The sequence below is a fragment of the Equus quagga genome, chromosome 14 (genome assembly GCF_021613505.1).
Source record: "Equus quagga isolate Etosha38 chromosome 14, UCLA_HA_Equagga_1.0, whole genome shotgun sequence".
Lineage (NCBI taxonomy): Eukaryota > Metazoa > Chordata > Mammalia > Perissodactyla > Equidae > Equus > Equus quagga.
The window spans coordinates 85,211,503-85,283,591 of NC_060280.1; the positions used below are offsets into that span (position 1 = coordinate 85,211,503).

Below are 72,089 nucleotides of genomic sequence, written 5' to 3' on the forward strand. Positions count from 1 at the left end.
TTTAGTTTAGTGGCTACCTTGAAGTCTCTATTCAGAATCTGGTGCATAACATAGTCCATTTTCTGATGGCCTCTTATTTCCTTAGTCTAAACTGATTCAGTCCCTTTCCTTTTCCCCTCCTAAGTTATTTTTCTCATATCTTATTCCAACTTGTGTTGTGAGTTTGTGGTTAAAGTGACAAGATTGTCTTTGTTTTTGGTGTTTTCCTTACCTTTAGCCTAATGCTATCATTGAATATTTGCTATCTTATTCTGATTCTGTCTACCTATTTGTCTCCTTCCTCTGTTTTGTGACCCCTTTCTCCCTTTTTTCCTTTTTTTCAGGTATGAGGGCCTTCTTGAGGATTTCTTGTAGTGGGGGGTCTCATGGCGACGAAGTCCCTTAGCTTTTGTCTGTTTGGGAAAAATTTAATTTCTCCCTCATATCTGAAGGATATTTTTGCTGGATAGAGTATTCTTGGCTGAAGATTTTTATCTTTTAAAGTTTTGAATATGTCATTCCATTCTCTCCTAGCCTGTAAGGTTTCTGCAGAGCAATCTGCTGGGAGTCTGATGGGGTTCCTTTGTAGGTTATTTTCTTCTGCCTTGCTGCCGAGTATTCTTTGTCATTCATTTTTGCCAGTTTTACTACTGTATGCCTTGTAGTAGGTCTTTTTACATTGACAAATCTAGTCAGTCTGGAAGCTTCCTCCACACACATTTCCCTTTCATTCCCTAGATTTGGGAAGTACTCTGCTATTATTTCTTTGAACATGCTTTCTGCTCCATTCTCCCTCTTAAATACCTATAATTCTTATGTTGCATTTCCTCATTGAGTTGGATATTTCTTGGAGATTTTCTTCATTTCTTTTGGGTCTCAGTTCTATCTCCTCCTCTGTGTGGAGCAATTCAACGTGTCTATCTTCGATTATGCTGATTCGCTCCTCTATGGTGTTCACACGAGCATTCAGGGAATCTGTATTTTGTTTTATCTCTTTCATTGTGTCTTTCATGTCTAATATTTCTGATTGACTCTTCTTTATAGTTTCAATCTCTTTTGTGAAGTAGCTCCTGAACTTGTTGAATTATTTCTCTATATTCTCTTTTACCCCACTGAGTTTTTTGATAGCTATTTTGAATTCATTGTTGTTTAGTTTACATAGTTCTCTCTCCTCAGGACTGAATTCTGGGTACTTCATCGTTTTCTCTCTGGTCTGGAAATTTGATGTAGTGCCTGATGTTGGAAGGTAGGGACTTTCTCATTCTATTATTTGGTTGCAATTACAGCCTATCGCCACTGGGTGGGGGTCGAGAGCGGCATATTCTGAGCTCTCTGCCTTCAGCTGAGATGGCACAGCCCAGTGAGGGTGGAGCGTGCATTTTCTCTAGCATGGCAGTCCCCAGTTTCCCAATCAGCTCTTGCTATCTGGTCTCCTGGGGTCTTGGCTTGATGAGGTCATCCCACATGAAAGCTTTTGCCTGTTAGAGGACTTCCCTCTAGGGTGCAAGGGCCCTAGGGAGTTGTGGGTGATCCTGTGGACACACAACCCCTCCCGGACTCCTTCCCTAACCCATGGCAGTGATCCCAGTCTTTAGGGGAGGGAACAAAGTTCTCTCTTACCCCGTTCCAGCTCCTCCAAGCGGGGCTCCAGCCTCTCCGCCCTCCATCATGTGGCTGCCTGTCTCTCCAAGGACTTTTGTGCTGTAAGTGTATTTTCTGTTGGAATATGGTTGCTACTTTTTGTTGTATGTTGGAGGAGAGAGAGTCCCGGGCAAGTTCACTCTGCCATGCTGCTGACATCACTCATAACTATGTTTATTCTTCCAATCCATGTGTACGGAATCTCTTTAACTCATCATCTATTTCTTTCAATAATGTCTTGTAGTTTTCATTATCTAAGTCCTTCACCTCCTTGGTTAAATTTATTCCCTGATATTTTATTCTTTTTGTTGCAATTGTGAATGGAATTGTATTCTTGAGTTCTCTTTCTGTAAGTTCTTTATTAGAGTATAGAAATGCAACTGAGTTTTGTAAGCTGATTTTTTTTTTTTGAGGAAGATTAGCTCTGAGCTAACATCTGCTGCCAATCCTCCTCTTTTTGCTGAGGGAGACTGGCCCTGAGCTAATATCCATGCCGATCTTCCTCTGCTTTATATGTGGGATGCCTGCCACAGCATGGCTTAACTAGTGGTGCATAGGTCCGCACTCAGAGCCCAACTGGTGAAACCCAGGCTGCTGAAGCAAAAGGTACGAACTTAAGTACTGTGCCACCGGGCCAGCCCCTGTAAGTTGATTTTCTACCCTGCAGCTTTACTGTAGTTGCTAATTATTTCTCATAGTTTCCCAATGGATTCTTTAGGGTTTTCTCTATATAAGATCATGCCATCTGTAAACAAAGAGTTTCACTTCTTCACTCCCCATTTGGATTCCCTTTATTCCTTTCTCTTGCCTAATTGCCCTGGCCAAAACCTCCAGTATATGTTGAATAAGAATGATGATAGGTGCTGGCCCGGTGGCACAGTGGTTAAGTTTGCATGTTCCACTTTGGCGGCCTGGGGTTCACCAGTTCAGATTCCGGGTGTGGACATGGTGCTGCTTGGCAAGCCATGCTGTGTCAGGTGTCCCACATATAAAGTGAAGGAAGATGGGGATGGATGTTAGCTCAGGGGAAATCTTCCTCAGCAAAAAGAGGAGGATTGGCAGCAGATGTTAGCTCAGGGCTAATCTTCAAAAAAAAAAAAGAGTGGTGATAGTGAGCATCTTTGTCTTGTTCCTATTCTCAGAGGGATGGGCTTCAGTTTTTCCCCATTGACTACGATGTTGGCTGTAGGTTTGTTATATATGGCCTTTATTGCAAGTCTATAGAAATACAGTTGATGTTTTATATTGATCTTCTCTCCTACAATCTTACTGAACTTTATTAAAAGGCATTCTAAGGCTTTTTTTAGTGGATTCCTTAGGGTTTTCTATATACTAGATATGTCAACTGTGAGTACAGAGTGTTACTTCTTACTATTCAATCTGCATGCATTTTATTTCCTTTTCTTGTCTACTTGTTTTGGCTAAAACCTCCCATATGTTGTTGAGTAGAAGTAGCAAGAGCAGACATCCTTACATTATTTCTGACCTTTTAGGGGAGGGAGCATATAGTCTTTCACCATTAAATATAATATTAGACATGGGTTTTCATAGATGCTCATTATCAGTTTGAGGAAATTTCCTTCTATTCCAGATCCCGTTTTTATCATGAAATGGTGTCATTTCCCCAAATACTTTCTCTGAGACTACTGAGATAATTGTGCCATTTGACTCTTTACTCTATTGATCTGATGCACTACATTAATTGATTTTGGGATGTTAACCCAACCTTGCAGGTAGAACAAGTCCCACTTGATCATGGTGTATAATTCTTTTTTTTTTTTTTTTTGAGGAAGATTAGCTCTGAGCTAACTGCTGCCAATCCTCCTCTTTTTGCTGAGGAAGGCTGGCCCTGAGCTAACATCCATGCCCATCTTCCTCTACTTTATATGTGGGACGCCTGCCACAGCATGGTGTGCCAAGCGGTGCCATGTCCGCACCCAGGATCCGAGCAAACCCTGGGCTGACGAAGCAGAACGTGCACACTTAACTGCTGTGCCAACCCAGCCCCATGTATGATTCTTTTCATATGCCACTGGATTAATTTTACTCGTGTTTGTTGAGGATATATTTGCCTATATACCTGTAACAGATTTCAGATTTGGTCTGAAATTTCTTGTGTTATTTTTGTATGGTTTTGGAATAAGAGTAAACATTGGCCTTAGTGTTGTCCCTGTTCTATCTTTTTGCAAGTTTTTGTGAACAGTTGATATTATCTCTTCTTTGTGTTGGGGAATTTCTCTTTCTTCTTGAGTTAGTTTTGGTAGGTTTTGTCTTTCTAGGAATTTTCCCATTTGATGTAAGTGTTCCAATTTGTTGTCATATGATTGTTCATTGTATTCCTTTATAATCTTTATTTCTGTAATGTTTGAAATAATGCCCCCCTCCTTCTTTCTGATTCAACATATTTGAGTCTTCTTCCTTTTTCTCTAGGTCAACCTAGCTAAAGATTTGTCCATTTTGTTGTTTTGTTGACTTATTGGTGGCACCTTGCTAGTGTTGTCTACCCACATGCAGCAATCAGCCTCTTTTTAAGGGAACAGAACTCTCCCTGGGTGGCCAATAAATAGTCCAAAACCAAGTATTCATCAGCTCCCATGGCTGCCAGGGAGAGATTTCCTTCATGGAAAGCATCTAAAATATTAGCTGTCTGCTGCATGTGTTTAGAGTGTTTTGGACATTTGATTGGCATCAGTGATATGAGTTGAATGACATCGTATGTGCATAGGGCAGTGCTAGTGACAAGGGAGTGTAATCAGTAGGAAAATAGCACATTTGAGATGGGCCAGAAGGTGTTTGGAAGGTGGGTTCCCAAAGTGAAATATTGACACCCAGGGTACACAGGATGGGCTGTAAGCGTGGTGGCTAGTGGGGCACTGTTATAGTAAACCAAAAGCCCATGGGAGTGACCATCTTGACAACGTCAGAGATAGGAAGGCCTCTACTACTAAGGTGCCAGTAAGCCTGATGATCACAACAAAGTAATGTGCACTAAAGGCTGCGAGTTGAGTCTAATGCCTCTAACAGGAGCAAGAACAATTTGGAAGACCATGCACCAATTTTGTAACGTTAGCATGGTTGGGATAAGTAGGCCATTCTGGCATTCTATGAAGGCTTTAACTTGGGCTCGTAAGAGGTAAAAGTTCCACTGTACGCCATTTTTTAAGAGCCCACTGTTGCATACTTTATGAATTGACCACAACAAAAATGTCAGGACATTGAAGGCGAGAAGGAGTATCTTGGTGAGTTCTTGCATTTTGGCTTCTGAAATTGCATGCCTGGTGGCATAGGCGAGTAATATATACACTTGTACAAGTATCTATGATGATCTTGGCACAGTGAGTAGCCCCTGCAGAGGGGATGGAGGATCCCATAAAGCCTATTTGCCATCAGCTATAGGGACCCCACCCTCAATCTGGGAAGTAAGCCCATCAATTTTATTGCCAGTGGCATTTCTTTTCAAGTGTGGAATAACGTGCATTAGGCAGCTGGCCAAGGCAGAAGGAGCTTCCTGGCATTCTGTCTAGACCGTCAGGGCAGAAGCCTCTCAATGGTTTCATATTTTATGGGCCCACTGGGCCAAGGTTAGAGCATCAGATCTGAGGTGTAGATATGTGTCCCAGAAACTTGAGTCAATTTATCAGCTTGAGCATTTTTAAATGAGCCTCTGAAGTTTGAGGTTTAATAGGTGCAGAGATTTGTGTGACCTTGATTTATATTTGGGTAACTGTGAGGCAAGATATTATGAGTTCTTTATTGCTAAGGGTGTGCCCTTGGGTAAGAAGTTGTTTTTGTTGGTATTGGTGGGACCAGACAGTTAGACCATTAGCAATGGCCTAAAATGCCGCAAAAAATGTGCAAATGAGCTTGAGTGTTGGCTAGGACATCCTCTAGTGCTAGAATAGTTGCCTGGAGTTTGACTAACGATGTGAATGCTTGGGTCCTATCTGTGAACAGGGATGGCTTTTTTAGGGATAGAAAGCAGCAGCTCTCCAGTGGACTCCCTCAGGAGCACTTGTAGCCTACTGGCCATAAAGTACATGAACTCTCCTGCTCACTCGTGATCCCAAAAAGCTCCCCAAGGGGCCAATGGGTCTAGGAAAAGGGTGACCTTCTCCAGAATCTTGCATCAAACTGAGGATGGGGAAAACCCTTCTGTTGGTGGAATATGCCAGAAGGCCCATATTTTGCTCTGCCCTGCAAGTACTATCGTCTTTTCCATGAAGAGGCCTCTGAGGTGAAATGAGCCTGAAGGGCGCTGCCTCCATGATCAAGGCAGAATGGGCAGCTGGCTGCAGGTCTTCAGCTCAGGGCCTGTGAGTCCTCATCTCCAGAAGGGCTGAGTCTGTGACCAGCGGTGGCTGTTCTGTGTACAGCACCAGGCTAAGGAGCATAGTTTCTTGCACCGGAATGTTCTGGGCAATTGGTGGCCAGCATGAGTGGTTAGAGACTGAGGGAGACAGAAGAGAAGGCTGATGAAGCCTCTGGGGTATAGGGCTGCGGGGAGGGAGAGACTGATGGAGTGCCTGTTATTTGTTGCCTCATCCAGAGTCAGTCGATTTTGTTAGTACAGTAGTCCCCCTTTATCTATGGTTTTGCTTTCCAAGGGTTCAGTTACCTGAGGCCAATTGTGGTCTGAAAACAATGGAAAATTCCAGAAATAAACAATCTGCAAGTTTTAAATTGTGCACTGTTCCGAGTAGCATGATGAAACCTTGAACCATCTTGCTCCATCCCACCTGGGACATGAATCTTCCCTTTGTCCAGTGTATCCACACCATAGATGCTACCCGCCCGCTAGTCACTTAGCAGCCATCGTGGTTATCAGCTTGACTGTCGCGGTAGCACAGTGCTTGTGTTCAAGTAACCCTTATTTTACTTAAAAATGGCCCCGAAGGGCAAGAACAGTGATGCTGGCCATTTGGATATGCCAAAGAGAAGCCATGAAGTGCTTTAAGTGAAAATATGAAAAGTTCTCAACTTATAAGTAATGAAAAAAATCATATGCTGAGGTTTCTAGTATCTATGGTTAAGAACGAATCTTCTGTGAAATTGTGAAGGAAAAAGAAATTTGTGCTAGTTTGTTGTGGCATCTCAAGTATTTATAGGAAAAAACAGTACAGATAGGGTTCAGTTCTGTCGGTTTCGGGCATCCATAGCCTTAGAACGTATCCCTTGCGGAAAAGGGAGGACCACTGTAATCTGTAAGTGGAGCTGACAATTGTGATAGTGGGGACTGCTGATGCTGAGGGGCATGTGTCCCCAAATATGATTCCTGCCACTGTTTCTTCTGCCCTCTCAGCTCACAGCTACCTGGTGGTACTGCAGAGAAATTTTTGAGTGGGACAGATGTGGCTTTCTAAAGATGCTTTTCACCTAGCAGAAGAGAGTAGGCTTCAGAGGAGACTTAGAGCTAGAAATAGCCTCAAGAGGGCCCTGGAAAACATCATGCTTGGGCCCATGAAATAGGCTGTTCCCGGGCAGGTGCCTCTTAGGAACTGTGGGATATGTCTTTATGTGTCAGACCCCAGCATTCCCAAAGATCTGACCAAGGGATCTGATTTAAAGTCAAGGACAGATTCTGGGAGTCCTCTCACTTCTCTCCAGTCATGTGTACAGGCAGAGGGCAGGTGCAGCCCTAGAGGGTGTTTCCTAAATTGAGATGAAATTGCATGAAAGGCCTGTTGGAGATGGAGTCCTTCCTCTCCAGTTCTCTCCAGAAGGATCCCAAGATGGTGAAAAGAAGTGCTGCACATGTAAAAATCAAGGTTTAAGAGAGTTTAACATTCTCTTACCATGTGGACGTGTCTCTGTTGTTTTCTGTTATTCTGGACATATAGACATACTATTTTAAGGGTAGCTATGCGTTCTCACAAATGTGTACTACCACCAAAAGATGGGGAGCATTTCATCACCCCAGAGCAGCACTCTGGTGGTGCCCTTCGTACTGATCTGTTCTAGGTCCCTATTTTGGCCTCTGCCTTTTCTGGAATGTAACATAAATAGAACACCACGTTGCCACATAGGCCCTGTTTGTAAGCTTTGGTGCCATATTTGTAAAAGTGCACAATGACACAAACTTTGCAGTGTTCTTCTGACAGTGCCCAGCAGAGGTGGTGGCACACACCAGGCCTTTAAAACTGAGATTCCATCACTGTGAGCTATAGGAGTCTGGTAGGACCCTGTTCTCCCTGTGCTCCACTTTCATTTGTAAGATGGGAGGAATGATTGGGGGAGCCATGGGACAACTGAGAAATAACTAGGAAATCGTGTGATCTATACCATGCAAAGAAACAAATTAGCACTGAAAATATGGAGGAAGTTTGGATTTCCTTTGCTCTTTAATAAAACACAAAGCTGATAATTTCCCCCACCCCTTATATGCTGGAAGTCTAAGAATATGGAAATAACTATGAACAGCAAAACGGGCTTTGTAACTTTGTGGATCATTGCAACAAAAAGCTTCCAGTTTTCCTTACAAAAGGTATTAAAAACTTCCCATTTTGTTCCAGGGCCAGCCTGGTGGTGTAGTGGTTAAGTTCACGCTCTCCACTTTGGAGGCCTGGGGTTTACAGGTTCGGATCCTGGGTGTGGACCTTGCACTGCTCATCAAGCCATGCTGTGGTGGCATCCCACATAAAATAGAGAAAGATGGGCACAGACGTTAGCTCAGGGCCAATCTTCCTCACAACCCCCCCACAAAACCCCAAAACAAACAAAAAAAACCTTCCTATTTTGAGGAAGTCAAACATACTTTCTTTTCCACTGAAAATGAGGATATTACTCGAAATGATACTATGTGTCTGTCTATAGCTCACTTCAATTATTCCTTGGATCATTATCCTCTAAACATCCATAGCTCTTTTTGGTGTTTCATCCAGGAAATCACACTGATCTTGCACAGATATCACTCTCCTCACAGGAAACCCATGATGGGCTACAAATGTGCAGATGATCAGCACCCTTCCTCAAACATGAAAGAACTCCATGGTTTCATGGGGTACATATCATGTCACTCAGAACATGTACCAGCAAAATCATAATGAAAATACAAAAGGCAATTTAAAGTCTTTTCAAATGTTAAATGTGAACATACACACCATAAACAGTGAAAACGGAAACTCTCAAGTCTCAGAAAACCCATGTTCAAACTTGTGCATTACTACCACATGCAGTAAACCATTTAATCATGGCAAAAATTAAGATCAACCACGTCTATGCCTTTATCTTTAAGGGGAACTATCACCATTAATCCCAGGAATGTGGGACTGTCTGTATTGCTCCCCAGTGTTTACATCTGTGCCTGAGCAGTTCCTCCAACAGTGTTTAAGATGTATTAGACGGTGAAAATGAAAATGATCAATGACGACACCTCACTCACTGAGGCCCCAACCCTCCACAGAGAAAACAGACACACACACTTCCAGCCTATTACCTCATGTCATTGTTTACTTCCCTTTAAAGCCCTATTTTCTATCTTATAAACTGAACTTGTGCCGTTTATAATCATTTCTCTCTTCCCACAAAAATATAAGCATCAGGACTGCAAGAACTTGTTTCATGCCTCTACAGAGTGTATAATGCCTTGATTATTTGTGCTAAAATTTGTATATTTTGAGGGCACAGTGCCTGGTAGAAGAGGAATGTGGAAAAATTAGCGTCAAGAGCATAGTTTTAGGCTGGCTCCATGGCCAAGTTCTTGCATCTGCTTCAGCGAAACCCTGGGCTACCGGTTTGGATCCTGGGTGCGGACCTACACCGCTCATCAAGCCACGCTGACGCAGCATCCCACATAGAACTAGAATGACCTACAACTAGGATATGCAGCTATGTACCAGGGCTCTGGGGAGAAAAAAAAAAAAGTATTACAAAATTTGCTAAGGAGCAAGTGACTTTATATATTTTAACTGAGGTACTTTACAGAAAACAGTGTCCCCATATACAACAGGAAATATTTCAGTGTTTAGATAAGAACTATTACATTACCAAAGATAGAATTAAGTTCACCTCTTCACAGTATACAATACATAGAGACATTCTGCTTACTTGGTCCCAGCCTCAGCACATAACATAAGCCTAAAATAAATTATGTAGGAAGATCTGCTGGGTACCCTCTCACTGATCCAGCCCATTATCATTTATAGTTTGTGATCATCTTTATTACGATGATTCATTACACCCCTCTCTTTGAATATGAGTGTGATCCTGGTTTTTGGCAAGAAGGCACTAACAAAACAATGATTTAAGTTTTTAATTAAGAACAAATGGAAATTAGTTTCAATAAAAATTAAACCATAGAATAAAAAATAAAACTTGCCTGAGGAAAAAATACCACATGGTAATACTGATTCAAAATGTATAATGATTAACGACAAAAATCACAAAGTTGACCTAAATATCTACAATTGCAAGGGATGTTTTAATTTACCCTATTGGGAAATGGGAAAGATAGTATTTGTTAGTATACAAGTTGTCCAGAACAATCGATAAAACATTTCTAAGTATACACCTACAGAAGCATTCGTTTGACAAAAAATCGAACATTGTTTTTTACATCACATACAATCAAACAACTAAAAATGTGCTGAGGAATCATGTTTGGCTCTGAGTAATCGGAAACACCCACAATCTGCCCGATAGGAGAAAGGTGCTAATTCTCACATGGAGGGACTGGGTCAGAGCAGTCGCTGCACAGGGCAGCGGAGAACAGACGCCCATGTGGCTCCTCTGACGGCACCACTGCAGCTGTCTGGGCGGAGCCAAGAATACACAGTCACTACAGGATTAACAGAACGAGATGTTTACTATACAAATCAGACCTTATACAAATACAGTCTAGAGAAAGGGGCATAGAGTTCCAGAGAACATTCTCAACCACCACAGTCTACATTTGTTGCCTGGTGGACACATGAGGGCTTGCAGGAAAATCCAACCTGTGTCAGATCTTGCTGTGGATCTTGTGCAGCTGTCTGTAGAAACCTACAGCTCTGAGAAAACAAGTCACATAGTTGGTGGTGGTATGAGGACACCCTTGACTGGCAGGGCAAAGAATCTGGAAAATGGGCTGAAAGAAGGTGTGTGAAACTCCTGTGCATCTGTCTGTCTCTGCACTGTGGTTCAAAGACTAAGGCCTTCACTGCCTTTCAAAAGTCACACAAGTGAAGCTACCAGTGAATTCTAACAGTGAGCCAGATAAAGAACAGGCTCTAGAAAATGTGGGTCACATCACCCATGTTGACACAACATTCCAGGAGAGCCCTCTCCAATTCTACATTTTAGTGTCTCATTACATGTTTATTTTCTTTCTTGGAAAATATAAAGGCTTACTGGTCTATCACATATGTCAATACAAAAATGAATGACAGTTTAAATGTAAACACTTAGAAAGGCAACTAGAAAAGTGACAATTCTATTTCATCTTACACACTTGAAGCACTGAGAGCAGTGACCACATCGCTCATGTTCGCTGTTGTATTTCTGGTGTCCGGGACAGTCACAGAGCAAGAGCTGAATGTTATTGGAGGGACAATAATAGCACAGTTGACTTTAGGGCTATCACATAATCACTCATTGTATTATGGGAAAAAGATACTCTAAATGGTGACATCAGAGTAATGTAGCAGGATTTTAATGCACTGATGGGTAAAAAAGTGTTCCTTTGGTGCAAAGATACTGTAGCTATGAATTTAAATCTAAAATAATTAGCCTTGTAAACATTTTAGGGTTGCTTCCTAAGTTTGAAGTTGATGTCAATAAAGATCTCTTTTCTTAATGTAAAGTCTATTATCCAAATCACAGTCAGAAAAATGACGAAGAGTGGAGGGAAAATGATGTAAATAGTAATTCCAGTGAGATTATGCTCTATGAAAACTTTGCACACTTAGAAATTTATGCCAACTATTTATCAATCAAGGAAAATGGAAGAAAGCTCTTCCAACAAAAAGTTTTTCCCATAAGAAAGGAAGAATATTTATAATGGGTAAGGAGTATCCAGTATCTGCAAGATGAGGCCAATAGGAAAATCCCAACAAATACCAAACTGTCATTTGATTCCGTGGCCCTTGCAGAACAATTTAAAAATTATATAAAACATTAACTCTATTGGCATATTACAATTGTATTTCAGTTCACCCATGGATCCAACAGACTTCAGAACAGAAAGACAAAAATTTTATGAGCTGATTTAAGGAAAAACACTATCTACTAAGCTTATATACTATTGCTTAAAGAATACTTACAGAATTGTCTCAACTCAATGTTCATCTGCAAAAGTAACAAGTAGAATCCACAGTCCAGGGACTGAGTTTCAGAATGAGCCACTGATAAATATATTTTTAACTTTAAAAACATTTCTTTCATGTTGTGAATTCTCTGGAGTATTATATGCAAATTAATTTGCATCAGGCTTTCCCATATTACTTACATCTTATAGCATTTCTCTCCAGTGGAGTTTTCACATGATTTTGAATATATTTGTTAAGATTGAAAACTTTCCTGTATTTATCAGTTATAAATTATCTATCCAGTGTGCATTCTCATGACATGTTTATGTAAGGATGTGGGCCAATTGAAAGCTTTCCCACAATGCTTACATTCAAGAAGCTTCTCTCCAGTGTGAATTCTTTCATGGCTTCTAAATGAACTTGGTCGACTGAAGGCTTTCCCACAGTCTTTACACTTATACGGTTTCTCTCCAGTGTGCACTCTCATGTGTCCTCTAAAAGTTGTGCGATAAATGAAGGCTTTTCCACATTCCTTACATTCATAGGGTTTCTCTCCAGTGTGAGTTCTTTCATGTACTTGAACATAACTGGAACAACTGAAAGCTTTACCACATATTTTACATTCATAAGGTTTCTCTCCAGTGTGAGTCCTTTCGTGTATTCGAAATGAACTGGGACAATTGAAGGCTTTACCACATTCCTTACATTTATAAGGTCCATCTCCTGTGTGTGTCATCATGTGTCTTCGAAAGCTTGTGAGAGAAACAAATGCTTTCCCACATTCCTCACATTTATAGGGTTTCTCTCCAGTGTGAGTTCTTTCATGTATCTGCAAGCCTAGAGCAGAACTGAAGGTTTTCCCACATTGTTTACATTCATAGGGTTTCTCTGCACTGTGAGTTCTTTCATGTCTTCGAAAGGAAGTGGGACAACTGAGGGCTTTACCACATTGCTTACATATATAGGGTTTCTCTCCAGTGTGAGTTCTCACATGGACTTGAAAAGTGGTGAGCCAGTGGAACGCTTTTCCACATTCCTTACATTGATAGGGTTTCTCTCCAGTGTGAGTTCTTTCATGTGTTCGAAAGGAACTGGAACAACTAAAGGCTCTCCCACACTGTTTGCATTCATAGGGTTTTTCTCCAGTGTGAGACCTTTCATGTATTCTATATGAACTTGGACAATTGAACGCTTTCCCACATTCCTTACATTTATATGGTCCAACTCCAGTATGTGTTATCATGTGTCTCTGAAAGCTTCCAAGAGAAATGAAGGCTTTCCCACATTCCTTGCAGTCATAGGGTTTCTCTCCAGTATGAGTTCTTTCATGTTTTCGAAGAGAACTGGGACAACTGAAGGCTTTACTACACTTTTTACATTCATAAGGTTTTTCTCCAGTGTGAGTCCTTTCATGACTTCGAAAGGAACTGGGACAACTGAGGGCTTTACCGCATTGTTTACATTCATAGGGTTTCTCTCCTGTGTGAGTCCTCTCATGTGTTTGAAAGGTTTGATGATATCTAAAGGCTTTTCCACATTGTTTACACTGATAGGGTTTCTCTCCAGTGTGAGTCCGCTCATGTTTGCGAACAGACTGGCGATATCTAAAGGATTTCCCACATTCCTTACATTTATAGCTTTTCTCCACACTGTGATTTCTTTCATGTTTTTGATAAGGCTGGAGATAACTGAAGGCTTTCCCACACTGCTTACATTTATAAGGCTTCTTTCCATATTCCTGATACTTGTATGGTTTGGGCGCAGTGTGACATCTCATGTGCCTCTTAAGGGATGAGTGACTCATGAAGACTTTCCCACAAGCACTGCACTCCCATGTTTTTACTTTGGTAGACGTTTTCTTGTTTAGATTGAGATTCGAAATACGGCTTATGTTTTCTCCACATTGACTACCCTCTTTACTTTCACAGGGTTTCCTTACCATACGACTCCTGTAAAAAAAAAAAATCAGGAGTACCTTATTAATGATTTCTTTATTAATGATTTTATATTTATTAGCACATATCAGAATTCTATTTTTAGCATTTCTAGAGAAAGTGTAGGTTTTCTGCCCTGTCTGAATTGTTTGAAAGTGAATATACTGCCTGTGCTGCAAGGTTTTATCAAAACAGTGATATTCTATACATGGAGTTTCTGATACTGTTTCCAAGTGAACTAGTTTGGAAACACTGAACATCAGTTACAATTAGGAAATACCTGAGCCAGCCCTGATGGCCTAGTGGTTAAAGTTTGGCGCTCTCACCACTTTGGTGGCCTGGGTTTGTTTCCCAGTCACGGAAGCATACCACATAGAAGAACTAGAAGGACTTACAACTATGACATAAAACTATACACTGGGGCTTGCGGAAGGGGGCAAAAAAAAGGAAAGAGGAAGACTGGCAACAGATGTTAGCTCAGGGTGAATCTTTCCCTGCCAAAAAAAAAAGCCAAAAAACCACAAAAAATGTTTTTGGTAAAAATTTTCTAAAAATGAATAAATTTCATGCTGGGCTGTTTTGTGCATGCTTGTTTTTAAATTTTCATGACATGTGAAGATCCCCTTGTGTGACATTGCTTTCCATTTTGCATGCAACTCACCTCAGTGTTCTTCCCTGGTTTTTATACTGATCTTCGATGTTACAGTCTTCCCATTTTTTCCCTAAAATGCAGACGCAGAAAAATCAGTAAATTACGGAAGAATTATATTACAGTTCCATAAGGAGCTCTGACCATGCCTGATTTATTTACCAAACTGTTCCCTTTTCTCATTCCAAATCACAGAATAATGCTGACAGGCAAGAAACATTTGCTCTCTAAGTGAAGGGAAGTTTTCGTCCTCACCTACTGAGGCCAGGTTCTTTAAGGTTTCCCGCATCACATCTCTGTAGAGCTTCTTCTGTGAAGGATCCAGTAAAGCCCACTCCTCCAGGGTGAAGTTCACAGCCACATCCTCAAAGACCACTGAGTCCTAAAACATACCACATCCGTACACAGGAAGATGGGTGAGACTGACAGTACTGGGACTCTACAGACAATTCATAAGAAGTTCACATATCATTCTGTGATCTCAAAATATGTATTCTATGACTTGGTCACCAGAGTTCTTACTCTATATAATCATTTACTCATAAATTTAATAGCAGCATGAACATGTGGAAATTATATTTTTACTATGATCACTTCAAATCTTATTCTGTAATGGTAGGGTCCAGAGCAAGTGGGAGGAATGAGAGAATTGCTATAGAAATGAAAAAAATATTTCCATTTTAAGACCATCAATTCCTTGTGAGAAAAACTCTTCCACCTCCTTCCTTATTACCCACCATACCATGCAGCACTCCATGCAGCACAGCACTCTACGATGCATGAAGTGCTAATGAACAAAACACAGTGAAGAACTGGAAGCTTTCTCTTCTATTCCCATCACCAAACATGAGATGCCAGGAGGCCTGTGGAAATCCAACTTATAACTAGGACCAGCTGGACACGTTACCCTGAAGTACTCCATCAGAAGTAGTCATGCAGTTGGCTGAATGAAAATATTCTTGTGGAGAACTATTAATTTTAACTTGTCCATAAAAATATATGTCACAGGTTCAGTTATTCCTTTTTATCTCTGTCCCATTTCATAAGGCCAGGAAGCTATTCAGAAGTTAGGGGGATGAGGGAGGCTGAAAGGGGTAAGGGGGCAAATCTGTATGGTGATGGATGGCAATTAGACTTTTGGTGGTGAACAAGATGTAGTCTATATAAAAGCTGAAATATAATGATGTATATCTAAAATTTACATAATGTCATCTCAAGAAAGAAAGAAGAAATAACTAATGATTTATAAGTAAATAAAAATTAGATTACCATAAAAAAGAGTTCAGGCATGGGAAAAAAGGCATGCCAACTCAGACCTCCACAAAAGTCTCTATACCCATGGGCCTCAGAGCTGCTTCTCACCGATGTTTAGCATATATGCACACATATACTGAGATGATAAAAAGCCACAGAGCTTCCAGCAAAACTGTTAACGGTGGACCCTGGGCCTTGCTGACCTTGAGGAACCAGATAAGAGTTGCAGTTTGCAAGTGAGTTCACTGAAGGCCACAATGGTTTGATGGTGAAGGTTCCCATCACATGAAACACATAAAGGGTTCAGCAGCAGTTTCCTCTAAAAGAACATAAAACTTTCCTTCTCCAATTTCAGGAGGCAGTGCTTCTCAACCAGCCACTCTAGTGGCCAACTCCCACTTCTCTCATTTCTGTGCCCTTGTGTGGTGCACAGGGACATGACAGCCCAACCTCTGGGCATAGGAATCCCTCAGCCACCTAATTCCCCTACATGCTAGACTCTGAAAAAGATCATTAACCCACTGATGTCCACATGTAGGGGATAGAGAAAAGGCTTCCACACAGTAATTCCAATGGTGGAGTTGACTCATTTGGTTAATGAACGGAACAGGAAATCCCGACTTCTTGGCGGGCCCATGGAGTACAGTGAGCTGCTTGGCGTGGCTCTAATTACTCTTTCTACAGTGGATCTGTAGCGCTTGCTAATAACAATGTCCTACTACCTACCGTGCAGAAGAGAGTGAACACAAGCAGGCCTGAGACTGCTGATCCTTAGGAATGCCTGCTCACAATGTTTGTCCTTCGTTGATATTTGGGAAGGGGATTTATCAGGGACCCCACCAACCTAACTGATAAAGAGTAACTCAGTGTGCCTAAACTGTTTACACAAAGAAAATGGTACACATGTTTTCTTGTTTTTATTTTGAAAATCTAAACTTTGGTCATGCTTGGCAGAGGGTGCCTGTATGATCTGTGCCCCCAACCACTCCGGGCACTGAGTCTCTTACAAGCTTCCCTGGAAGACAATATTTCACGTGTGTTGTCACCACTTGTAGCTTAGAGGGACTGAGCCCATCCTACGTTAGCACACTAGGAGAGGACGTCTGGAAGCCTGCTTGTGGTTTCCTCCAGAAGAAATTTAATTAGGCACTAAACAAGACTAATGAGTAATTATTTGATCAACCTAATGGAAAAATTTTAAAATTTTTATTGGATAACATCAAAGGAGAATAAAATAAGTGAAAATATGGCACATGTTCTTAGAAAGAACTCCATGTCACCATGATGTTACCTCTCCCAAAATATATCTTCATAAAATCCTATCAATCCCCCAAATGAGCTGTTTAGGAGTCAACAAAAACTGTTCCTCCAGGGGCCACATGGAGACTGAGCAGTTAAGTTCGCGCTCTGCTTCGGCCGCCTAGGGTTTTGCTGGTTCAGCTCCTGGGCACAGACATGTCACCGCTCATCAGGCCATGCTGAGGTGGCATCCCACACAGCACGACCAGAAGGACCTACAACTAGAATACACAACTATGTACTAGGCGGGCTTTGGGGAGAAGAAGGGAAAAACAAAACAAACTACTCCTCCAAATCTAATAGGAGGAACAGATATCAAAAAATGGTCAAAGTCTTCTGAAGAACAAAGTGGCGGCTTGCCTAATATAATCAAGATCTTCAAACTATAGTATTCCAGACAGCACAGTATTAGCAGAGAGGAAAACAAACAGACCAACAGAAAGGAAAAGCGTCTTCCATGTGCCGGTAACTAATGTGGAAAGTTGGTCAAGGTCAGAGCAAATGTCATGAATACCTCAATGCAGGGCAGGGACAAACTTACCTAAGTGGAAAAATGCATCGTATTCACATCTATTCCATGGACAATAGCCAATTCATTGTAGATTTAAATGTGAAAGGTGAAACTAGGACACTTTTAGAAGTCACAGGTAAATGCTTCATTCATCCAAAAACAGGGAGAATTTTCTCATGTAAAAAAAGAGCAAGCCCTAAAGCAAGAGACTGACCAATTCACACATATTGAAACTATGTATATATTTATATATAAAGACAAATAACAAGGTGGAAGAAAAATATCTGCAATATTAAAGGGCTAGTGTGCAGACTAAGACTACACACACAGCTAACAAATGGCAGAAGAACCAAAACATATTTTACAGGAGATGAAAGACCACATATGAAAAATGTCCACCTTCTTGGTAATAAGGAAATAAGCAAAATGTCAAGCAGATTACATTTCACACTGATTAGGACAAAAATCAATTTAACAATCCCAAGTGTTGATAACCGTAGTCAACAAATGCATAAATTAGGCACGAATGGAGGAAGCGTCAAAATGATACATTCCATTACCATTTCCTGTAAATTTCAACTTGATCTCGATCTACAGCTTAACAATTTTCCTCCAACATCCAGAGAATTTATTGTGTATTTGAACTGAGAGAGTGATACAGGAATGATAGGAGCTGTATTTTTATTTATATTTTTTAATTTTATTTATTTTTAAAGATTATATTTTTCCTTTTTCTCCCAAAGCCCCCCGGTACATAGTTGTGTATTTTTTTTAAAGACTAGCCCTGAGCTAACAACTGTTGCCAATCTTTTTTTTTCCCCCTGCTTTTTCTCCCCAAATCCCCCAGTACATAGTTGTATATTTTAGTTGTGGGTCCTTCTCGTTGTGGCACGGGCACGTGGGATGCTGCCTCAGCATGGCCTAATGAGTGGTGCCATGTCCATGCCCAGGATCTGAACCTACGAAACCCTGGGCCTCCGAAACAGAGTGCAAACTTAATCACTCGGCCACCGGGTCAGGCCCAGGAGCTGTTATTTGTAACAAGAGTAAAAATTAAACTTGAAAAAGCCCAAACATGCTAACCACTGAACAGCTGAGTAAGTTGCACGGTCCCTGGCCTCAGATACTAGCATGCAACAATGTGTGGAACACACTGTTGCAAAGAACCAACCAAAAAACCTTTCGAATGCAATTTCATTAACACTCATTTATTGAAAGGTCAAAGAAGGCAGAATTAAAAGAACACTGCTTAGTGAAAAGAATAGCTGGTAAAGGCATGACGAATAACTAGAGTCAAGACGGAGATCCCCTAGGAGGCAGGCTGGAGATGAGTCAGGAATGGGGACATCAGGAGACTCACCACTGCCCAAGGCCCGCTTACAAACCATGATGATTACAAAGATATTTACACTGTTATTTTTACTAAGTCTTCCAACAAAACATTTTGTATGTTCTTTTCCAAATATATTTGATGACAAAAATGTAAAGAATTAAGTTCAGGGAAGAACATAATTTCACTATATTTGTTTGCTCTGTGATGTGGCAATCTGAGTTTTAATTCACAGATTTTCGCACCAAAATTACTAACAAATGCCTACTTGGAAAGAATTGATTACATAATCTCACCATCATAAATAAAGTAGAGAACAGAGTCACAAATCATAAATAAGAAAAATCTAAGAAACCCAGCATAAGAAATTGCAGAAGTCAATGGGTAGGCTAAAACACACAGGACGAGAAACAAAGGAAACGCAGGACAACCAGAAAACGAGTGACGGAATGACAGCATTAAGCCCTCATGCATCAATACTCACCCTCAATGTAAACGGATTGAACTCTCCAATAAAAAGACACAGAGTGGCAAAATGGATTAAAGAACAAGATCCAACAATTTGTTGCCTCCAGGAAACACACCTCAGCCCCAAGGACAAACACAGACTCAGGGTGAAGGGGTGGAGGACGATACTTCAAGCTAATAGCAAGGAAAAAAAAGGCAGGTGTTGCAATTCTTATATCAGACCAAGTCGATTTCAAAATAAGACAGGTAAAGAGAGACACAGAGGGACAATATATAATGATGAAAGGGACACTTCATCAAGAAGAAATAACGCTTATAAATATCTATGCACCCAACACAGGAGCACCAAGATTCATAAAGCAACTATGAACAGACCTAAAGGAAGATGTTAAAAACAACACAATAATAGTAGGGGACCTCAACACCCCACTCACCTCAATTGACAGATCATCCAGACAGAAAATCAACAAGGAAATAGTGGAGCTAAATGAAAAACTAAAACAATTGGACTTAATAGACATATATAGATCACTTCACCCTGAAAGAGCTGAATACACATGGAACATTCTCAAGGATAGACCATATGTTGGGAAACAAGGCAAGCCTCTACAAATTTAAAAAAATTGAAATAATAACAAGCATCTTCTCTGATCATAGTGCTGTAAGGCTAGAAATTAATTACAAGAAAAAAGCTGAGAAAGGCACAAAGATGTGGAGACTAAACAACACACTACTGAACAAGCAATGGATCCTTGAAGAAATTAAATAAGAAATAAAAAAATACCTGGAAACAAATGAAAATGATAACATGCCATACCAACTCATATGGGATACAGCAAAAGCTGTATTAAGAGGAAAATTCATCGCAATACAGGCACATCTTAACAAACAAGAAAAATCCCAAATAAGCAACCTTAAAGCACACCTAACTGAACTAGAGAAAAAAGAACAAATGAAGCCCAAACTCAGCAGAAGGAGAGAAATAATAAAAATCAGAGCAGAAATAAATACTATTGAAACGAAAAAGACAGTAGAAAGGATCAATGAAACAAAGAGCTGGTTTTTTAAGAAGATAAATAAAATTGACAAACCACTAGCCAGACTTACAAAGAAAAAAAGGGAGAAAGCTCAAACAAAATCAGAAATGAGCGAGGAGAAATAACAACAGACTCTGCAGAAATACAACGGATTATAAGAGAATACTACAAAAACTATATGCCAACAGAATGGATAACCTAGAGGAAATGGATAAATTCTTGGACTCCTACAATCTCCCAAAGGTCACTCAAGAAGAGGCAGACAATTTGAACAGACCAATCACAAGGAAAGAGATTGAAACAGTAATCAAAAACATCCCAAAGAATAAAACCCCAGGACCAGATGGCCTTCCTGGGGAATTCTACCAAACTTTCAGAGAGGATTTAATACCTATTCTTTTCAAGCTATTCCAAAAAATTAGGGAAGATGGAACACTTCCTAACACGTTCTATGAGGCCAACATCACGCTGATACCAAAACCTGACAAGGACACCACAAAAAAAGAGAACTACAGGCCAATATCACTGATGAACATAGAGGCAAAAGTTCTAAACAAAATTTTGGCAACCAGAATTCAGCAACTCATCAAAAGGATCATACATCATGATCAGGTGGGATTCATACCAGGGACACAGGGATGGTTCAACATCCACAAATCAATCAACATGATACACCACATCAACAAACTGAGGAATAAAAACCACATGATCATCTCAATAGATGCAGAGAAGGCATTTGACAAGATCCAACAGCCATTTATGATAAAAACTCTGAAGAAAATGGGCATAGAAGGAAATTACCTCAACATAATAAAGGCCATATATGACAAACCCCTAGCCAACATCATACTCAATGGGCAAAAACTGAACGCCATCCCCCTGAAAACAGGAACGAGACAAGGATGCCCTCTATCACCACTCTTATTTAACATAGTACTGGAGGTCCTGGCCAGAGCAATCAGGCAAGAAAAAGGAATAAAAGCAATCCAAATAGGGAGGGAAGAAATGAAACTCTGTTTGCAGACGACATGATCTTATATATAGAAAACCCCAAAGAATCCATTGGAAAACTCTTAGAAGTAATCAACAACTACAGCAAAGTTGCAGGGTATAAAATCAATTTGCATAAATCAGTAGCTTTTCTATACTCCAGTAATGAACCCACAGAAAAAGAACTCAAGAACACAATACCATTCACAATCGCAACAAAAAGAATAAAATACCTTGGGGTAAATTTAACTAAGGAAATGAAGGACCTATATAATGAAAATTACAAGGCCTTTCTGAGAGAATTGGATGATGACATAGGAGATGGAAAGACATTCCATGTACATGGATTGGAAGAATAAACATAGTTAAAATGTCTATTCTACCTAAAGCAATCTACAGATTCAACACCATCCCAATCAGAATCCAAATGACATTCTTTATAGAATTAGAACAAAGAATCCTAAAATTCATATGGGGCAACAAAAGACCCCGAATTGCTAAAGCAATCCTGACAAAAAAAGAACAAAATGGGAGGCATCACAATCCCTCACTTCAAAACATACTACAAAGCTACAGTAATCAAAACAGCATGGTACTGGTACAAAAACAGGTGCACAGATCAATGGAACAGAATTGAAAGCCCAGAAATAAAACCACACATCTATGGACAGCTTATCTTTGACAAAGGAGCTGAGGGCATACAATGGAGAAAAGAAAGTCTTTTCAACAAATGGTGCTGGGAAAACTGGAAAGCCACATGTAAAAGAATGAAAATTGACCATTCTTTTTCACCATTCACCAAAATAAACTCAAAATGGATTAAAGACCTAAAGGTGAGACCTGAAACCATAAGGCTTCTGGAAGAAAACGTAGGCAGTACACTCTTTGACATCAGTATTAAAAGGATCTTTTCGGATACCATGCCTTCTCAGAGAAGGGAAACAATAGAAAGAATAAACAAATGGGACTTCATCAGACTAAAGAGCTTCTTCAAGGCAAAGGAAAACAGGATTGAAACGAAAAAACAACCCACTAACTGGGAAAAAATATTTGCAAGTCATATATCTGACAAAGGCTTAATATCCATAATATATAAAGAACTCTCACAACTCAACAACAAAACATCAAACAACCCAATCAAAAAATGGGCTGGAGACATGAACAGACATTTCTCCAAAGAAGATATACGGATGGCCAATAGGCACTTGAAAAGATGCTCATCATCGCTGATCATCAGGGAAATGCAAATCAAAACTACACTAAGATATCACCTTACACCCGTTAGAATGACAAAAATATCTAAAACTAATAGTAACAAATGTTGGAGAGGTTGCGGAGAAAAAGGAACCCTCATACACTGCAGGTGGGAATGCAAACTGGTGCAGCCACTACGGAAAACAGTATGGAGATTCCTCAAAAAATTAAAAATAGAACTACCATACGATCCAGCCATCCCACTACTGGGTATTTATCCAAAGAGCTTGAAGTCAGCAATCCCAAAAGTCCTATGCACCCAATGTTCATTGCAGCATTATTTACAATAGCCAAGACATGGAAGCAACCTAAGTGCCCATCAACAGATGAATGGATAAAGAAGATGTGGTACATATATACAATGGAATACTACTCAGCTGTAAAACAGAAGAAAAATCATTCCATTTGCAATAACATGGATGGACCTTGAGGGAATTACGTTAAGTGAAATCAGCCAGTGAGAGAAGGATAATCTGTGTATGACTCCACTCATATGAGGAATTTAAAATTATGGACTAAAAACAGTTTAGTGGATACCAGGGGAAAGGTGGGGTGGGGGGTGGGCACAAAGGGTGAAGTGGTGCACCTACAACATGACTGACAAACATTAATGTACAACTGAAATTTCACAACATTGTAACCTATCATTAACTCAATAGAAAAAAAGGAACAAATAATAAAAGAAGAATGAGATACTATTAGTCACTTATTACAATGGCTAAAATTCAAAACATTGACAGCAACAAACAATGGCAAAGATGTGGAGCAAAAGGAACCCTCATTCATCGCCGGTGGAGATGGAAAGTGGTATGCCTACTTTGAAAGATGGGCAGTTTCTTAAAAACTAAACCTATTTTTACCATACAATCCAGCAATCACGCTCCTTCGTCTTTCCCCAAATGAACTGAAATGGTGAACGCAAAAATAATCACTGGAATATCCATATAATGAAATATTATTCAGTGATAAAAAGGAAATGAGGTTATCAAGCCAAAAAGACATGGAAAAACTTTAAAATCAAATTGCTAAGTGAAGGCAGCCAATATGACATGGCTACACACTGTGTGATTCCAAGCATAGTTCTGGAAAGGACAAAACTATGAGACACTGAAAGCTCACTGGTTGCCAGGGATTTGGGGTGGGAGGGAGGGGTGAAGGAATACGGGAGCACAGGAGATTTTTAGGACAGTGCAAGTGTTCCATAGGATACAGAAATGATGGAGACATGTCATTTCACATTAGCCAAATCCCAGAGATTGTACAACACAGAGTCAACACTAATATAAACTATGAACTTTCGTGCATCAAATGTAACAAACGTACGACAGCAATATAAAATACAGAGCAAACTGTGTGGAGGCAGAGCAGTTACGTGGGAAGTCTCTCTACTTTCTGATCAAGTCTTCGGCAAACCTAAAACTGCTGTAAAGAAAAGTAAAGTCTATTAGGAAAAAACAAAAGATGAAGACAGATGCATTAATATTCATCCCTGATGAGTGGAAGAGGCCATCTTTCATTCAACTGATTTGAAGCTATTTCAAGAAGCCATTGTGATGCTGTCTGAGGCCTGCACCCTGAAACTTGGAGGAGAGGAGAACTTCTTCCATTGAAAGCCTTTTTCGAGAGCCCAGCATGGTATATTTGGAGAAGTGAAATGAGTGCCCTGCTTACTCTCCATAGTGTCTACAGCTCCGATGTGGATAAGGGGTGCTTGTGAGGCCTTGTATTGCAGACTTGGTACATGCGGAGACAAGTGTTACCTTGATTTACATTGTGGGTAACTGTGAGGCAAGAGATTCCCAGAATTCTTTTACCACAAGGGGCAATTCTTAAGAGAAACGTCCAAGAGTCTGTCAACACATGCTGATGAAGCCAACTGCTGGTCGGTGCTAGGATGACTGCCTGATGTCTGGTCAGCTATGTGGAACTTTGGGTTCCATCTTTTATCAGGATGCCTCGATTAAGGGATAAAAGCAGCAACTCTGCCTGAGCTCCATCGTGTATGAACGAGGTGACTTGTCCTTGAAGTCCATGAATTCCCATTGCTTTTCACTCAGGGAGTCCTAAGGAGCTCCCCAGGGAGCCTGGGGTTCTAGGAAAGGGGTGACGTCCTTCAAAACCATGGCATCAGGCAAGGGACTGAGGACAGGGAAGGCCACCCCCTCCTGCAGGTAGGATATCCCAGAGGGCCGAGGTTTGACTCCATCGTGTCTCTAGGGAGTCTCAGTAGCTGAGCTGAGCTCGTGGAGGGCTATTTACAGGTCCCAAAGCACAATGGGTAGCCTAGTAAGGGGTCACATACTCAGGGCTATCTATTTTTAGGACACCACTGTAAGCAGTGATAATTACAGCTCTAATGGCACACAGTCTGTGTGTGGCCTAGGGCAGTTAACTGCATCAGAAGCCTATGGACAACTTAAGGCCATCCCAGGTAACTTCAGGAGGCAAGGGGGGAGGTCACTGAAGCCTCTACTGTGAAACAGTTTCTGATGGCACTAAGGGGAGAGTACAGACAATGTTGTGGGTGCTGAGAGGGACAACAGTTATTTCTTCACTGTGTTAAGGAAGGAGCAGGCCCCAGGTTACCAAATAACTTTTAGGAATTTAAGCAAAGCACCACAGCCTCACATTATATATATGGTAATGGGCCGTCCCCTTTTTATGAGCTCTCTTCATCAATATTTTTATGCCCTGAATAGCCTCAGAAGAGGATGTCGTTAATGTCATGTCACACCTGTGCTCCGGGAGCAAGGGCGATGCAGTTCAGACCCTGCCTGCAGAGGCTGTGTGCACTGGCAATGGTGGTGAGGTTCCCTGACGGTAACCCAGTAAAGGGGCATCACGTCCCTTCAGAGGGGAAGGCCAAGTGCAGCTGAGAGGCTGTGGCACAGGACTGGACAGAACAGACTTAGCCGAATCTGTGACAGCAGAATGTTTACCAGTTGCTGACTGGGTGGAGTCAGTAATTTCCATGATGTTGGAGACTGGGTACGGGGCTTATCTGGTGTGACCACAGCCTCCAGGTTGCGGCAATCCACTGTGAGGTGTCGTTCATTCTTCCAGACTGAAGAACAGGCCAAATCTGGATGTTAAAAGCAGCAAGGAGGATAATCACTTCTTCATTAAGTAAGTGTTGTACGATGGTTTTCAACGCTTCAGGGCCTTGTTTAATTTACATTGGGCCATATTAAGTAATTTAACTGGGGAGGAAGGTCTGTGGGGTCCCATTTTATCACTATAATTTGAAAATGCCAAAGACTAAATTAAAATTTAATGTGTAATTCATTGGTTGGGACCTTCCCAGCTCACTATGGGATATTTTAAGACAATGGGTGCTATGACCCTGGAGAATTTAGCAAGACCATAGTTCTCTCATGGTTAAGGTGAAACATAGCTATCTGTCCTCTATATTATATTCATTAACTCCCCTAAGATTATTGGGGGTACCGTGCTTAAATTTAGTGGGCTCTCCAGGTACAACTGTAATCTGAACCCTAGTATCGATTATTTGTATGAAGGTTTGTGAATTACTGCACTACAGCAGATGGTCACATTAATTCAGAATCTGTGTTGTAGAGGCCTAAAGCCGAGCAGCACCCTTCCATATCTTTTCCTTTTTAAAATTTTATTTATTTTTCATCTTTTCTGGAATGTAAATTCTCTTAGTATATTTTAGATGTCCAATTGGGCCAAATTTTGGACCTGTTTCAGTATTTTTTCTTTTGTTCCCTCCCTCTTATCTTTCCCTGTTTTGTTTTCTGGTCACTGGATATACTTCAGAGGGGGGAATGTCCTGTTCACCCTGGTATTCCTGAATCTTTTCCTCCAGAGAGCCTCAAATCACTGCCGTCAGGGGTGGGGCCTCCCCCATGACGATTCATTGTCTTATAAAGTTTAAGGACTCTGGGCTTAAGTAGGATTTGAACTAATGCTTTTCCTGTGCCACAGGGGTGCCAAGGGTGTTGTCCCCTATAACCCCGAGGGTCAGGATCTTTGTGGCAGTAGAGGCAGGGGCAGTAGCAGAGGTACTGAAGGGGCCTGGGGAGCCCTCTGGTATTAGGAGTGTGGACTCAGCCCACCACCTATGGTTGCACCCGGCCCCCCCACTTCCTAAAGATAGAGAATATCTTTAAATAACTGCTCTTTCAGGAGCTACTACCCAATGGGCCCACCTCCTACACAGGGTCTACTTCCCCTCTCCCACCTGTGCCCTAGACACTGGGGCCAACATAGCCTCTCTGTCACAGCTTCACTCTGACACAGATAAATCCTGACAAAGATATTGACCCAGGGTCTATTTAAGAAGGGCCTCAATCCCATAGTCCTGCTCTCAAATGCCTAGCAATTCTCAAAGCTGCCAACCTGAGGTTGGTGTGTCAACAATGCAACACGGGGCAGCGCACCTCACAGCACGAGCTCCCCAGCAGGCAGCAGCCCACAGTGCATGCCGCCACCAGGCAGCAGAGCAGAGGAGCAAGTCAGAGAAAGAGAAGACAGACCCACGGGTGGGGTCATGTCTGGACATGGTGCTCAGGGTGCCAACTGTTATGGTCACCTGCAGAGGGGTGGTTCCCTTGCTGAGACTGATGCTGGGTGGCACGCACACACACAGGGTAGGAAAAGGCTTAGGACTCATGTAACACAGGTCGGAGGGGAGGGCCGGGCCAGCTTTGCAAGCAGCTCTGACAGGGCTGAGAAAGCAAGGAATGGAGCTTGGCTTGGGGGTTCACTGGGCCTGGGGGGGGGGCGGGGCAAGAGCTCTGCACACAGGCAGGGGCTGGGGTGGTGGGAATCTCCTGCCTGCTCTAGAGGAGAGAATACCCAGGCTTCTCCTCAGCTTGTCCAGGTGGGGGCACAAGGGAAGAGGGTGGGTGAGGTTTAGGCTGTGAGCAGTCACCCAAAATGTGGAGTCTCACTGCTCACTACAAGGACAAAGTGGGTAAGAAAAATATGCATTCTCAAGTGCTTCATTTATATAAAGCAATGCTGACAGGAGGCTCAGGAAACGGTCCATACTGGTTCTCTGAAGGAGGCTGAAGCTCGAGCCCTGGAGGGACTGGGAGGTTCCGGCAGGGAGTCCACTGTAGACTCTCTTATCTGACCAATTTTTGCTAACTTTCACATGCATCGTTATTTAAAATAAACTGAGGAATTTCTACAAACCATATTTTTCTATTTAATAGCTTTTATTTTTAATTTACTTCTGCTTTTAAAATTTTAATTTTAAACTTATTAAATTTTCACTTTTCTACATAGGAAACCATTCTAAGATTTAATCCTTCAAACACTAATGCTTGTAAGAGTTTAAACCACATGAAATGAAAAACTTCCAATTTCTTTCTAACTAAAATCACAAGCAGCATCGTAGTTTCTCCTTCTCTCTCACTGCGGGGGATATTTCAGGAGTAAGCAACACATTATAACGCAGGAGGAATTTGGGTCTAACCCATGAAATGCTTTAAGATTTTCAAAGATTTATGTAAGTTTTGAGTAGTTTTCCTCCTATCAATTAAAACAGGAATTCATTTATCTTACGCCTTAACAATACTATAGCATTTAAAATGTCAAAGCTCTCTGGGGACATGCACATAGAAAAACTGACCTAAAAATGTAAAATCCACCTGAGAGCTCAAAAACACGCATCTAATATCTTGAGGATCTCTTGTCTAAAAGGAACAAATATTCTGGTTGGTTCCAGAATTTCTTGCCTTAAACTTAAGTCCATTGTATCTTTCAATCAACTTACATTTTTAAAGCCCAGGAACTAAAAATCTTACACACTCACACAGGAAATAATACCACAAACTGCAAAGGAAAACTAAAGTTAAAAGCTGCAATATGTTGGGGCCGGTCCCGTGGCCCAGTGGTTAAGTTCGCGTGCTCTGCATTGGCAGCCCAGGGTTTTGCCAGTTCGAATCCTGGGCGTGGACATGGCACCGCTTGAGGCGGCGTCCCACATGCCACAACTAGAAGGACCCACAACTAAAATATACAATTACATACTGGGGGGATTTGGGAGAAAAAGGAAAAATTAAAAAATCTTAAAAAAAAAAAAAGCTACGATATAAAAATGGATACAAGGAAAGAAATGCAAATACTAAAATCAGGTGAAATAAACAGCCTGCTTCCCCATAGTACAGAAGGAAAACCCACATTCACAAGCTTTTCATCGAGACTCCCCCCGTTGGGATACAGCCCTTAGAGTGGACCAGTCCCTGGTGAGGGAGGGGAGGGCACCTGAGCAGCCACAGGAATGGACTCTGGGAGCCCCACACACCCTCCCCCTCTCCTGTGAGCATGGAGGCACTGCCTCCCACAGGCTCCCATCCTCACAAGTGAGGAAACTCTCAGCCAGATTCAGTTTAAGCTTCTGACCCACAGGAACTCCAAATTCATGAACCCTTTGTTCACAGGATGGAACACGTGATCTTCACAGACTTTCTCAATGTGCACAGATTACACTCAGTGCACCTACAGTGTGGGTGCAGAACTCAGACATACCATTAAAATGTCCAGGCTTAAGGAACCACAACTCAGAAAGGGTGTCACTCCCCACCCCACGAGCACCTGCACCCCCAGCTTTCCAGGGCTCTGCAGCTCCTCTCAGGACAAAGGCTCCTTCCATGGGGGTGTGAGCAGTAGGACACCTGCAGGGGGAGGCTCCCCAGGAAGGACAGCTGGGCCTTCAAGTCCTTCCCTCTGCAGGTCCAAGGGGGCCGCAGCTTAGAAATACTGACCATAGGTCTCTGCTCCTCACTGGAGTGGCTCTGGAACACCATTGATATTTTAAAAGTGACAAACCCAGTGGTAGAACAATCGTTCAAAATCATTCAAATTCAGCGCTTATGACTAAAGATGGAAAAAAATTATAAGGCATTTTTCTAGCTCAAGAACAAAATCCACAAATATCTACTCCCTTCAGAAAGTAAACTCGTCTGTTAATAATTATTTCCAGGGCAAGAAATTGTTTGGAAAAGAACCATAACCGAAGATACTTCTAGGTGGCAGGCTAAGCCCCAATATCTGAAATCGCCCAGAAGAAAAGGACAGCGCTCAGAGGTCACTACGCCTGCTCATGGGAAGAAAAAAGCAAACAAACATTCTAATAAATGGGATGTAACAATGGAATGTTTTCTTTTTCCTGAAAATCATCTCTTTGTTTTCTTTGGAAATATTTTATTATCTCTCTCAAGATCTATGGGTTAAATACACTTATTAGAAAACTGAGACTTAAAGAAAGTGAATAAAGTCACAAACTGAGGGAGGGGCCGTTCTGACAGGACAGATCACACAGAAACCTGCACCCAAGGGCTTCCCCTAAGATGCCAGTGCCCAGAAAGATCCCGGGGGAGGCACAGGATTTCACACATCGTGGTTCCAGGTGGTTATTCTCTACCCTCCTCTCACGTAAAATAACCACAGACAAGAAAAATAAATAAATCAAACCGTTAGACAGAGCCATCCAGGGCTCTGTGGATGAATGATAATCAACATAATGCGCAGTCTGAAATGCACCACGGAGAACAAACAGTTAATAACGCTGCTGTGAACCGGAGAGGAGAAGATGGCGTTCGGGAATGCGGGGAAAGATCTGGAAATTCAGGGATTTATTGTCACTCCTGGGAAGAGCTAGGGAGGTTTGCGGATTTAAGACTCTGCTCCCCAAACATTTAGAAAACTCAGGAGAAAACGGGTCCCCTCCGAGGAGAAAGGAGGCCCTGGGGACCCCACAGACCGCAGCCCCTCCGCGCATGGACCCCGGGGACCCAGGCCCAACCGTCCTGCGGACCCTCCCGCGGGCCCCGCACCGTGTAGGGAGAGGCGGCGCGGTGACGGCGAGGACAGGGGTCCCGGCTGCGTGCCGCGCCTCCGCCCCCTCGGCCGCAGCCCCGGAGCTGACCGCCGGGAGCCCAAGCCGCCACCGCCGTTCCGACCGGCCCTCCGCTCTGTCCCCCGCCACCCGGCCCGCACACTCACCATTTTCCGGTTTCTGGGGTCCCCAGCCGGTCACCCTCCGACTACCGCGGCCAGTGCAGGTCACAGCGACAGAGTACGCGGCAGAGCCACCTGAGGCTTCTGAAGGCAGCAACGGGCGACCAGCTACGCGACCGGAGCGACCACGGACCAGCACACAGTCCACACCGTCCACGCCGTTATCCGAGTGTCGCCCCCACGTACGTTTCCGGCGACTCCCCTGATTGGACAGTTCACAAGGCCCCGCCCCCTCGTGCCTGAGTGACAGCAGGCAGGGGGCAAGTCTTTGAGCCGACCTTGCCTTGGCCGCGGGCCAGAACCTGTCCCCTGCAAGGACGCTGCATTGAACCACGAGGCCCCGAGGCCACGCCCAGAACTGTGACCCTTCCTCACGCACACAGACACTTCAAAGGGACCTCACCATACGTCACAATGAGCCTGGCTCCGTTTGATCTTTGACTATCACCAGCGTGCAGACATCCTCCCGCCGCCACCCCGGTCCCTGCTCACTGGGGTCTTCAACGGGTCCCGTGGGCTCCGCGCGCCTGGCTCTCGTGGGAGGTTTGAACCCCACAGCCCCAGGGCAGGCCCCAGGCCTCCGACGCCAGCACGTGTGAATACTGAGGCAAAGAAACCACGGGAAAGTCTTGTCAATGCAATTCCATTAATACTCATTTGTGGAAAAGTCAAAGGAGGTAAAACTGAAAGAACACTGCTTAGTGAAAAATAATAGATGGTAAAGCTGTGAAGAATTTCGAAAGGTCAAGACAGTGGTCACCTTCAGGGCGGGTCAGAGGTGAGTCAGGGCCAGGCACGTCAGGGGACTCACCACTGCCCACAGGCCATTTATGAATCTTGACGATTCCAAGGATCTTTATATTGTTATCACTAAAGCTTACCACAGAACATTTTGCACATTCTTTTCTGAATATATTTGATGATAAAAATTTTAAGAAGTAATTCAGGTTGGAAAAGAACATAATTTGTATATGTTTATTTGCCCTGTCACCGCAATCTGAGTTTTCATTCATGGTTTTGGCAGCAAAAATTGGTAACAAACCAAGTGTCTATTTAGAAAGAATGGGTTACATAAATTCATCATCATGTGTACTTTTTAAAAACAAAGGGTACTGATAGGAAAAGATCTGGAGGATTTATGGAGAGAATAGGCAAAGTGTATTAGAATACATGTACTATATTACCTTTCTATAACCTGCAGGGCCAGGTGGACCCCTGGACCCAACCCAAGGTTTGGTTGAGTAGTGGAGACTAACACACCTACCAGGAATGTACGAAAGGGCTTGTTCCTTCCGTGACAGTCTCAGGGGAGGGCGGGCAGGCCTCTCAAGCAGGGGGGAAGTGCCCTGAAAGAGCAGGAGAGGAGCCTGCCTGGGTTTTTACGGAGGTGAGGGGGTGGGCTAGGCTGAGTTTACACACAGTGGGGGCTTTCGTCGACTGAATCTCTTGCCAGGACCAAAGGAGTGAGCAGTCAGGCCGCCTTAGTACCATGTACAAATGTGGGGCACAAGGGGAAGCAGGAGGGGAAGGCTTTAAAGTTGTCAGCAGTCAGATAATAGAAAAAATATATTAGTCTCTGCCCCAGGCTCCTGACACAGGGCTCCTAAAACCCTTGTAAATTCCTAAGTGATAAGAGCAGGAGGAGCATCTTTTGTCCTAATGAGGAGACTCTGGTTGGGCTCCTGGATGGGGGCCAGTCAACAGAAAGAACAAGCCATGATTAGAAGCTTGGAATTTTCAACTCTGCCCTCATCCTCCAGGGAGAGGAGAGGGGCTGGAAATGGAGTTAATAATTGATCATGCCTACGTGAGGATTCGGAGAGTTTCCAGGTTGGTGAACACATCCATGTACCACGAGGGTGCTGCACCCCAACAGGAACACCCTGGCCCCGACCTCACCCTACATATCTCTTCATCTGCCTGTTCATCTGTATCTTTAATCATATGCACGAGTAAACTGGTAAATGTCAGGAAGTGTTTCCCTGAGTTCTGTGAGCCACTCTAGCAACTTAATCAAATCTAAGGAGACAGCTGTGGGAACATGTGATTTGTAGCCAAGTGAGAAAGAAGTTGTGAGGAAGCTGGGGACCTAGTACATGTGATTGGCATGTGAACTGGGGTGGGAACAGTCTCGTGGGACTGAGCCCGTAAGCTGTGGATCTGACGCTCTCTCAAGGTAGATAATGTTAGGATGGAGTTAAGTTGTAGGACACCCAGCTGGTGTCACGGGGAATTGCTTGTCATGGGGAAAAACTCTCACACATTTGGTGACCAGAAGTGTCAGAAGTGAAGTGTTCTGGGTGAAAGTAAAGGAGACACATGGGAGGGAAGAAGGGTTTTCTCTGCTCAAGAAGAATACAGGGTTGTCCCCAACACATCACGAACATTACAAACTGGAGTCAGAGACCTCTGGGTTCTCATCCAGCACGTAAGGAGCTTAGAAGGTGACATTCCCATCCTCGCCAGAAAAAAGCTATCAAAATCAATGACTCCTCTTAAATCTCTCAAAGAATTGAGGTCACAGGGCAAACCGCTGTCTCCAAAATTGGAAAGAGAGACAGAAAAACAGCCATTTTGAAATATGCCCACAGTATCTGTTCTTCTTAACAAGGCCTGTCCCCGAAAGACTGTTCCACCAGAACCGAACAGACTGGGATTTCACCAGCGCCTAACCGGCGTGCGGGAAGGGAAACAGCCAGCTGAGTCCCCTCCACCCTTTCTGCCGGACCTAAGTTGAGGGTTAGAGGGGATTCAGAAACACTTGTGAGGTTCACAGGTTATTTTTTCCTCCTTAAACAAATATGTGGTGCATTTTCCAACACCACTTCTCCAACTCTCTAACACCAACTAGGTGGCCTACAATTCAATTCTAACACTAACTAACCAGAGTCAACATCAGACTCCACAGTTTAAGGACTCAGTCCCACAAGATGCCCCCATGTCAGATGCCAGCTACAAATGTGGGGTCCAGGCTACACAGATTCCTGGATGGCTGACTCCAAACACGGAGGTTCCCTGGACAAGCTCTCATGTTTGTTAATTGGCTAGACTAACTATCAGAACTAAGAAACGCACTTCACTTATTACTACCAGTTTATTGTAAAAGATACAACTCAGGAACAGCCAATTGGAAAGGATGCACAGGCAAGGCGGGCAGGGGGAAGCAGGGAGCTTCCATCACACCCTCCAGATACAACAGCCTCCCAGCACCTGGCTGTGTTTAGCAACTCAGAATCCCTCTAAACCCCGAGGTTTAGGGGTTTTCATGGAGTTTCCTTATGTAGGTATGACTGATTAAACCATTGCCTGTCGGTGATTAACTCAGTCTCCAGCCCCTCTCCTCTCCCCAGAGGTGGGGGGCTGGGCTGAAAGTGCTAGGCCCCTGATCAAACCTTGGTCTTCCTAGTGATCAGCCCCCATCCTGAAGCTCTCTAGGGGCCTGGAAACAGTCACCTCATTAGGACAGAAGATGCTCCTATCACCCTTATCATTCAGAAGGTCCAAGGGCTTGCGGATCTTTGCTAGGAACCAGGGACAAAGATCATATATCTTTCTTATTATACCAAAGACGGTCACAGCCTGGGACACAGGCTCATTAAAATACTGAGACCAAATCAAGGGACTATAGAACATGTCTGCTCCACCCACAACACACCACTACATCAGGAAGACTCCTGTGTGATAACAGTGGAATACACTGGAAGAACTGCATGTTTCAAACCTTATTTAAGAAGCCTCTACAGAACCCAGAGATGACACAGGAGACAACAGCAAGGATACCGGAGAATATTTTAGCCTCTGAAAACCAAAACCAATAGACTAAGCTCTAGTGAGATAAACAAAAGCTCACGCTTAAAGGCCTGTTTACCTCCATCCCTTCCTCACAGTACACCATGTCCAGCATTCAACAAAACCTAAAGGCATTCTAAAGGACTTACAAACACAGCTTGAAGACACAGGACAAGCACAAGAACCTGATACAGATGTAGCAGAAATGTTGGAATTATCAGACCAGAAATGTAAAGCAACCGTGATTAATATGTCCAGGGCTCTAATGGAAATAGTGGATAACGTGCAAGAACAGATAATACAAGCAGAGATGGAAACTCTAAGAAAGAACCAACTGAGAAATGCAAGAAGTAAAAGGCAGATAAACAAGAAAACAGAAAGGAAGAATTCCTTTGGGGCTCATCCATACAGTGGAAATGTACGGGGAAGAGGCAGTGAGCTTGAGGAGACGTCAACAGAACCTTCCAGACTGAAGTGCAAAGAGATGAAAAGAAGAAGAAAGAACAGGAATCCAGGAACTTTGGGACAATTACAAAAGGTGTAACATACACATAATAGGAATACACAAAGGAGAAAAGAATAGAAAGAAACAGAAAAAAAAAGTGAAGCAATGATGACTGAGATTTTCCCAAATTAATGATAATCACCAAAGCACAGACGCAGGAAGCTGAGAGATCACCAAACAAGATAAAAACCAAAAATGCATGCCTAGAAATATCATATTCAAACTGGAGAAAAACCAAAGACAAAGAGAACATCTTGAAAGAGGCTAGGGAGAGAAAACCTTAGTTATAGAGAAACAAGGATAAGAATGAAATCAGTTTTCTTTTCAGAATCCATGCAAGCAGGAAGAGTCTTGTGAAATGTGAAATAGTTAAGGTGTTGAAAGAAAAAGCACCCAACTAGAATTGTGTCAAGCAAAATGATCCTTCAAAAGTGGGGGAGAAATAAAGACTTACTGAGACAGACAAAAGCTGAGGGAAGCTATTACCAGTAGACCTGCTTTGTAAGAAATGTTAAAAGAAATTCGTCGGGAAGAAGGTAAATAATAAAGAAAGGCAGGGTGTTAGAGAAGAAATAAATGAAAGTAAAATAAATTCATTTGTTTTTATTGTTGTTATTTAATCTGACAGATAACACTTTGTTCAAAGTCATAATAGCAACCACGTATTCCGTAATCCCAGCTTATAGATAATGAAATGAACGACAGCAATGTTATAAGGGACAGGGAGAGAGGACTTGGAATACTCTGTTTGGAGGACCTTGCACATCCAGTAAAGTGCCTCGGGTTAGTTGTAAACTAACTATATAAACTAGCATATAGTGATATGCTAAGAGAGGAGAAAAAATGGAATCAGATAAAATGCTCAATAAAAGGCAAAAAAGGCAGAAGAAAGGTGGAAGACAAAAAAGAAACAACAAAAGCAACAAATAGAAAATAGTGGGGCTGCCCCGTGGCCAAGTGGTTAAGTTCACGCGCTCCACTTCAGCGGTCCAGGGTTTCCCTGGTTCGGATCCTGGGCGTGGACATGGCACCGCTCATCAGGCCAGGTTGAGGGAGAGTCCCACATGCCACAACTAGAAGAACCTACAACTAAAATATACAACTATGTACTGGGGAGATTTGGGGAGAAAAAGCAATTAAAAAAAAAAAAGAAAGGAAAAGAAGATTGGCAACAGTTGTTAGCTCAGGTGTCAATCTTTAAAAAAAAAAACAGTAAAAAATATAGTAGGTATGAGTCCAACTATATCAGTAATCACTTTAAACATCAATGGTCTAAATACAAGGGAAAGAAAAACTGTCACAGTGGATAATAAAATATCACGTAATTCTATGTTGTCTACAAGAATCACACTTGAGATATAAAGACACAGATTAAAAGTAAAGGGATGGAGAAAGATATCCCACTCCAAGACTACAGAAAAGAAAGCTGGCATAGTCACATTAATTTCAGACAAAGCAGACTTCAGAGCAAGGACAATTTCAGAGATAAAGAGGGGCATTACAGTCATACTGTGTAAGGACGTTTTGGTCAACAACAGAACACACATATGACGGTGGTCCTGTAAGATTAGTACCAGACAGCCTAGGTGTGTAGTAGGCTATAGCCTCTAGGTCTGTGGAAGTGCACTCTGTGATGTTCACACAACGATGAAATCACCTAACAACGTATTTCTCAGAAGATATCCCCATTGTTAAGTGATGTATGACTATATGCAAAAATAAAGGGGTCAAGTCTCCAAGAAGACAGCAATCCTTCCTGTGTATGTGAATAACAACTGTGGTAAAATACAACAGGCAAAAACTGACAGAACGGTAAGGAGAAGTAGATGAATCTACTATCACAGCTGGAGACCATCAACACCTGCCTCCGTGAGTAATTAGCAATTCTGGAAGGCAGAAAATCAGGAAAGACACAGTTAAATTAAAGCGCACCATCAAACAAGTGGATTTAATTGAAATTCATGCAACACTTCATTCAAACACAGCAGAATACACATTTTTCTCAGGTTCACATGGAACATTCACCAAGACAGACCACGAGTACTTAGAGGTTAAACACACTTCTAAATAGCACCTGGGCCAATAGGGGAGTGCCATCAGCAAGATGGTGGAACAGGAGATCTCATTTCCCCATAGTGCACCAATTCTGACAGCCACCCAAGGACGAGAGACTTTGTGGAAGTCTGGGAGCCCAGTGGAAAAGTTCCTGCACACCAGTGGAGCAAAAAATGGGAGAATAGACATTCACGAAGAGGGTAAGAATAACAGTATCATTCTCCCGTGTCACCCCTCCCCGAAGGCAGCATGGCTCATTGCCAAGAGAGACCCCCTCAGCCTAGGGTTCTCCCCATGAGGAGAGTGAGAGCATTGCGATGGAGCATCTGGATTCCCCAGTGGTGTGCGACGCTGCCCGAGAGGCTCACCACTTCCTCGTCTCCCCAAGAACACTGAGGGCATCAGCACGGATGAGTGTCTGAAAGGCGGGGAGCAGGAAGAGTTGCAAGGATCCAAAGCAAACAGAACTCAGCACATGGCTGCAGACACTACTAACCGCTTGCAGACTCCATCAGCAGGCTTGCATTTCTGCCACTTTAGATGGGATGCCTGCGGACACTACCAAGTGGCCAGGAGCACATGCGATGCTCTGCAGCCTCCCTCCCCCACACCCTCCCACGCCTGGCCAGCGCCATGCGTGTGCTCCAGACAGCACATGGAAGCCTCTCCAATGTCTCATAAGCACACACACTCAGCTGGCTCAACTCAGTGGGAATGGAAGAAGAGACACAAACTTGAGCATTTCAGAGGACTGCATCTCAGGAAAGCAAAGAGAAGGCTCTCGGCACCCAGCCCGACTTTGAGGGATAAAACGAAGGCATACAATCTTAAGAATTCCCCCTAAAGAGAGAAAAAGATGCGTGAGGCAGGCACATTCACAGAAAAGGTCTGAGAGTGCCTCAGATGCCCCGGCTGGGCTGACTGCTGGAAGCGTTTCTCTCCCAAAGCCAGTCAGTAGAGATTGGAGGAGGTGACTGCTTCTCCAAACGTGAACAGAAACACGAGACTTCAAAGAACCCAAAAACCAAGGAAAAATGATACCACAAGTGAACACAACAATTTTCCAGTAACCTATCCCACAGAAATGGAGATCTACAAACTGCCTGATAAAGATTTAAAAATAATTTTTCTAAGGAAGCTCAGTGAGCTTCATAAGAACACGGATAGATAGTGAAACCAAGAAAACAAGATACGTACAAAATGAGAAGTTTGACAAATAAATAAATATCATAAAGAACCAAACAGAAATTCTGGGGCTGAAGAATACAATAAATGAAATGAAAAATGTAACAGAGAACCTCAAGAGCTGCCTTGATGAATTGGATGGAAGAATCTGTGCACTTGAAGACTGGGCATTTGAAATTATCCAGTTAGAGGAGAAAAAAAGAAAAAAGAATAAAAAGGAATGAAGAAAGCTTATGGGATTTAGCAGACACCAGCAAAAGAAATAATATATGCATTATGAAAATCCCAGAGAAGAGAGAGAAGAGTAGAAAGCTTATTTAAAAGAAATAATGGCTGGGAGGTGGCTGGCCCTGCGGCCGAGTGGTTAAGTTCGCCTGCTCTGCTCTGGCACCCCAAGGCTTTGCCGGTTTGGATCCTGGGCGCAGACATGGCACCGCTCATCAAGCCATGTTGAGGCAGCATCCTACAGAGCACAACCAGAAGGACCACAACTACAATATACAACTATGTGCTGGGGGCCTTTGAGAAGAAGAAGGGTAAAAAAAACGGAGAGAGAGAGACTGGCAACAGATGTTACTTCAGGTGTCAATCTTTAAAAAAACCAAAAAAACAAAAGAAATAATGTCTGGAAATTTCACAATCCTTGGGAGGGATACAGACATCCAGTACGTGAAGCTCAAAGATTCTTAAACAGGTTGAACCCAAAGAAGACTTCATGAAGATGCATTATAATCAAATTATCAAAAGTCAAAGACCAAGAGATTTTGAAAGTAGCAAGAGGAAAATGGCAGGTCACATACAAGCGACCCCCCCAGACTATCGACAAATTTCTCAGCAGAAACCTTGAGGACACGAGCAGCATGATATACGCAAAGTGCTGAAATTGCCCACCAAGAATGCTTTATTCAGCAAAGCTGTCCTTCCAAAATGAAGGAAAGAGAAAGACTTCTGCAAACAAACAGAAGTTGAGATATTTTATCACCACTAGACCTGCCTTACAAGAAATGCTAAAGGGAGTTCTTTGAGCTGAGATCAAAGGATGCTAATTAGTAACATGAAAACATACGAAAGTATAAAACTGGTCAAAGAAACTAAGAGTTGGTTGTTGGAAAAGATAAACCAAATTGACAAACCTTTTGTTAGGCTAAGGAGAAAGAGAAAACATTCAAACTAATAAAATCAGAAATAAAAGATGAGAAATAATAACTGATTCCACAGAAATACAAAGGAATATAAGAGATTATTATGAACAATTATATGCCAACAAATTTAATAACTTAGAAGTATTGGATAAATTCTTACAAACAAACAACCTACTAAGACTGAATCATGAAAATAGAAAGTCTGAATAACTTAATAATGTGTAAGGAGATTAAATCAGTATCAAAAACCTCCCAACAAAGAAAAGTCCACGACCCGATAGCTTCACTGGTGAATTGTATCAAACATGTAAAGAATTAACACTAATCTCTCTCTTGTAATAACTGAGAGAGGAGGGAACACTTCCAAACTTATTTTTATGAGGCCAGTATTATCCTGATACCAAAGCCAGACAAGGGCACTAAAAGAAAAGAAAATTATAAGCCAATATCCCTGATGAACATAGATGTAAAAATGCTCAACAAAAATCCTAGGAAACCAGAAGAGATCCAAGATGGTGCCGTGAGTAGTCCTCTTTGTCTCTCCCCCTTCGAGTCTACAATTATTTGGACACTTATCGCTTAACAAAGGATATCCAAACAGCATCTCAGGACGTCTGAGAGACCCACGCGACTATACATCGGAAGGCGGACGGACTTTCCTCCGGGAGGATGTGGAAATAGGTGAAAACTCTCCGATCCCAACCGAACAGCCTAGTACCCACAAGCGGCTTTCTTCCAACGGACGCCCCCAGAAGATCAACACACATCTAGGGCAGGAGCGAGCACACAACAGAGGAGCGACGGTGGAAACAGGTGACCAGAACCCTACCTAAACCCCCTGCAATTACTCCTAAATGCAGAGGGAAACTTTGGAGTTGCACACCTGAGCCCGCGGGGAGAGTCTCTCCCCGCCATTGGTGGGGAGATCCCGCCTGGTGTTCGCGGCGCCCAGAGGGTCCCAGAGAGAGTCGCTGAGGGTATGGAGGTCCCCCAGCTGCCACTGCCTGCACGGTGGGGCTAGGGATTGCCGGAGATCTCCGAGCGGACTGGGGCTGGGTGAAGCTCCAGAGGCCGACTCCGCGCCCCGGAGGGGAAGCTCCAGAGTTCCACCCGGGCAGCAGACAAAACTCTCTGTCTGCCATTAGCGAGGGGCCATGCCCAGCATTCACGGCTCCAGGAAAGTCCCGGAGAGAATCCCAGAGGGCGGGGCGACCCCCAGCTGCCGTTGCCCGCCCTGTGGGACTAAGGATTGCCGGAGATCTCAGAGCGGACTGGGGCTGGGTGAAGCTCCAGGGGCCGGCTCTGCGCCCCGGAGGGGAAGCTCTGGAGTTCCACCCGGGCAGCAGACAGGGCTCTCTGTCTGCCATTAGCGGAGGGGCCACGCCCAGCATTCAACTCCGGGAAAGTCCCAGAGAGAATCCCAGAGGGCGGGGTGACCCCCAGCTGCCGTTGCCCGCCCCGTGGGCTAGGGATTGCCAGAGATCTCGGAGAGGACTGGGGCTGGGTGAAGCTCCAGAGGCTGGCTCTGCGCCCCGGAGGGGAAGCTCCAGAGTTCTGCCCGGGCAGCAGACAAAACTCTCTGTCTGCCATTAGTGGAGGGCCCACGCCCAGCATCCACAATACCGGGAGGGTCCTGGAGAGGAGAATATCAGGCAGGGCAGCAGCTGACCAGCTACCACTGAAATCAGGATCTCCGGCTATCCCCCCAAGACAGGGCAAAGGGCTCCCCGAGTTCCTGGGGAACAGGACTGGGGCTGGGGGGAGTTCCAGCGACCCAGCTCCATAGCCTAGGGGGAAACCCTACAGGCTCACAGCAGCCTCAGGGAAAGCCTCTGCACAGCATTAGTAGAAAGCACCCATCCGGCAGCCACAAGGCTGGAAGACCCCGGGACAAAACTAGCATAGCTAGGTGAACTAACCACAGACTGTGGAAGATGCCAATAGCTCTCCTGTGACCCATAGTGGACAAGTGAGATTTTGTGGGTGGCCGTCAGCGACGGAGTGACAAATATAAGTGATCCCACCCCTGGCCGCTGGAAAAGCCCATAACACCGTTGCAGACCCCAAGGAGAGAGCACATCTAGGTGGGCTGCAACAGTAGGCACCAGCAGCCTGAAGCCCCCCTGTGACGGCCCCCATGGCAGAAGAGGGAATCCAAAGGACCACTGTGACTACGAGGAGGGGCCCAGGCCCAGTTAGCAACTGCGGACAGGGTTCCTGGTTGGTGCAGTATAAACAGCTGCTCCCCCACCGCAGCAGCTGAAACAAGTGAAAGGAGCAACTAAACTCTATCTCTATGCGGAGGCACAAATCAACAACAACAAGCAATATGAAAAAATACATTAAATCTCCAGAACAGAAAGAAAATAACAAATACACAGAAAACAATCCCAAAGAAAATGAGATATATAACCTAAATGATGATGACTTCAAAACAGCCATCATTAAAATACTCAATGAGTTAAGAGAGAATTCTGACTGACAACTCAACGAGTTCAGGAGCTATGTCACAAAAGAGTTTGATACGATAAAGAAGAACCAAACAGAAATATTGGAAATGAAGAACACAATAGAGGAGATTAAGAAAAATCTAGATGCTCTGAACAGTAGGGCTGATAATATGGAGGAAAGAATTAGCAATTTGGAAGATGGCAATATAGAATTGCTGCAGGCAGAGGAGGAGAGAGAAGCAAGACTAAAAAGAAATGAAGAAACTCTCCGAGAATTATCAGACACAATTAGGAGATGCAACGTAAGGATTATAGGTATTCCAGAGGGAGAAGAGAAGGAGAAAGGGGCAGAAAGCCTATTCAAAGAAATAATGGCTGAGAACTTCCCAAATCTGGTGAGAGAGATGGATCTTCAGGTGACAGAAGCCAATAGATCTCCAAACTTTATCAATGCAAGAAGACCAACTCCACGGCATATAGTAGTGAAGCTAGCAAAAGTCAACGACAAGGAGAAAATACTAAGGACAGCCAGGCAAAAGAAACTAACCTACAAAGGAACCCCCATCAGGCTATCAGCAGATTTCTCAGCAGAAACTTTACAGGCTAGAAGAGAGTGGAATGATATATTCAAAAATCTGAAGGACAAAAATCTACAGCCGAGAATTCTCTACCCAGCGAAAATATCCTTCAAATACGATGGAGAAATAAAAACTTTCCCAGATAAACAAAAATTAAGGGAGTTCATTGCCACAAAACCTCCTCTTCAGGAAATTCTCAGGAAAACCCTCATTCCTGAAAAATCCAAAAAAGGAAAGGGGCTACAAAACCAAGAGCAGAGGAGATAAGTAGAAGGACAACAACAGAGAGTAGCAGCTCTACATCAGAACAGATTAAACCATGGGACGAGAAACAAAGGAAATTGAAGAAAACCGGAAAACAAGACACAAAATGGTAGTGGTAGGCCCCCACATCTCAATAATCACTCTAAATGTAAATGGATTGAACTCCCCAATCAAAAGACACAGAGTGGCAGGATGGATCAAAGAACAAGATCCAACAATATGCTGCCTCCAGGAAACACACCTCAGCCCCAAAGACAAACACAGACTCAGAGTGAAGGGATGGAGAACAATACTCCAAGCTAATAATGAACAAAAGAAAGCAGGTGTCGCTATACTAATATCAGACAAGGTAGTTTTCAAAGCAAAACAGATAAAGAAAGACAAAGAGGGACAGTATATAATGATAAAAGGGACTCTCCACCAAGAAGACATAACACTTATAAATATATACGCACCCAACACAGGAGCACCAAAATTTGTAAAGCAACTCTTAATAGAACTAAAAGAAGACATCAACAACAATACAATAATAGTAGGGGACCTCAACACACCATTAACACCAATGGACAGAACATCCAGACAGAAAATCAACAAGGAAATAATAGAATTAAATGAAAAATTAGACCAGATGGACTTAATAGATATATATAGAACACTTCATCCAAAAACAGCAGGTTACACATTCTTTTCAAGTGCACATGGAACATTCTCAAGGATTGACCATATTTTGGGAAACAAAGCAAACATCAATAAATACAAGAGAGTTGAAATAATATCAAGCATCTTTTCTGATCATAATGCTATTAAACTAGAAATCAACTACAAGAAAAAAGCAGAGAAAGGTGCAAAAATGTGGAGACTAAACAACACGCTTCTGAACAAACAATGGATCATTGAAGAAATTAACGAAGAAATCAAATATTATCTGGAGACAAATGAAAATGAGAACACGACATACCAAATCATTTGGGATGCAGCAAAAGCAGTCCTAAGGGGGAAATTCATCGCAATACAGGCTCACCTCACTAAACAAGAAAAAGCTCACATAAGCAACCTCAAACGACACCTAACAGAACTAGAAAAAGAAGAACAAACAAAGCCCAGAGTCAGTAGAAGGAGGGAAATAATAAAAATAAGAGCAGAAATAAACGATATTGAAACAAAAAAGACAATAGAAAGGATCAATGAAACAAAGAGTTGGTTCTTCGAAAGAATTAACAAAATTGACAAACCCTTAGCCAGACTCACCAAGAAAAGAAGAGAGAAATCGCAAATAAATAAAATTAGGAATGAGAGAGGAGAAATCACAACAGATACCAATGAAATACAAGAGATCATAAGAGAATACTATGAAAAACTATATGCCAACAAATTGAACAACCTGGAAGAAATGGACAAATTCCTAGACTCATACAATCTCCCCAAACTGAATCAGGAAGAAATGGAGAATCTGAATAGGCCAATCACAAGTAAGAAAATAGAAACGGTAATCAAAAACCTCCCCAAAAATAAGAGTCCAGGACCAGACGGCTTCTCTGGAGAATTCTACCAAACATTCAAAGAAGACTTAATACCTATTCTTCTCAAACTGTTCCAGAAAATTGAGAAAGATGGAGTACTCCCTAACACATTCTATGAAGCCAACATCACTCTGATCCCCAAACCTGACAAGGACAACACAAAGAAGGAGAACTACAGGCCGATATCACTGATGAACATAGAAGCAAAAATCCTCAACAAAATTTTGGCAAAACAAATACAGCAATACATCAAAAAGATTATACACCATGATCAAGTGGGATTTATACCAGGGACACAGGGATGGTTCAACATCCGCAAGTCAATCAACGTGATACACTACATCAACAAAATGAAAAACAAAAACCACATGATCATCTCGATAGATGCAGAGAAAGCATTCGACAAGATCCAACACCCATTTATGATAAAAACCCTCAGTAAAATGGGTATAGAAGGAAAGTACCTCAACATAATAAAGGCCATATATGATAGACCCACAGCCAACATCATACTCAATGGACAAAAGCTGAAAGCCATCCCTCTGAGGACAGGAACAAGACAAGGGTGCCCACTTTCACCACTCCTATTCAACATAGTACTGGAGGTGCTGGCCAGAGCAATTCGGCAGGAAAAAGAAATAAAAGGAATCCAAATAGGTAACGAAGAAGTAAAACTCTCGCTGTTTGTGGATGACATGATCTTATATATAGAAAACCCCAAAGAATCCATAGAAAAACTATTAGAAATAATCAACAACTACAGCAAAGTAGCAGGGTATAAAATTAACGTGCATAAATCAGTAGCATTTCTATACACTAACAATGAACTAACAGAAAAAGAACTCAAGAACTCAATCCCATTCACAATCGCAACGAAAAGAATAAAATACCTTGGGATAAACTTAACCAAGGAAGTGAAGGATCTATACAATGAAAACTACAAGACTTTCTTGAAAGAAATTGACGATGACATAAAGAGATGGAAAGACATTCCTTGCACATGGATTGGAAGAATAAACATAGTTAAAATGTCCATACTACCTAAAGCAATCTACAGATTCAATGCTATCCCAATCAGAATCCCAAGAACATTCTTCACAGAAATTGAACAAACAATCCTAAAATTCATATGGGGCAACAAAAGACCGCGAATTGCTAAAGCAATCCTGAGCAAGAAAAACAAAGCCGGCGGAATCACAATCCCCGATTTCAAAACATACTACAAAGCTACAGTGATCAAAACAGCACGGTACTGGTACAAAAACAGGTCCACAGATCAATGGAACAGAATTGAAAGCCCAGAGATAAAACCACACATCTATGGACAGCTAATCTTCGACAAAGGAGCAGAGGGCCTACAATGGAGAAAAGAAAGTCTCTTCAACAAATGGTGCTGGGAAAACTGGACAGCCACATGCAAAAGATTGAAAATTGACCATTCTTTTTCACCACACACCAAAATAAACTCAAAATGGATCAAAGACCTAAAGATTAGGCCTGAGACAATAAGTCTTTTGGAAGAGAATATAGGCAGTACACTCTTTGACATCAGTTTCAAAAGAATCTTTTCGGACACTGTAACTCCTCAGTTGAGGGAAACAATAGAAAGAATAAACAAATGGGACTTCATCAGACTAAAGAGCTTTTTCAAGGCAAGGGAAAACAGAATTGAAACAAAAAAACAGCTCACTAATTGGGAAAAAATATTTACAAGCCACTTATCCGACAAAGGGTTAATCTCCATAATATACAAAGAACTCACACTGCTTAACAACAAAAAAACAAACAACCCGATCAAAAAATGGGCAGAGGACATGAACAGACATTTCTCAAAAGAAGATATGAATATGGCCAATAGACACATGAAAAGATGTTCATCATCGCTAATCATCAGGGAAATGCAAATCAAAACTACACTAAGATATCACCTTACACCCGTTAGATTGGCAAAAACATCCAAAACCAAGAGCGACAAATGTTGGAGAGGTTGTGGAGAAAAAGGAACCCTCATACACTGTTGGTGGGAATGCAAACTGGTACAGCCACTATGGAAAACAGTATGGAGATTTCTCAAAAAGTTAAAAATAGAAATACCCTATGACCCAGCCATCCCATTACTGGGTATCTATCCTAAGAACCTGAAATCAGAAATCTCAAGAGTCCGTTGCACCCCTATGTTCATCGCAGCATTATTTACAATAGCCAAGACGTGGAACCAACCTACATGCCCAGAAACTGATGATTGGATAAAGAAGATGTGGTATATATACACAATGGAATACTACTCAGCCATAAAAAAAAGACAAAATTGGCCCATTCACAACAACGTGGATGGACCTTGAGGGTATTATGTTAAGCGAAATAAGCGAGTCAGAGAAAGACGAACTCTATATGACTCCACTCATAGGTGGAAGTTAGTATATTGATAAGGAGATCTGATCGGTGGTTACCAGGGAAAAGGGGGGGTGGGGGGAGGGCACAAAGGGGGAAGTGGTGTACCCACAACATGACTAACAAAAATGTACAACTGAAATCTCACAAGGTTGTAATCTATCATAACATTAATAAATAGTAAAGTTCCAAAAAAAAAACAAAACAAAAACAAAAACAAAAATCCTAGGAAACCAAATTCAACAGCACATTAAAAGGCTTATACAACATGACCAAGTTGCATTTACCCCTAGGATGCAAGGATGGTTCAACATATGCAAATCAATAAATGTGTTACACTAAGTTAACAAAAGGAAGGATAAATATCATATGATCATCTCAATAGATGCAGAAAAAGCATTTGACAAAATTCAATATCCTTTCATGATAAAAACTCTAAAGAAACTAAGTATAGAAGGAATGCACCTCATCATAATAAAAGCCATATATGACTAGCCCACTGCTAAAATCATACTGAATGGTGCAGAAGTGACCTCTGCCAGAACAATGGCACCTGGCAAGGGACTGAGGAGAGAGGAGAGCACCCCCTGCTGCTGTCAGGCTATGCCAGAGGGCTCAGGCTTGGCTCCATCAGGCCTCAAGGAGGACTCAGTAGCCAATCTGAGCTCATAGGGTGCTGTTTCCAGGTCTCAAGGCATAACAGGCAGCTGGGTGGAGAGTCACATGCTCAGGGCTGAGGAGAGCCTCTATTTTCAGGAGCACGTGGTACCCAGTGGTAACCGCAGCTCTAATGGCATATAGTGTGGGCCGAAGAGGGCAGTTTCTTGCATAGAAGTAAAATTTATAAACAAAGAATATGTTGCCTTCCAAACATCAAAACAACCCAGGAGATGTTGTGGGTGCTGAGAGGGACAATAGCTACTTCTTCACCGTGCCAGGGAGGGAGTGGCCCCTTGTTTACCAAATAATTTTGAGGAAATTAACCAAGGTGTCAGGGCATCTCCCTTTATGTGTGGGTTATGGCCCATCTGCCTTTTGTGAGCTCCTCTGTCTACGAGCTCCTAGGACTACTTGTATGTCCTGAATGAATGTCAAATGAACTTTCGCAGAAGAGGTGGTCGCTAGCGTCATGTCATTCCTGTGCTCCTGGAGCAAGGGGGATGCAGTTCAGACCCTGCCAGCAGAGGCTGTGTGCACTAGCAATGGTGGTGAGGTTCCCCGAGGGTAACCCAGTAAAGGGGCACCACATCCCTTCAGAGGGAAGGCCAAGTGCAGCTGAGAGGCTGTGGCACAGGACTCGACAGAACAGACTTAGCTGAATCTGTGAGGGCAGGATATTTATCAATTGCTGATTGGTTCTGGTCAGTAATTTCCACACTGTGGGGACTGGGGACAGAGGTCTGTGTGGAGCAACCACAGCCTCGAGTTGAGGTAAACCACTCTGAGGTGTCAGTCGTTCTTTCCAGGTTTAATAACAGGACAAATCAGGCTGTTAAAAGAAGCACTGGGAATAATCAACCCATCACTAACTAGGTTTTCTATATAGTTCTCAATCCTTCAAGGCCCTGGGTAATTTACATTGGGCCAGTTAACTACTTGATTTGTGGGGTAAGGTCCCTGGGGTTCTATTTTGTCAAGACAGTTTGTAAGCGGCAAAGACTTCATTTAATTTTAATTCTTGCTCATTGGATCCGAGTTTCCCAGCTCAACGTGGGATATTTTAGGACAACGGGTGTTATGACCATGGAGAGTTTAGGCAATAGTTGACTGATGTTTAAGGTGAGACATGCCTATTTGTCCCCTATTTTATAGTCAGAAACTCCCCTAAGATCATCAAGGGCACCTTACCTAAATTTAGTGGGATTCCAATATAACCGTAATTTGAGACCTAGTATTGATTATTTGCATGAAGGTTTCTGAATTAGTGTATTACATCAGACAGCAAAATTAACTCAGACCCTATGTTATAGAGGCCCAGAAGCCAAGCAGTGTACCTCTATCTGTTTTGTTGTGTAAATTCTTTTAGTATATTTCGGATTTCCAATTGGGTCAAATAATGGACCTTTGTTTCAGTATTTTTTCTTTTGTTCCCTCCCTCCTGTCCTTCTCTGTTCTGTTTTTTTTTTTTTGTCACTGGATAAACTTGGGGAAGAGGTGTTCTCTTTACCCCAGTATTTATATATTTTTTCCTCCCGAGAGCCACAAAACAGTCCCATCAGAGTTACGAATGTCCCCCATGACAACTGGTTGTTTTATACGGTTTAAGGACCCTTGACTTAAGCCATGTTTGAACTAATCCCTTAACTGTGCCACAGGGGAGCCATGGATGTTGTCCCCTACAACCCTGAGAATCAGCATCTTTGTGGCAGTAGAGGCAGTGGCAGCAGCACAGATACTCAAAGGTGCTGGGGAGCCCCCTGGTGTTAGGAGTGTGGACTCAGCCTGCCATCAGCTGCCTGCGTTTCCCCCCCTCTTCTCTTTCTCTTGCACAGGGTATAGTCCCCTCTCCCACCTCCACTCCCAGGGTATGTTGGGGCCAACCTAGGCTCTATCATAGCTTCACTCTAAGACACACATAAATCTTGACAAAGACATCGACCCGTGACTACTTTACGGAGGGTCCCAATCCCATACTCCTGCTCCTAAATGCCTAGGAATTTTCAAAACTGCCAACTCTGGTCGCTGAATCTAGAACTGAGGTTGGTGGGTCAACAATGCAACACGGGGCAGCACAGCTCACAGCACGGGCTCCCCAGCAAGCAGCAGCCAGCAGTGCACGCCTCAAGTTTGGTCAAGCAAAGAATCTTCTCAGGGGCAGGGCAAGAGCTCTGCACACAGGCAGGGGCTGGGGTGGTGGGAATGTCCTGCCTGCTCTAGAGGAGAGAGCACCCAGGCTTCTCCTCAGCTTGTCCAGGTGGGGGCACAAGGGGAAGAGGGTGGGTGAGGCTTAAGCTGTGAGCAGTCACCAAAAATGTGGAGTCTGCTCACTACAAGGACAAACATGGGTAAGAAAAAAAGACGCATTTTCAATGGCTTGTTTTTATATAAAGAAACACTAACAGGGGTTCAAAAATGATCAAAACTGTATTTGGGGGTGGCTGGAGTACCAGTGCAGGAGGGGACCAGGATATGTGGGCAGTGAGTCTTCTTAAGTTAGTCTTTGCTGTCTTACAGATTTATTTAAAGTAAATACAGAAATTTATATACACCATGTTTTAATATTTACTAATCTTTAATTTTAACTTTTGTACATAGGAAACTATTCTAGGATTTAATTCCTTTAAACACTAACAGTTACAAAAGTGTAAGCCACAAAATGAAAATTTTCAAATGTCTTTCTAACTAAAAGGACATGCAGCATCTTAGTTTTTCCTTCCCCAATATCTCACATTGGGGTATTTTCAGGAATAAGCACCATATTATAATGCAATAGGGGTCTGAGTTTAGCTCCTTGAACGTAGTAGGATTTTCAAAGATTTACATAAGTTTTCATTAGTTTTCCTCACATCAATTAAAATAAGAATTCAATCGTTTTAGCTTTTTAAATTTCAAAGTTCTCTAGGGACATGCACATAGAAACACTGATGTAAAAATGAAAAATGTACCTGAGACCTTCAATACACTCATCTCACATCTCGAGGTTCTCTTGCCTAACAGGAATAAAAATTCTATTTAGGGGGCTGGCCCCGTGGCCGAGTGGTTAGGTTCGGGCGCTCTGCTGCAGGCGGCCCAGTGTTTCGTTGGTTCGAATCCTGGGTGTGGACGTGGCACTGCTCGTCGAGCCACGCTGGGGCGGCGTCCCATATGCCACAACTAGAAGGACCCACAACGAAGAATATACAACTATGTACCGGGGGGCTTTGGGGAGAAAAAGGAAAAAATAAAATCTTTAAAAAAAAAGAAAAATTCGATTTAGTTCTACAATTTTATTGCCTTACTAACATCACATCTCTCAATCAACTTACATTTTTAAGCCCAAGAACCTAAATGTTATATCTCACATAGGGAATAAAATTATAAAGTGTTACGGGGAAGCAGCGGCAAATGGCTGCTGCACTAGTCCATCGATAAAGGAATCCAAAGGGAAGAAACACGAACACTGGAACCAGCTCAGAGGAGCAGCCTGCTTCCCACAGGACAGAAGGAAAGCCACACTCAGAAGGTCCCGTGTTCCTGACTCTCCTGGTGGAGACAGAGTCCTGGAGGGGGTCAGTCCCTGGAGAAGGAGGGGAGGGCACCTGAGCAGCCACAGGAAGGAGCTCTGGGAGCCCCACACACCCTCCTCTCCCCAGGGAACAGTGCACATGCTCCCTCTCTCAGGCTCTATTCTCACAGTGAGGAAACTCAGCTGCATTCAGTTTAAGGTTCTGACCCAAATGGACCCCCAGATTAATAGGCCCTAATCCAGGACACAGAGCTCCTGACTCTCACAGACTTTCTCAGTGTAAACAAATTATTCTCTGAGTGCACCTGCTCTGTGGATGCAAAACTCCAACTATGTCTAGAAACAGGCCCAAGCAATCTACAGTGACAACCTCAGAAAGGGCGTCACTCCCCACCTTATGAGCACGTGCACCCCCAGCTTTCCAGGGCTCTGCAGCTCCTCTCAGGATAAAGGCTCCTTCCATGGGGTGTGAGCAATAGGACACCTGCAGGGGGAGGCTCCCCAGGAAGGACAACTGGGCCTGCAAGGCCTTCCCTCTGCAGGCTCAAGTGGGCCTCAGCTTAGACTCACTGCCCTCAGGCCTCTGCTCCCACTGGAGGTTTTTTGGACCATCACTGATACCTTAAATGACACAAATCCAGTGTTTGAAGAATCCAGAAAAATCACACAAACCCAGTGTTCATGTGTAAACGACGAAGAGAATTCTAAGGCATTTTTCTAGTTCAACAAGAAAATGCACAAGTATTTATTACCTTCAGAAAATACTAATATTGTTATTTCCATGGTAAAAGTTGTTTTATAAACAATTAATTGTATTTGAACACATTTGGTGTTCAAATCTAAGCCTTGGAATTCCATTTGTAATCAACCCCCACCACCCTCTCCCTCAAAAAAAAAATATTACTACACTTGATCAGGGGAGGAAAAAAAAACAAGAAATGTCAACACATGTAAAACTGGAATACGTATTTTTTCTGAAATCCACTTTTTTTTGCTTCTTTGGAAATATACTGTCTTTCAAGCCCTATTGATTAAATATTTTACATTTATTGAAAAATGGAGACGTATAAAAAAATGAATGTCTTTTTAAGGTGACATACCGAGGGAAGGACAGTGCTGACAGGACAGATCACCTAGGAAAGTTTCCAAAGAGGAAGCTGCCCCCAGAGGACTTCCCACAGGATGTTTGCGCCCAGGAAGACCCTGGGGAGACGCACGAGGATATCATACAACGTAGTTCCATGTGGTTATTCGCTGCTTTCCTTTCATGTAAAATATCAACAGACAAAAAAATAAACCTTGTAAAAAGGCCATCATTGACTATGGGAAACTGACAAAAGATCGGGTGTTTGAAACGCACCACGGAGGACAGACAGCTGATAAAGATGCTGTGAATCAGAGAGGGGAAGTTGGTGTTTGGGAATGCGGGCGGGGGGTGAGGGGGATCTGGAAATTTAGGGATTTATTGCCAGTCCTAGGAAGAGCTAGGCTGGGAGAAGAGGGAGATTTGAGACTCTGCTCCCCAAACATTCAGACAACTCGGGAGAAGACAGGTCCCACCTGAGGAGAAAGGAGGCCATGGGGACCCACAGACCGCAGCCCCTCCGCGCACGGACCCCGGAGCCCGAGGCCCGACTGTCCTGCGGGCCCTCCCGCGGGCCCCGCACCGTCTGCGACACGCGGGGCAGCGGGCGCACAGCGGCCCAGAGACGATCCGGCCCAAGTCGCCGCGCGGAGGGACCACAGGACGCCCGGGCCCGGCTGCCGGCCCCGCCCCCACGCTGCGGCCGGAGGGGCCTGAGGGCCGAGCGGCGCCACCGCGGACTTGGGGCTGCAGACCCCGGAGGGGACCGCGGGAGGCCGGGCCCGCCCCGCCGCTTCCCACCAGCCCCGCCGCTTCCCACCAGCCCCTCCTCCCGTGTCCTCGCCCCGGGTCGCACACTCACGGTTTCCCGGCTTTTGGGTACCCCGGCGTCGTCCCCACTCCGCCGGCGGCCGCGGCAGGTCCCAGGGTACCGACGCCGCAGCAGAAACGCCGGAGCCCGTTAGGTGCAGGTGAGACGCTGTCCGAGCTCGGCCAAGAGCCTCCGCGCCCTCTGCGGGGCGTCGCCCCACCCACCTGCCCCTGCTGCGCCTCTGATTGGACTGTTCGCAAGGGCCCGCCCCCTCGCTTCTTGAGTGACAGTGGGGCAGGAGGTCAGACGCCTGAGCCGAACCAGCGTTCAGCGGTGAGCGGGAAACTGTGTCGTCCGGTGAGTGAGGTTTGTTTTTAAACAAAAGTTGTTCTTGTCCCTAAAGGGACAGTGGCGTCTTCCTGCAGCGCCTTCTGAACGCGGAGACACAGGTGTGCAGGGAATTCCAGAGTCAGTTGCCAGATGGAGCGATGCCCTTATCCAGAGCAAGAGGGCGCCCTAGCCAGGCTAGACAGGGACCAGAGGGTCTGAGGTCCCCGCCCCGACCCCCCCCCAGCCCCCGGGTCAGGGGTTGGCATAAGGCTGGGAAGCCACTCATGGAACCGTGACTCATTTACAAACACGCTTAAATATGACATCACCACATGTAAGGGAGAGTCTGGCTCCATTTTGACCTTTGTAGACAGCGCTGAGGCGTCCCCCCATCCCTTCCCCACCTCCGCACGTTTGGTACTTTAGATAAAGAATCCCATGGCCTCCCAAGAGTCTGGCTCTGGGGGGATCTGAACCCTGCAGCCCTCGCCTGTGCGCAGAAACTCGTCTCTGACCAGCTGTGAGCTTTGAGATGGGTTCAATAAAACTCAGGTGTACATTTTACACTAGAAGGAAATTTATTTTACTTTCTGAGTATGACCTTAAGAGATTTTGAAATGTAAACAGCTATGATATCCCTAAGGCAACTGAATTCTGATTTCCACCAATATACATATAAAAACAATGTTATGTAAATGTGAGCTGTACCTGAAAACTCTTTAAGATACTTAACACATTGGTTCAAAAAATTCCTAATTCATTTATTTGAATAGCTTTACTGAGATATAATACACATATTATACAACCCTTTAATGTGTATAATTCAATGGTTTTCAGTACATTCCGATATGTGCAATAATCATCACAACTTTTGAACATTTTTGTGGCTTCAAAAAGAAACCCCTGTACCCTTTAAGTGTTGTGTGAATAAGCAAGCAAGCAGATATGAAAAATACGTGGTAGCTAGGATTGCTGTGGTCACGACATAAATTCTGCCACTGCTTCTGTCACCCTCTCAGTTTAGAGCCCCCTGATTTTGCCTCAGAGAAATTCTGCAGAGTGGGATACATGTGTATTTCTAAAGATGTGGAAGGGGCTTGGGTGGGGAAACGAAGTGCTGGAAATGGTCAGTGGACAGCAATGGAAGGATGCTGATGCACATGAATGAGGGTGTCCCCAGGCAGGTTCCATCTGAGATATCTTTTTGTTTCAGAAGCACAGTATTTCCAAAGATCTGTCCACAGAACCTGATTTAAACTCAAAGATTCTGGGAGTCCTCACTTCACTCCTAGTGATGAGTGTGAGCTGAGGGCAAGTGCAACCCTAGGGGGTGTTCTCTCAATTAAGACAAGGTTGCAAGAAACGCCTGTTGTGGCCCATGTCTTTCTTCCTCAGTCCTTCAGTTCTTCCAAGAAGGATCCCACAGTGGTGGAAAGAAGAGTTGAACACATAAACACATAAAAATAAAGGTTCAGGAGAACTTAACATTCTTCTAGTATATGAAAGCAATTGTGTTGTTCGTTTTCTATTAATTTATACACGTATTATGCATATTATATATATATTTCAGGTGTAATTGTGAGTTTTCACAAATGCATAGGCATACTGCCACCAAAAGATGGAAAGCAGGGGCCGGGCTAGTGGGGCAGCGGTTAAGTTTGCACGTTCCACTTTGGCGGCCCAGGGTCCGCCAGTTTGGATCCCAGGTGCAGACATGGCACCACTTGGCAAGCCATTCTGTGGTAGGTGTCCCACATATAAAGTAGAGGAAGATGGGCATGGATGTTAGCTCAAGGCCAGTCTTCCTCAGAAAAAAAAAAAAAAGGAAAGCATACCATCACCCCAAAAACACTCTAAAAACACCCCAAAAGAACACTCTTGTGGTGACCATTTGAACCCCTCCAATGAGTAAGTTAACACTGAAAAAAAAAAAAAAAAAAGGAAAAGACTGAATACCTTTCCTCTTTATAAAAACTCATAGCTATTACTTTTCCCCACTCTCCCACATGTGCTGGATGTCTAAGCAGTGAAATGAAACCAGTGAACAGCAAAATGGGCTCCGGGGTTTATGGGTCATTGATGCAGACGACTTCCAGCCATTCCTGAGATAGACGTTGAAAACTTCTCACGTCTCCCTTTACACTCAATTAGGATATTACCGAAAATGACACCCTCTCTCTGCAGCTCACCTCACTTGTTCCTTGGCTGATTAAATACCAAGTGGTGTTTCCACTGGGGGATCACAGTGGACTTGCATAGATGTCACTCTACTCACAGAGTACACTCAGGATGAGCTAGAACAGTGCAGATGAAGGCAACTGTTCCCCTAATGTGAAACTCCATGATTTAATGGGGTATACACTGTGTCACTCAGTATGTACAGCAATGAAATGACAATGCCAAATACTATAATAAAGGTAAATGAAAATCCCCTCAAATGATGTTAAACACAAAAAGACACAACAGCTATTTGTGGCCCAAATCAGTAGGATATCCCAAGTCCTAGATAACAATGTCCAAACTCATGACTAGGTATGAATTCTATATACAAAATGTTTAACTGCAAAAACGAAGGTGAATGATGTCCATATCTCTATCTTTAGGGGGAATCTTTACTGTTAATCACAGGAATGCAGGATTTTCTACATTGCTGCCACCTCCTATTTACTTCCACACCCAAGGAGTTCTTGAAACAGTGTTTAAGATGTATTACGTGGTGGAAAAACAAGAGATCAAAATGACATCATGACTCACTGAGGTTCCCAACCTTACAGAAAACAAATACACACCCCAGCCTATTATCTCACATTATGTGTTTTACATTCCATCAAAGCCCTTATTTCCACCTTATAAACCAAAGCTTTACCATTTGTTGACCATCTCTCTTTTCCCACAAAAGTATAAGCACCAGGACTGCAAGAACTTGTTTCATGCAGCTATATTCAAACCCTACTGTGCCTTATTTATGCTAAATTGGGTACACTGACTCTATAATGGATGGCAGTAGGAAATACACTAGTGTTTAGGTAATAAGTAGGGAAGACAAAAGCTATTCAGGAGGACTGGGAGCTGGCCTTGTATTCATTACGAGGGCAAGTCTTTTTCCTGTTGGAAGAGAAAAACATCACACACTTCTTCCTGCATCAAAGGAAATCTGTGACCATAATGGACCAAGACATTCATAAGGGGATTTTGAAACCCTATCTCTAAAAATGGTAAAAGATAAAGTTCTGAATCATAAAAATGACCAATATTTCCCTCTACTTACCTTACCAATATCACTAACCAGAGCTTCTTATGAATTAAGTTTAGCTCCGCCACATTGTTTTTGCCTTCTAGAAAACAATGATTATGATTACCAATGACAGAATAAAGTTTACCTCCTCACAGGATCCAACAAAAAAGTCTTGCTTCCTTGAAGAGCAATCAAAGCATCTAACACAAGCCCAAATCCTATAAAAGTCCTGAGCAACTTTTTATGTTATACCCCAGTCATGTGTATTTTGTGGTCATTCTTATTATTAGAATTCATTACACTTTTGATTTCAGGTGCGATCCTGCAGGTCACTGGCAAGAGGCCACTAAGAAAACTATGACTGAAGTTTTTGGTATTAAGAATGAATGACAAATTAGGGCCGGCCCGGGGTCATAGTGGTTAATTTCACGTGCTCCACTTCAGTGGTCCAGGGATCTCAGATTCAGATCCTAGGCGCAGACCTACACACGGCTAAAGCCATGCTGTGGCAGCATCCCACATACAAAATAGAGGAAAACTGGCACAGGTGTTAGTCCAGGACAATCTTCCTTACCAATCCAAACCAAACCAACAAATAAAAGAATGAATGAGAAATTACTTTCATGACAAAAATTATAACTATAAAAGTGAGGAAAAAACCTGAACTTGTATGCACATAATAGTGATTCATAACATGTAACAATTAAATGAAGAAAATTGCAAAGTTTATCTGAAAATACATAATTATAATGGGATATTTTAATATATTCTCTAAGGAAATGAAAAACAATATATGTTAAGCATACAATAGCTTACAAAAGTTAATAAATTATTTCTATGAAACAACTACAGAAGTGTTCATTTCACAAGGAAATGCACGTAGTTTTAATGACATACAATCAAACATTATTGAAAACGTATTGAGGGAATATGTTCAGCTACAAGTAACAGGAAACACAGGTCTTCCTGACATGAGAAAGGTGATTGTTCTGATGTGGAAAAACTGGGTCAAGGTAGCCACTGCACAGTGCAGCAGAGAAACAAACTCCCATGACCTTCTTTTTATGCCCCATTGTAGATGTCATGGTGAGTCAGGAAAATGTGCTCACTAGCACTATTAACAGTATGAGGTGTCTCCTATACAAATTAGACTTTATATGGATATCATCTAGAGAAGAGGGGCATCAGAGAATACTCCCAACCACAATACTCGGAATAAGCTTCCTGGTGGACACAGCAGGGCTTACAAAAAGAGAGTCATGTAACAACAGGGATAAGTTCTGAGAAATGCATTGTTAGGTTATTTCACTGTTGTGAAATATCACAGTGTACTTACACAAACATCACAGTGTACTTACACAAACCTAGATGGTAAAGCCTACTACACACCCAAGCGATTGGTACTAATCTTACAGGACCACCATCATATATGCAGTCCCTTGTTGTTGTGTGTCCTCAAAGCTCCCACATATCCATCTCTCTATATGGTGGCTCCAAAATCTGACAGATGCCTTGTTTGCTTCCACCTTCTAAATTGCATGCAAGTGAGGGTACTGGTGAATGCTAACATGGAACCATAAAGGGGATGGATTGTGGAAAATCTAGTCCCTAACATTATCCATAGAGGGACTATCGCTAGCTCTAGATTTTGTTGCCCTATCAGGTCTCTCTCAACTCAAAGTCTATTCACCCAATACCAGTCAGAAGGAAGGACAAAAAGCAAAGGCCCAAATGTGAATAATTCACATGAAAGTACACTCGTTTCATAAACTTGCCATACATAAAAATTTTTTCTAACTATTTATTAGTATAGAAAATGAAAAAAAGGTATTTATAACCTTTATCCCAAAAAAGGAGCTTTCTCAGTAAGAAAGGTAGAATGTATATAATGAATTAGGGATATCCAGGAACTATCACAGGCCAGTAGGAAAATCCCAACAAATACCAAACTCTCATTTTTCAATGGCTCCTTAATACAGAACAAATAAAACATTATAAAAATATTAAATTTAATTGTATGTTAGAAATACACTTCAATTCACCCATAGATCCAAAAGGCTTCAAAGAAGAAAGGGAAAAGTATTAACCAATTTAAGGAAAAGGCACTACTTATTAATCTTTTGTAGTATTGTTGAAAAACAATTTGCAGAATTATCTCACCTCACTATTCATTTCTGAAAGTAGTAGAAATCCACAGTTCAATGGTGCACTTTGAGAAAGAGGCTTAGAAAACACAATTTATTTATAAGTTTATATTTAAAAGACTTTATAGGAAGTCTTTCATGTTCAGAGTTTTCTGGAACATTACACATGGATTAATTTCCATCAAGCTTTCTCAAGTTACTTATATTTTCATTTCTTTTCCATGGGAGTTTTCACATGTAAGGATGTGGGTTAACTGAAGTCTTTCCTACCCTGCTTATATTCAAGAGGTTTTATCCAGTGAGTCCTTTCATGCCTTCGGAAGTAACTGCGATGATTGAAGGCTTTCCCACATTTTTCACATTTATATGGTGTCTCTCCAGTATGCATTCTCATGTGTCTTCGAAAGTTTCTGTGACAAATAAAGGCTTTCCCACATTCCTTACATTCATAGGGTTTCTCTCCAGTATGACTTCTTTCATGTTTTTGGAAGGAAGGGTAATATCTAAAGGTTTTACCACATCGCTTACATTCATAGGGTTTCTCTCCTGTGTGACTCCTTTCATGTAATTGAAATGAACTGGGAGAAATGAAAGTTTTCCCACATTCCTTACATTTATAAGGTCCGTCTCCAGCGTGAGTGATCATGTGTACTTGAAGGTTTGAGAGAGCAGTACAGGCTTTCCCACACTCATAAGGTTTCTCCCGAGTGTGAGTTCTTTCATGGTTTCGAAGAGAACTGGGATAATTGAAGGCTTTACCACATTTTTTACATTCATAGGGTTTCTCTCCTGTGTGAGTCCTTTCATGCATTTGAAAAGTTTGGTGATATCTATAGGCTTTTCCACATTGTTTACATTGATAGGGTTTCTCTCCAGTATGAATTCTTTCATGTATTCTAAGTGAACTTGAACAAATGAAGGCTTTCCCACATTCCTTACAGGTATAGGGAGCATCTCCAGTGTGTGCTGTTATCATGTGTCTTCGAAGAGTCGTGAGCCACATAAAGACTTTCCTACATTCCCTACATTTATAGGTTTTCTCTCTATTGTGATTTCTTTCATGCTTTTTAAAATATTGGAAATAACTGAAGGCTTTCCCACATTCCTTACATTTATATGGTTTCTCTCCATATTTTTGATACTCATATGGTTTGTAACCAGTATGACATCTAATGTGCCTACTAAGGGATGAATGACTCATGAAGATTTTTCCACACACACTGCATTCACATGGTTTTACTCCAGTAAGAGTTTTCTTGTTCAGATTGAGCTTTGGAATAAGGCTGAAATTTTCTCCACATTGACTACCCTCTTCACTTTCACAGACTCTCTCTACTGTATAACTTCTGTAAAAAACAAGAAACATATTAGTAATGATTTTATATGTATTAGTAAAATATTTGGACTACATTTTTATGACTTATAGCAAAAGTGTAGGTTTTCTACCTTATCTGAAGTGTTTGAAATTGAAGATACTGAATGCTCTGCAAGAGGACTTCACCCTTGCTATTGTCAAAACAGCGATGTTCATGTATATATATAATTATTAACACTGTTCCCAAGTGAAATATTTTGCAAACACTGAACATCTGTCACATTTCAGAGAGTAATTTGGTGAAAATATTCTGAGAAATAAATGTGAAGCAGGGGTTGTTTTGTTTGCTTCTTTTTAAAATTTTCTAACATGTCAGGATGCTCACATGAAATACTGCTTTCCATTATGAGTGTGACTCACTTTAGTATTCTCCTCCGATTTTCATCTGAATCTTCAATGTCACGATCTTCCCATTTTTTTCCTAAAATGCAGATCCAGAAAAATAACTCCAAAATATGAGAAATTATACAAAAATTATTACATCCTTGGTCCACGATGAGCTATGACCATGCCTAGTTTATTTACCAAAGTCCTCCCTTTCCACATTCCACATCTTAGAACAATGCTTATGGCCCAGAAACACTTGTTCTTTAATTGACAAACTGAAGGGAAGTTGTCATCCTCACCTACTGAGGCCAGGTTCCTGAAGGTTTCTCGCATCACATCTCTGTAGAGTTTCTTCTGTGAGGGATCCAGTAAAGTCCACTCCTCTGGGGTGAAGTTCACAGCCACGTCCTCAATGACCACTGACTCCTAAAACATCACAGATATGTGTAGAGTAGGAAGCATGACACTGATAGCAATGGACATCTATACTCCATTTACAGGAAGGTTATGTATGATTCTGTCACCTCCAAACATTTATTCTATGACTTGATCATCAGAAACTCACTCTCTGTCCACACTTCTTCATAAATTTAACAGCATCATGAACACATGGAAATTTATTACACATTTTTACTGTGAGCACATTACATCTTATTTATCGCTAATTCAGATTCCAGAGCATGTTGGAAAATAACAGATATGCTATGCAAATGAAAGAAATATTATCTTTTTTTTTTTTTTTAAGATTGGCACCTGAACTAACATTAGTTGCCAATCTTTTTTTTTTCCCTTCTTTTCTTCTCCCCAAAGTCCCTCAGTACAGAGTTGTATATTCTAGTTGTAGGTCCCTCTGGTCATGCTATGTGGGATGCCGCCTCAGCATGGCTTGATGTGTGGTGCCATGTCCACACCCAGGATCTGAACCAGTGAAACCCTGGGCTGCCGAAGTGGAGTGCTCGAACTTAATCACTTGGCCATGGGGCCGGCCCCCAAATATTATCATTTTAAGACCATCAATTCCTTGTGAGAAAAATTCTTTCATGTTCTTCCTTATTACCCACCAGTTAAAGCACTCCATGAGGCAGAAGGTCAAATCTGCATGAGATTGTAAGAAATAACGTAGTGAGAAACTGGAAGGTTTTTCTTCTATTCTCTCACCAAACATGAGAGTCCAGGTGACCTGTGGAAAGCAAACTTTTAACAAGGTTCAGCTGGACATATCATCCTACAGTCCTCCAGACCATTAAAGTAATCAGGTGTAGTTGGCTGAATATAAATATTCTTTTTTTTTTTAAGATTTTATTTTTTCCTTTTTCTCCCCAAAGCCCCCCAGTACATAGTTGTATATTCTTCGTTGTGGGTCCTTCTAGTTGTGGCATGTGGGATGCTGCCTCAGCGTGGTTTGATGAGCAGTGCCATGTCCCCGCCCAGGATTCGAACCAACGAAATACTGGGCCGACTGCAGCAGAGCACGTGAACTTAACCACTCAGCCATGGGGCCAGCCCCTGAATATAAATATTCTTGTGGAACAGTTTTCTTTTAACTTGTATAATATTTATCGCAGACTCAATTCTTCCTTTCTCTCTCTGTCCAATTTGATTGGGCTAAAAAGTTATCTGGAACTTAGAGCTCAGACATGAGGAAGAAGACATGACAACTTAGACCATAAAATCCCTATATTCACGTGCCTCAGGACAGCTTTCAGCCAATTGTTAGAACAGACAGTGAGACAGTAATGTGCCAAAAGAGCTCTTTCCAGGCCAACCCTAACACTGGGCCCTGGGCCTTGCTGCCCTTGGGGAATAAGTGAAGAGCTGCAGATTGCAGGGGAGTTCACTGAAGTCCACAATGGTTTGATGGTGAACTTGCCCATGATTATAAGATACATAAAGGTGTCAGCAGCACTTTCCTTCAAAAGAACACAAAATCTCCATTCTCCTACTTCAAAAGGATGTCTTTCCCAACCAGCCATTCCAGAGGCTGCCTTCCCCTCATTTGTCATTTCCAAGTTCCCCCATGGAATAAAGGAGCATGACAGCTCAACCTCTGAGCGTAAGAATCCGTTAGCTGATGGCACCACACACTGCCAATAGGGAATGAAAGGGGTTATTACTTCCATAATTGATGTCTCTGGGGAGAGTAAGGCTGGCCTCTCAAGCGGGTATGAAATAGCATGAGAGGGCAAGGAAAGATGCATGGACTTGTTCTTTTGTTTTTTTTTCTTTTTTTTTTGAGGTTATAGAGTGCACCAGGGTAAGAGTTCACACACAAAGGCAGGAGTTTGCATAGATTCAATCTTGTGCAACCATCCAAGGAGGAAGCTCTGAGACTCTCTTATCACCTTGGATTGATGTGGGTCCCATGGGAAGGAGGAATGAAGCTCCAAAGCTGTCAGCAGTCAATCATCAAAAATTGGAGTCAGAAACTTCTGGTTTCTGGTCTGGTATATAAGTAACTTATAAGCTGTCATTCCTGATCTCACAAGAAAAAAAGTGAAAAAAACTTGAAATGAACATCTCCTCTTAGATCCATGAGAGCATTTAGGTCACAGAGCAACTCGGTGTCTTCAAAATTTGAAAAGAGAAAATAAACATAGCATTTTGAAACATGCCCCACATATTCTGTTCTTAACATGGCCTGTAGCCCCCAAAAATCTATTTCACCAGAGTCTAATGCAAAGACAAAAAAGACAGAACACAATATCTCTGAACCCTTGGAGAACCTTCTTTAAACAGAAACACATCATGGGATACCTGAAGGAAAAGACAGACAGAAAGAAACAGAAGAACCAAGTGAAGTAATAAGATCAAAATAACGTAAAATTAATGATGGCCAGCACAGTGCACATCCAGAAAGCTCAGAGAACACTAAACATGATAAACTACAAATGTGCACACCCAGGATATCACATTCAACCTAGAGAAAAATCAAAGACAGAGAATGCATTGAAAGAAGCCAGAGGGGAAAACACCTTAGGTGTAGAGAAACAAAGATTAGAATTGAATTGCACTTCTTTTCAGAAACCATGCAAGCAAGAAGAGAGTGGAGTGAAATATTTCAAGTTGTGAAAGAAAAGAATACTCTCCTAGAATTCTGTTAGGCAAAATTATCTTTCAAAAACAAAGGCAAAATAAGAACCTTCTGAGACAAAAATTAAGAGAATTTGTCATGCGTACACCTACTCTGAAAGAAACATTCAAAATTTCATCAGAAAGAATATAAATGATGAAGGTGGAGGATCAGAAAAGAAATAAATGAAGGTAAAATATCTTTTGTATTTCTTATCATAATTAATGTAACAGATGATACTTTGTTTAAAATAATATTAGGGGGCTGGCCCAGTGGCGCAGCGGTTAAGTGCTCGCGTTCCACTTCAGTGGCCTGGGGTTGGCCAGTTCAGATCCCGGGTGCAGACATGACACTGCTTGACAAGCCATGCTGGGGTAGGCATCCCACATATAGAGGAAGATGGGCATGGATGTTAGCTCAGAGCCAGTCTTCCTCAGCAAAAAGAGGAGGATTGCAGCAGTTGTTAGCTCAGGGCTAATCTTCCTCAAAATAAATTAATTAAAATTTTAAAAAATGTGTAATTGGTATGCTGAGAGAAGAAAAAAAAGAATCAGATAAAGTGCTCAATTAAAGCTGGAAAAGGCGGAAAAAAGGTGGACGACAAAAAGAAACAACAAGGGTAAAAATGGGAAACAGGATAAGATTTGTAAATACTAATCCAACTGTACAATAACTACTTTAATCATCAGTGGGCTCAATACAACTGAGAGATACAGTAACACCCGATTTTTAAAAAACAGAGTTATATATTGTCTACAAGAAACCCACTTTCAATATAAAGACACAGATAGATGAAGGGTAATGGGATGGAGAAAAATAGACCATGCCAACACTAATCAAAAGAAAGCTGCCACAGGGGCTGGCCCCGTGGCCGAGTGGTTAAGTTCGAGCGCTCCGCTACAGGGGGCCCAGTGTTTCGTTGGTTCGAATCCTGGGCGCAGACATGGCACTGCTCATCAAACCACGCTGAGGCAGCATCCCATGTGCCACAACTAGAAGGACCCACAATGAAGCATATACAACTATGTACCGGGGGGCTTTGGGGAGAAAAAGGAAAAAAAAAAAAATCTTTAAAAAAAAAAAAAAGCAAGCTGCTACAGGCATATGAGTTATAGGCAATGCAGATTCCAAACCAAGGAAAACTGAGAGATAGAGACGGGCATTAGATACTGATAAAGGGGTCTGTTCTCCAAGAAGGCACAGCAGTCCCTCATGTGCACCTGCATAACAACAGAGGAGCAAAACACATGACAAAACTGACAGAATGCAAGGAGAAATAGATGAATCCAGTGTTACAGCTGTAGAATTCAACACCCCCTTACCATGAATTATAAATTCCAGTGGGCAGGAAATGAGCAAGGACAGAGGTGAACTGAACAGCACTATGAAACAACGGGATTTCACTGTAATCTATGGAATACTTCATACAACAGCAGAATATGAATTCTTCTCAAGTTCACATGAAACATTCCCCAAGACAAACCACATTCTAGGACACACAGCACACCTTAAATTTGAAAGAACAGATATACAAAATATGCTCTCACATCATGCAGGAATTTATCTAGAAATCAATAACTTAAGATAGTTGGAAAAACCCTAATACGTAGAGATTCAACAACACACTTCTAAATAATACAGAGGATCAAAGACATAGTTCTAAGAGAAATGAAAAATTATTTTGACCTAAATAAAAGGAAAAGACAACACATCAAAAGTTCAGGGGTGCAAAAAAAGCAGTGCCTGGAGAGAAGTTCATGACATGGAACAAATACACTGGAAAAAACAAAGATCTGGGATCAATAATGTAAGCATTTACCTTAGGAATCAATGAAAAGAAGAGCAAATTAAACCCAAAGTGGGCTGGCCCAGTGGCGTAGTGATTAAGTTTGTGTGCTCTGCTTCGGCAGCCTGGGGTTTGTGGGTTCGGATCCTGGGCATGGACCTACACACCACATCAAGCCATGCTGTGGCGCTGTGCCACATACGGGAAATAGAGTAAGACTGCCACAGGCGTTAGCTCAGGGACAATCTTCCTCAAGAGGCTCAGGCACAGACATTAGCTTAGGGCCAATCTTCCTCACCCGCCCCCAAAAAATTAAAAAAGTAAACAATTATGTTAAAAAAACATTAAACCCAAAGTAAACACAATTAAAGAAACAATAAAATTAGAAATCAATGTCATTGTGGGAAATCAATGGAGAAAATTAAAACACAAAAAAGCTGGTTCTTTGACAAGACTAATAAAATTGATTAACATCTAGTCAAGATAAAGAAAAGACAGAAGACAAATTACTAACATCAGAGAGAAAAGGAGGGGGAAATGAAAATAAAAAAGGATTTGATAAAATCCAGCACCTATTTATGATAACAAACTAGTAATACCAGGGAACTTCTGCTTCTTGAAAAAGAACATCTTTGTGAATCCTGTAGCTAAATTCATGACATCTGTTCCATATGACGTGTTTGTCTCTGTGAAACAGCAGAAAGAATTCACAACAACAGAGAGAACTCCGGAAATTAATAAGAAAGTATAGCAAGGTTGAAGGGTACAGACATCAACTCCTTCCCTCTAAACCCACACAAATAGAGTCAACCGATACTTCACAGAGGAGGAAAGGCACTTCAATGGTAAAAGAAAAGTCTTTTAAACAAATAGTGCTGGAAATAACGGATATCCACATGCACACACATCCGCATGCACACACACAAAACAAATGCAGACACAGGCCTCACACCTTTCACAAAAATTAAATCATAGATCTAAGTGTAAAGCGCAAAATTAATAAACTCCTAGAAGATAATATAGGAGGAAATCTAGGTGATCTTGGGTTTGGTGATGAATTTTTAGATACAACAAAAAAAGCAAAGTCTGAAAAAGAAAAAACATAATATCATTTCATTAAAATAAAAAACTCCTGCTCTCGGAAAATGTTGAGAAGGAAAAGACAAGTCACAGAGTAGGAGAAAATCTGTGCAAAACACGTATCTGATAAATGACTGGTATCCAAAATACACAAAGAACTCTCAAAACTCAACCCTAAGACAAACAACCCAATTAAAAATCGGCAAAAGATTTGGACAGCCCAGCAAAGAAGATACACAGATGAGAATCAGGCGATATGAAAACATGCTCCACATCAAATTTCATTAGGAAATTGCAAATAAAACAATGACGTATCACTACACACTTATTAAATGGCTAAAATTCAAAACACTTTGAACATCAAATTCTGGTGAAGATATGAACCTACAGACAATCCGCATTCATTGCTGGTGGGAATGGAATTTGGTGCTCCTACAACGGAAGACAGGAACTTTCTTTTAAAACAAAATACACTCTTACTGCATGGAGTAGGATCCAGCAATCACACTCCCTGGTATTTTCCCAAATGAGTTGAAATCTTATGTTCACACAAAACCTACACATGAGTGTTAGCAGGTGCCTTATCCATAATTGGCAAGAGTTAGCATTAAGATAGATGGACGTCCTTAAGGAGGCAAATACACAACCAGGTAAATCCATCCGATGAAATGATGGACACGTGTCATTATACATTTGCCAAAACCCATACACCGTATAACACAGAGTCAATGCCAATGTGCACTGTGCACAGTAATTTATCAACATGGGTTCAGAAACTGTAACAAATGGATCACAGTAGTACAAAGTGTGAAAAAGAGTACACACTGTGTGGATGCAACGAGAGGGTTATGTGGGAACTCTCTGTAAATTCTGATCAATTTTTCTGTAAACCTAAAACTGCTCTAAAAAACAGAAGTCTATAGAAAAAAAAGATGAAGATGGACTCATTACAATTCATCCCTCATGACTAACTAATGACTGAAACGGTTCATCTTTCATTCAACTGATCTCACTAAGCCAGTCTGGTGCTCTATGAGCCTGAGACCCGTAAGGGAGGGGAACCTTCCATCGAATGCCTTGTTGGAGAGCATGGCACTGGTATCCTCTGAGAAGGGCCAACGTCACTATCGGTAGTGTCGAACTCCAAGGAGGATGACGAGTGTCCTGGTGGGTCCTTGTATTGTAGACCTAGCAATGTACAGACAAGGGGCAATTCTTAGATAATAGTTTTGTTTTTTTTTTTAAAGATTGGCACCTGAAATAACAACTGTTGCCAATCTTTTTTTTTTTTTTTCCTTTTTCTCCCCAAATCCCCCTAGTATCTAGTTGTATATTTTAGTTGTGGGTCCTTCCAGTTGTGGCATGTGGGATGCCACCTCAGCATGGCCTGACAAGCAGTGCCATGTCCACGCCCAGGATCCGAACAGGTGAAACCCTGGGCTGCCACAGCAGAGCATGTGAACCCAACCTCTTGGCCATGGGGCCAGCCCCAATAGTTTACTAGTCTGTAAAAATATGCAGATGAGGCCAATTTTTGGTCAGCAGTAAGATCACTGCCTGATGTTTGGTTAGCTGTGGTGACCATTGGGTTTAGTTCATCAGGGACATCCCAGTTAAAGGATGAAGAGCAGCAACTCTCCACTGAGCTCCGTCATGTACAAATGTGTACTATCCTTAAAGTCTATGCACGCCCCAGTGCTGTGCAGTCAGTTAATCCCAAGGAACTACCCAGGGAACCAAGGTGTCTGAGAGAGGGGTGACCTCCTCCAGCACCCTAGCATCTTTCAAGGAACTGAAGAAAGGCCATCCCTCCTGCAGGTGGCATAAGCTGCAGGGCCAAGGTTAGGCTCCATCATATGAAAAGTAAGTGTCAGTAGCTGGGCTGAGCTGGCAGGGTGCTGTCTCCAGGGCCAAAGGCATAACAGGCACCTCGGTAGAGGCTCACATGTTCAGTTCTGTGAGAGCCTCTATTTTCAAGAGATCCCAGTACCTGGTGACAATAGCAGCTCTACTGGCATACAGTGTGGGACGTGGGGCAGTTTCTTCATCAGGAGCCTATGGACAACTTAAGGCCCTCCTCCAGAGAGCCTCACATCACTGCCATCAGGGTCAGAGGCCTCCTCCGTGACAAGTGGTCGCTTTATAAAGTGTAAGGAACCCAGGTTTAAGTTGGGCTTGAACTAATCCCTTTGCTGTGACAAACTCAGACTGTGGGTGTTCTCCACTCTAACCCAGAGGGTCAGGACCTTTGTTGCAATAGATGCAGGGGCAGCCACAGAGTTACTTAGGGGTCCTGGTGAGCCCTCTGGAATCTTGCTACCTACTGGCTGCCTTTCCCCGTGTCTTCTTTCTCTCTGAAATAACTGCTCTTTAAGGAGTGACCATCTGATGGGCTCACTTCATTCATAGGGTATAGTCTCCCTCGTACCTCCCAAGATTCCCTGCTAATGTTGGGGCAACCCCAGCCTCAGTCACTCCTTCACTCTAAACAGATAGATTCCAGCGAAGACACTAACTCAGGACCACTGTGATGAGGGCCCTTTCTCATACTCCTGCTCCCAAAGGACAAGGAGTTACCAAAACCGCCAACTTGGGGTCCTCTGTACACAGAACCAAGGCTTGGTGGGGTCAACAGTGCAACACAGGGCAGCACAGCGCCCAGGAGAAGCTGCCCAGCAAGCAGCAGCCCACAGTGCAGGAGCCTCCAGGCTTTCTCATCAGCCTGTCCAGGGAAGAAGGCCCGGGGAAAAGGGAGGGCGAGGCTTAAGGGTTCAGTAGTCAAACAGCAAATACATGGACCCTGGCCACTCATTACAAAAACAAACACAGGGTAAGGAAAACAGGCATTCACACTGGCTTGTTTTTACATAAAGAAACACTAACAGGATGATGAAGCAGTGGGCAACACTGGTCATGAGAGGGAGGCTGGAGTCAGAGCAGAGGAGCGGGGCAGGACGAGCAGGCGGGGAGTCTCCTTAAGGGAGTTTCTTTCCTCTCTTCGGAATTTTTCAACCTTCTCATGCATTACTTATTTTATTTACTTAAAATAAGGAGAGGAATTTATATACACCATATTCCTATGCTTGATCATCATCATTATCATTTTTTAAAAGATTGGCACCTGATCTAACAACTGTTGCCACTTTTTTTTTTTTTTTTGCTCTTGTTCCTCAAATCCCCCCAGTACACAGTTGTATATTTTAGTTGTGGGTCCTTCTAGTTGTGTATTATTTTTAATTAACTTTGGCATTTTAAAATTAATTTAATTTTTACTTTTCTACATAGGAAACCACTCCAAGATTTGATCCTTTAAACAGTAACAGATATAAAATTGCAAACCATAAAAAAAGAAAACTGAAAAATCCATTTCTAATTAAAAGGATAAGGGGCATTATAGTTTGTCCTGCATTATAGAAAACATTGAAGATATTTTCAGGAATGAGTAGCATACTATAATACTTTAGAAGTTTGCAATCAAGCCTTTAACTGTACCAGGAATCTGAGAGGTTTACATAAGCTTTGAGGTGTTTTCCCCATATCAATGAAAACAGAAATTCACATGCTTTTTTCCCCACAACCATTAAAAGAGGAATTCATCTGTCTTAGGAATAGTACAGCCTTTTAAATGTCAAAGTTCTCTATAGTAAGGAACATACAAAAACCGACCAAAAAATGGAAAATGGACCTGAGAACTTAAATATACTCATCTCACATCTTGAGGTTCTCGTGCCTAAATGGAACAAAAACTCTATTTGGTTCCACAATTTTTTTTGCCGTATTCACGTAGTATCTGTCAATCAACTTACATTTAAAACCCCAAGTGCTAATGGAAACTAGAACCAAAGGGCTACAACTTCAATTGATAAAGGAATCCAAGGACAGAAACACGAATATTCCACTCAGCTCAAAGAAGCAGCCTGCTTGCCTGCAGTTCAGAAGGAAAATCCACACTCAGAAAGTTAAACATATTCCCAGACTTGTGGTCTAGACACTCCCAGTTGAGACAGAACCCCTGGAGAGGGTCAGTCCCTGATGAAGGAGGGTGGGGATCCCTGAGCAGCCACAGGAATGCACTCTGGGAGCCCCACACACCCTCCCACTCCTGTGAGCATGGAGGCACTGCCTCCCCCAGGCTCCCATCCTCACAAGTGAGGAAACTCTCAGCCGGATTCAGTCTAAGCTTCTGACCCACATGAACTCCAAATTCACGAACCCTTTGTCTACAGGACAGAACACCTGATCTTCACAGACTTTCTCAACGTGCACAGATTACACTCTCAGTGCACCTACAGTATGGGTGCAAAACTCAAACATAACATTTAAAATGTCCAGGCCTAAGGAACCACAACCTCAGAAAGGGCGTCACTCCCCACCCCATGAGCACGTGCACCCCCAGCTTTCCAGGGCTCTGCAGCTCCTCTCTGGATAAGGGCTCCTTCCATGGGGGTGTGAGCAGTAGGACAGCTGCAGGGGGAGGCTCCCCAGGAAGGACAACTGGGCCTTCAAGGCCTTCCCTCTGCAGGCTCAAGGGGGCCTTAGCTTAGACTCACTGCCCTCAGGCCTCTGCTCCTACTGGAGATGCTCTGGGACACGACTGATACTTCAAATACACAGACCCAGTGTTTGAAAAATTCAGCAAAATCACTCAAACCCAGTGTTTCTGTGTTAAGGAGAGAAGAAAAGTGTAAGTCACTTTTACTAGCTCAACCAGAAAACCCCAAATATCTATTCCTTTCAGAAAAAAAGATGTCAATTATTTTCATGGCAAGACTTTGTTTTGTAAATAATCATACTTGAACATTTCCGGTCTGCAAGTCTAAACCCTGGAATTTCATTTGAAATCACCCAAAAGTAAAGAAGAGTCCTCAGAAACTTACTACACATACTCGGGAAGAAAAAAGTGAAACAAAAATTCTTAATAAACGGAATGTAATACTGTAATATTTTATTTTTTTTGAAACTCAACTCTCTTTGGAAATACTTTATACCGCCTTTCAAGCTCTATTAATTAAATACATTTTGTCCCTATTGAAAAACGGAGACTAAATAAGTCAATACATCTTTTCAGAGTGACAAACCCAGGTAGGGGCAGCGCTGACAGGACAGATCACCCAGGAAAATTTCCAAAGAGGAAATTCCACCCAAAGGACTGACAATTACATGTCTGTGCCCAGGACACCTCCTGGGAGGAGAGGCGGAAGGAATTCATACAAGGTGCTTCCAGGTAGTTAATCTCGGCTTCCCTCTCATGTAAAACATCAACAGACAAAAAGTAAATCTTTAAAAAAGAGCCATCCACGGCTCGGTGGAAAAAGGGTAAACCATAAAATATTAGGTCTATTTGAAATGCACTCCATTGGACAAACTGTCGACGATGCTGTGAATCGGGGAGGGGAGTGCCAGGAAGGATCTGGAAATTCAGGGATTTATTGTCGGTCCTGGAAGAGCTGGGGGGACAGGGTCGTGGCTTTAAGACTCTGCTCCCCAAACATTTAGAAAACTCATGAGAAAACGGGTCCCCTCCGAGGAGAAAGGAGGCCATGGAGACCCCACAGACCACAGTCCCTCCGCGCACGGACGCCGGAGACCGAGGCCCGACTGTCCTGCGGACCCTCCCGCGGGCCCCGCACCGTCTGGGACACGCGGGGCTGCGGGTGCACAGCGGCCCAGAGACGCTCCGGCCCAAGTCGCCGCGCGCAGGGACCACAGGACGCCCGGGGCCCGGCTGCCGGCCCCGCCCCCACGCTGCGGCCGGAGGGGCCTGAGGGCCGAGCGGCGCCACCGCGGACTCGGGGCTGCAGACCCCGGAGGGGACCGCTGGAGGCCGGGCCCGCCCCGCCGCTTCCCACCAGCCCCTCCTCCCGCATCCTCACCCCGGGACTGCACACTCACCATTTCTAGGGCTCCTGGGGCCCCCGAGTCCTTCCTACGAGCCCCACGGCCAGTGCAGGTCACAGGGTGACAGAGGCTGCAGCAGAGCAACAGGGACCGTTAATGGCAGGCGACACCTAAACACGCGCAGCTGGAGCGAGAAGGGACGTCCACGCCAGTGCGGTGCGTCGCCCCACCCACCAGCCCCAGCGGAGCCCCTGATTGGACAGTTCCCAATGCCACACCCCCTAGTGTCTGAGTGACAGCCAGCAGGAGGACGCGTGGCTGGGCCGACCCACCTTCCGCCTCTGGGCGGCAACTTGTCCTTATCTGGAACCTTTGCATTTAAACAGAACTGCTTCCTGGCCTGGGGC

At 42.8% G+C, this 72,089-nt stretch overlaps 2 protein-coding genes across 6 annotated transcripts; both read right to left on the reverse strand.

Moving 5' to 3' along the window:
- Positions 1-9,539: 9,539 nt before the first annotated feature.
- LOC124251875 (zinc finger protein 791-like) lies at positions 9,540-52,684 on the reverse strand. 3 transcript variants are annotated; one of them, XM_046684802.1, is made up of 5 exons: positions 52,549-52,684; positions 51,703-51,864; positions 14,679-14,805; positions 14,436-14,496; positions 9,540-13,789 (listed from the first exon to the last, which is right to left on the reverse strand). In XM_046684802.1, exons 3-5 carry the CDS (start codon positions 14,710-14,712, stop codon positions 12,136-12,138), a joined length of 1,749 nt encoding a protein of 582 aa, XP_046540758.1. In that variant the 5' UTR covers positions 14,713-14,805; positions 51,703-51,864; positions 52,549-52,684; the 3' UTR covers positions 9,540-12,135. The 3 variants fall into 3 exon arrangements, with proteins under 3 accessions (XP_046540758.1, XP_046540759.1, XP_046540757.1); XM_046684803.1 differs by lacking the exon at positions 51,703-51,864 and having other exon boundaries at positions 52,549-52,679; XM_046684801.1 differs by lacking the exons at positions 51,703-51,864; positions 52,549-52,684 and adding an exon at positions 30,544-30,727.
- A 4,160-nt stretch (positions 52,685-56,844) lies between these two features.
- Positions 56,845-71,854, reverse strand: LOC124251883 (zinc finger protein 709-like). Of its 3 annotated transcripts, none has more exons than XM_046684824.1 (5): positions 71,737-71,854; positions 60,970-61,088; positions 60,208-60,334; positions 59,942-60,002; positions 56,845-59,552 (listed from the first exon to the last, which is right to left on the reverse strand). In XM_046684824.1, exons 3-5 carry the CDS (start codon positions 60,239-60,241, stop codon positions 58,457-58,459), a joined length of 1,191 nt encoding a protein of 396 aa, XP_046540780.1. In that variant the 5' UTR covers positions 60,242-60,334; positions 60,970-61,088; positions 71,737-71,854; the 3' UTR covers positions 56,845-58,456. The 3 variants fall into 3 exon arrangements, with proteins under 3 accessions (XP_046540780.1, XP_046540779.1, XP_046540778.1); XM_046684823.1 differs by lacking the exon at positions 71,737-71,854 and adding an exon at positions 62,251-63,223; XM_046684822.1 differs by lacking the exon at positions 60,970-61,088.
- Between the last annotated feature and the right edge of the window lie 235 nt (positions 71,855-72,089).

Excerpts from the sequence above, each read along its gene's own strand:
- LOC124251883 (XM_046684822.1), bottom strand. Across the intron at positions 60,003-60,207 it reads CAGGAACCTGGCCTCAGTAG|GAAAAAAATGGGAAGATCGT; the intron begins GTGAGGATGACA and ends TCTGCATTTTAG. Across the intron at positions 59,553-59,941 it reads AATCGGAGGAGAATACTAAA|AAGTTATACAGTAGAGAGAG; the intron begins GTGAGTCACACT and ends TGTTTTTTACAG.
- LOC124251875 (XM_046684801.1), bottom strand. Across the intron at positions 14,497-14,678 it reads AAAGAACCTGGCCTCAGTAG|GGAAAAAATGGGAAGACTGT; the intron begins GTGAGGACGAAA and ends TCTGCATTTTAG. Across the intron at positions 13,790-14,435 it reads AACCAGGGAAGAACACTGAG|GAGTCGTATGGTAAGGAAAC; the intron begins GTGAGTTGCATG and ends TTTTTTTTACAG.